General features: G+C 42.2%; 2 protein-coding genes and 1 long non-coding RNA gene across 5 annotated transcripts in view; 1 reads left to right on the top strand and 2 right to left on the bottom strand.

Annotated features, from left to right (window-relative positions):
• Positions 1–15,563, bottom strand: part of LOC132225211 (uncharacterized) — a 20,760-nt gene extending 5,197 nt beyond the window's left edge. The window contains exon 1 of the long non-coding RNA XR_009450816.1: positions 15,153–15,563. This is a non-coding gene — a long non-coding RNA (uncharacterized LOC132225211). The remainder of the gene's footprint in view (positions 1–15,152) is intronic.
• Positions 15,564–15,574: 11 nt separating this feature from the next.
• TCEAL1 (transcription elongation factor A like 1) lies at positions 15,575–16,463 on the top strand. The gene has a single exon (XM_059680500.1). It carries the CDS (start codon positions 15,575–15,577, stop codon positions 16,130–16,132), a length of 558 nt encoding a protein of 185 aa, XP_059536483.1. The 3' UTR covers positions 16,133–16,463.
• A 39,543-nt stretch (positions 16,464–56,006) lies between these two features.
• Positions 56,007–68,480, bottom strand: MORF4L2 (mortality factor 4 like 2). Of its 3 annotated transcripts, XM_059679677.1 has the most exons (5): positions 68,333–68,480; positions 66,860–66,931; positions 59,571–59,673; positions 58,552–58,640; positions 56,007–57,558 (listed from the first exon to the last, which is right to left on the bottom strand). In XM_059679677.1, the coding sequence occupies exon 5, from the start codon at positions 57,532–57,534 to the stop codon at positions 56,668–56,670; it is 867 nt and encodes a 288-aa protein (XP_059535660.1). In that variant the 5' UTR covers positions 57,535–57,558; positions 58,552–58,640; positions 59,571–59,673; positions 66,860–66,931; positions 68,333–68,480; the 3' UTR covers positions 56,007–56,667. The 3 variants fall into 3 exon arrangements, with proteins under 3 accessions (XP_059535660.1, XP_059535659.1, XP_059535658.1); XM_059679676.1 differs by lacking the exon at positions 58,552–58,640 and having other exon boundaries at positions 59,571–59,693; positions 68,333–68,479; XM_059679675.1 differs by lacking the exon at positions 58,552–58,640 and having other exon boundaries at positions 68,333–68,479.
• Positions 68,481–72,089: the final 3,609 nt, after the last annotated feature.

Here is a 72,089-nt window from a genome sequence, read left to right as displayed (position 1 = left end):
GACAAGATGGTGGCGGAATAGGTAGACGTGTCCCAAGGCTTGTCCCAGAGCAGATAGAATGAGCAGCTGAAGCTAATAATACCCACCCCGAATTGGCGAAGCAGACTCAGCTGGTGAGACAGTTTGCAGCCGGGAAGGGCAGAGTTCCCTTGGAAAGGTAAAAACCAGGGCTTGAGCAGGAAAGTTTGCCAGATCTCTGGGCCCAGAGGGTCAGAGGGAGACTGCGCGGCACCCAGCCGTTTCCCTTGGGACAGGCACAGCCCCTGACTGGGGAAAGGAAATCTGTAAGACTGTTGGCACCGGGGGATTTGAGATCTGGGTGCCATAATTACCAAAGATTGAGCCCAGAGGGGGCAGCCTGAAGCACTGACCAGACCATGCAGTGCTGGTAAGAGAGGAGCTCATAGGGACTCAGTCTTCCCCGTTTCTGCGGCCAACGTTTGTTTGTTTGTTTTCACTGAACCCTGTTCATAGGACATTTCAGATACACACTCACCTGTGCTGAGGAGCAGGAGAAGGTGCGGACGAGTGGAATCTGGGGAGAGGCTGGGGAGAGAAGGGGGTCCAGGAGAGGTGGCAGCAAGTTGAGTGCTGAGTCACGCCTGAGCCCATGGACATGAAGAACAGTGTGGTGATTGCAGGGGTGGCGGGGAATGTGTGGAGGGGAAGTGGTTGGAGGTGGAAGAGGGGATAAATGGTGATGGAAAAAACGGAAAATAAAATAAAGGAAAAAAAAGAATAAAATGACAATAAATACCTATCTATCAACAATGGAATCTAAAAATTAAAATAAATGAACAAGGAATCTAATGAACAAGATAAACTGGTGAATAAAATAGAATTAGAGGCATGGAAACATGGAAAAGACTGAAATCTCAGAGGGAATGAGGGGTATGGGGTTGGGAAGAGATTAACCAAAGTTTTTTATGCCTATATGCATTACCCATGGACACAAACAATACAGTGGTGAAGGCCTGGGGTGGAGTGGGATCTAGGTGGAGGAGGACAATGGGGGGGCGGCGAAAGGGGCACATCTGTAATACTCTCAACAATAAAGATTAAAAAATAAAAATAAAATAAACCTAGCCCAAAGGAATCTTACCTAATAATAGACAAACATGTAAACTGACCATCCCTCCACTACGCTCACCAGCCAATCAGGAGAGTATGCAAATTAACCCAACAAAGATGGCCATTAATTTGCATATGTAGGCGCGAAGCAGCAGAGCGAAGACTGAAGGCTCTGACTGGAGCAAAGGCCTGGGTTCCGGGTGCCTGAGGAAAACTGGTGCCGGCAGCCAGGGGAAGGGAAGGCCTATTGCACGAATCTCTTTGTGCAATGGGACTCTAGTATGAATATATATATTCATATGTATGTGTATGTGTGTGTATGTGTTTGTGTATAGTTATATAAAGTAATAATTATAATGGTATATTGTTGGGTTTGTAAGATATTTAGACATTATATATATATCAAGAAAATCACAAACAGAGGGGGAGGAAAAAGAGCTACATAGGAGTAATATTTCTGTAGCTCACTAGAATTATGTTAGTATAAATCTGAAGCTTATTCTGATAAATACGTATATAGTATGCACTGGTGCAAATACTAAGGATATAATTTTAAAATATAGCAAAAAATCATTAATGAAATTAAAATGCAACATTAGAAAATGTTCACTTAATGTAAGAGAGGAATAGATATGAGACATAGAAAACAGTGAAATGTCAGAGGTAAATCCAACTATATCAGTAATAATATAAAGTGTGAATGGCCCTGGCCGGTGTGGCTCAGTTGATTAGGTGTCGACCTATGCACCAGGAGGTCACAGGTTTGATTCCTGGTCAGGACACATGCCTAGGTTGTGGGCTTGGTCCCCAGTTGGGGGCATGCAGGAGGCAGCCTATCAATGATGTTTCTCTTCCATCGATGTTTTCTATCCATTTCAATTTTTAATAATGGCTAGAACAACTAGGCAGAAGATCAAGAAGAAAATGGATGACCTGAACAATACTATAAAGTGACTAGACCTAATAGACATCTGTAGAATGCTCCAGGATACACATTCTTTGGAAGTGCACAGGGAATATACTCCAGAACAGACCATATGCTAGGCAATAAAACAAACTACAATAAACTACTATAAATAATGCTAAGTATGTTTTCTGCTAACATGGAATGAAAGAGGAAAACAAAAAGAAATTTGGGAAAATCACAATTACGTGGAAATTAAACAACGCACTCCAAAATGACCAAAGGATCAAAGAAGAAATAAAAAGGGAAATTAGAAAACATACTGAAATGAATGAAAACAAAGACACAACATACCAAAGCTTATGGGACACAGCTAAAGCAATGCTTAAAGGGACATTTACTGCTAATGCCTATATTAACTGTCTGTATGAAAAAAGAAGAAAAATATCAAATCAACAACCTAACCTTCCACCATAAAACCCTAAAAAGAGAGGAAACTAAACCTAAAATAAACAGAAGGAAGAAAGTAATAAAGACTAGAGAGAAACTAATGAAACAGAGACTTAAAAAACAAAACCGGTTCTCTGTAAATATCAACAAAATTGGCATATCTTTAGATTGATTATCCAGGAAGAAAAGAAAAAAAACAAAATTATTAGAGTCAGAAATGAAAGAGGACATTACTACTGACTTAGCAATAAAAGGATTATAGAGGAATACTATGAATAATTGTATGCCACTATGTTAGATAACTTAGCTAAAATAGACAAATTCCTAGAAAGACATGAATTCTACCAAATATGTAAAGAAGAATTAATACCACTTCTTTAAAAACTTTTCCCAAAAAATAGAAGAGGAGTGAATAATTATCCTGTTACCAAAACCATAGTAGGGCCATGAAGGAGGCAGCCAATCAATGATTCTCTCTCATCATTGATGTTTCTATCTTTGTCTTCCTCTCCCTTCCTCTCTGAAATCAATAAAAATGTTGGTTTGACATCTAAGAATCAATCAATGTAAAACACATATCAATATTAATATATAATATTATATATATTACTAGAGGCCTGATGCACAAAATTTGTGCAAGGTGCTTGGCCCTTGCAGCCCCGGCTGCCTTGCCAGCCCTTGCAGCCCTGGCTTCATCCGGAAGGTCTTCTGGACAGTCATCTGGAAGGATGTCCGGACAGTGTTTCTGCTGTTCAGTCAAATTAGCATATTAGCTCTTTATTATATAGGATTATATATTATATACAATATATAATATTATATATATTATATATTAATATAACATATTAATAGAATAAAGAACAATCTCAAAAGGTGAAAAAAGCATTTTAAAAAATTCAATACCTTTCTATAATAAAAACACAGCAAACTAGGAATAGAAAAGAACTTCCTCAACTTGACAAAGGGCATCTATGAGAAATGCACAGCTAACATACTTAATGGTGAAAAACTGGATATTTTCCCCTTAAGATCAGCAACAAGACAAGGATGTTTACTCTGTCCACTTCTAGTCAATACTGTGCTAGTGGTTCTAGCCATGGAAGTTAGGCAAGAAAAAAATAAAAGGCATCAGACTGAAAAAGACAGAAGTAAAACTATCTATATTCATAAATGATATGATTTTATAGAGAAAATCCTAAGGACTCCACTAAAAACTACTAGAACTAAATTGGATCTTGCTACCTTGTTCAGCAGAATACAATTTCAATATACCAAAATCAATTATATTTTTATATGTCTGCAATGAACAATCCAAAAATGAAATTTACAATAGCATAAATAAGAATAAAATACTTAAGGATACATTTAACAAAAGTGCAAGAATTGTACATTAAAAACCAAAAAACATTGTTTAAAGAAGTATAAAAATGGAAAAACATCTCATGTTCATAGATTGGAAGACTTCATATTAAACTGACAATAACCCCAAAACTGATCTATAGATTAAGTGCAATCCCTATCAAAATTCCTGCAACTGTTTATAGCAGCATTATTCATAATAGTCAAAAGGTGAAAAACAACCCAAATCTCTCTCAACTAATAGGTTAAAGAATGTGGTATGGAATATTATTTGGCTAAAAAAAACCCAATAAAGTACTAATACATGATACAACATGGATGGATTTGAAAACATCTTAAGTGAAAGATGCTAGTCACAAAAGACAACATATTACATGGTTCCATAGATACGGAAAATAGATTTGTGGTTTCATAGGGTTAGGGTGGGTAGGGGAGAATAAGGAATGATAGCTAAAGGATATAGGCTTTCTTTTTGAGGTGAGGAAAATGTTCTAACATTGACTGTGGTTGCATATATCTGTGAATATACTAAAAACACTGAATTGTACACTTTCAATATCACAACAAAGCTGTTAAAATGAAAAAAAAAAAGGAAGGGGACATCAATATAGATCCTCCGAATACTTAAAGTATAGACATATTATGATCAACTGTATGCCAATAAACTCAATAATATAAAACTGTCAAATTCCTTGAAAGACACAAATTATCAAATTCACTAAAAAGAAAAAAAAACCTGAACAGAAGAGTGGTATTTAACCACCAGTTCTCTAAAAGAAAATAAAACCCCTGATTCGTAAACATACCTAATTTCTGTGGTGCAGACCATGGCCAATTTTAAATTACTATCAATTTGACATCACTCAATGAAGACTGGTTAAGAGATGGTAACAATCAGCTCGTATTAACTGATATAAGTCAGTTCTAGCATGCCACTACCTGTATCTAAAAAAGAAAATTAAACTGTTATTAAAAACCTTCCAAGAGCCCTAGTCATTGTGGCTCAGTTGGGTAGGTATTGTCCAGTGAACCAGGAGGTTGCCAGTTCAATTCCCAGTCAGGGCACATGCCTGGGGTTTTGGGTCCCATCCCCCGTAGGAGGAATGCAGGAGGCAGTTGACCCATGTTTCGCTCTCACATCAGCTGTTTCTCACTCTTTCTCCATCTGCCTTCCTCTTTTTCTAAAAAACAATAAAAAAAAACCTTTTAAAAAAAGGAAGACATTTATGGGGAGAAAAAAGGAGACATATGTAATACTTTCAACAATAAAGAATTTTAAAAAAGGAGGACATTTAAAACACACACAAATTTCCAAGAAAACTCTAGGCCCAGATGTCTTCACTAGTGAATTCCATCAAACATTTAAGGATGATAGAATACCAATTTTAACCAAACTCTTTCAAAAAGTAGAGGAAGAGTTCTCCTCTATATATAATGGAGCCAGAATTACCCTGATACTAAAACAAACCCACTACAAGAAAACTAAGACCAATATATTTCATAAAAGTACATTTTTAAAATTTTGGGAAATTGGCCCTGGTCATCAGTTGGTTGAGCATTGTCCCATGTACTGAGAGGTCACCAATTCGATTCCCAGTGAAGGCACATGCCCAGGTTGCAGGCTCAATCCCCAGTGGGGGTTACACAGGAGGCAGCGAATTGATGTATCTCTCTCATTAATGTTTCTCTTTCTCTCTCTCCCTCTCCCTTTCTCTCTAAAATCAATAAAAAACATATTTTAAAAAATTTGGGAAACTGAATCCAGCTGTATATGAGTATAATAAATACATCATGACAAAGTGAGGTTTATCCCATAAATGCAAAGTTGGCTGAGCATTTAAAAGTCAGTTTAATTCAACAAATTAATGTAATAAAGGAGAAAAATTATCCTAAAGCAGTCAAGTATCTATTGACTGTCTCAACAGATAAAGATAAGGCATTTGAGAAAAGACAATAATACCTATTTATGATAAAATCTCTCAGGAGACTATAAGTAGAAAGGAAATTCCTCAGCCTGAAATAAGGCATCTATGAAAAAACTACAGCTGACATCATACTTATAATAGTGAAAGACTGAATGCTTTCTTCCTGTAATGATGCAAGGATATCTGCTCTCACCACTGCTATTCAACAATGTACTGAAAATCCTAGTTAGTGCAATAGGCAAGGAAAGAAAAGGCATATAGATGGGAGAAGAAGTAAAACTTTTTTGTTATCTTCACCCAATGATATTTTTCCATTGATTTTTAGAGTGTGGAAGGGAGGGGGAGAGACACAGAGAGAGAGAAACATCAATGTGAGAGAGATACATCGACTGGTTGCCTCCCACATGCGCCTGAATGGGTGCCCTTGACCAGAATTGAACCCACAACCCTTTAGTCCGCAGGTCGATGCTCTACCCATTGAGCCAAACCACCTAGGGCAAGAAGTAAAACTTTTTATTTGCAGGAATATCATGAGTGTGTAGAATGCCCTAGAATCTATAAAAAGTTATTAGAACTGCCTGGCCAGTATCTCTCAGTGGTTGAGCATTGACCCATGAATCAGGAGACAAGGGTTCCATTCCCAGATAGGGCATGTGCCTGGGTTGCAGGCTCAATGCCCAGTAGGGGGCATGCAGGAGGGAGCCGATTGACGATTCTCTCTCATCGTTGATGTTTCTCTCTCTCTCTCTCTCTCTCTTTCTCTCTCTCTCTCTCTCTGGAATAAAAAAAAATATTTTTATAAAATGTCATTAGAACTAATAAGTGCATTTAGCATGGTCTCAGGATTAAAGGTCAATATACAAAAATCAAATATGTACATTATATATAAATAATTAGAAAATGAAAAAAATTAAATACCATTTGCAATGGCATTAAAAAGCATGAAGTAATTTGGAATAAATTTTATGCATGACATGAAGACTATGATATATTGTTGAGAATAATTATGGAAGACCTAAAAAAAAATGGCAAAGTGTACCATGTTCACATATCAGAAGACTCAATAGTGTCAAAGTAGCAATTCTTCCCAGATTAATCTGTATATTCAATATAATTTCAAGTAAGATCCCAGCTGGCTTTTTGTGTGAGAATCGACAAGCTGATTGTAAAATCTGTGAGGAAATCCATGGGAATTGTGGCAGTTAAAACAATCTTTAAAAATAACAATATCAGAGGACTGACAATACCTGACTTTGAGCTTCCTATAAAGTTGCAGTAATCAAGACAGCATGGTATTTGCAAAAGGACAGAAGAAACGCAATATGTATGTCTGCCATTCTCATTGCCTCACTTGCATACTGCATTCCCCATGCCCCATAAGCGCAACATTCCAATACACTCTTGATGTATGGGGAATCTGGCAACACTCAAACATGTAAATGGTAAGCCTATTACTTTTATGATTGCTGACAGACAGGAAAGGCCACCCTTTTGGTTCCATTCAGAACTTACTTCCAACACAGAATCTTATTTTAAGAAAGACAAATGACCAAGAAACCCAATCATATCATTTCTCAAATGTGTTACTTCCCCGTATTTGCCAACCACTTACATTGAAAATGATGACAAAGAAGGGAAAGATAGAGCAACCACAGTTCCTTTTCCTTTCAGTCCTGTAGAATATGCACATGTGCATGTATCAAGAAGTGAAATAAAAAACAGCTGAGTTAATTTTGTGCAGCATTTCCACTGTTCTGGTAAGAAGTAAATATGCATGTATGAGCTACAGAAATATGAGTTGTGCAAATCTGGTGATTCTGCATGAGTCAGATACTCTTATGTTTGCATTTAAAATTGGCATTGTAGACCTAGCCGTTTTGGCTCAGTGAATAGAGCGTCAGCCTGCGGACTGAAGGGTCGTGGGCTCGATTCTGGTCAAGGGCACATGCCCGGGTTGTGGGCTCAATCCCCAGTAGGGGGCATGCAGAAGGCAGCCGATAAATTATTCTCTCTCATCATTGATGTGTCTATCTCTCTCTCCCTCTCCCTTCCTCTCTGAAATCAATAAAAATATTTTTTTAAAAATAAAATTGGCATTGTACAATTAATTCATGTTAATAACTTAAAATTTTAATTTTTCTTTACTTAGAATAATATTAAATGATAAATAAAAAGCACCATGACAAGGGCAACATCAATGGTCATAAATCATATTGATAGCATGTAGCCTTGATATGATGCGATGAAATAGCACTTTATCTCTGTGATCTTCCTCCCCAAAACCCATAACCCTAGTCTATCCAAGAGAAAAACACCAGCCAAATCCTAATAGATGGGCAATCTACCAATACCTGACTAGTATACTCAGAATTGTAAAGGTCATCAAAATCAGAGAAAGTCTGGGCCCTAGCTGGGTTGCTCAGTTAGCTGGAGCATCGTCCCATACACCAAAAGTTTGTGGGTTCGATACCTGGTCAGGGAACATACCCAGGTTGTGGGTTCTATCCCTGATCCCGGAGCGTGCAGGAGGCAAATGATCAATGTTTCTCTCACATCGATGTTTCTCTCTTTCCCTTTCTCTCTCTCAAAATCAATTAAAAAACATATCCTCAGGTGAGGATTAAAAAAAAATCAAAGAAAGTCTGAGACACTGTCACAGCCAAGAGGAGCCCAAGGAGATGTGACAACTAAAAGCAACAGGGTATCCTGGAGAGGATCCAGGAGAAGAAAAAAAGGGCATTAAGTAAAAACAAAGGAAATATGAATAAAGTATAGACTTTAATAACAATATATCCATATTGGTTCATTAATTATAACAAATGTACCATACTATTGTAAGATGCTACTGGGTGTGGAGTATATGGGAATTATTTATTGCAGCGGTTCTCAACCTGTGGGTCGCGACCCCTTGGGGGGTCGAATGACCCTTTCACAGGGGTCGCCTAAGACCATCGGAAAACACATATGTAATTACATATTGTTTACAGTAGCAAAATTACAGTTATGGAGTAGCAACGAAAATAATTTTATGGTTGGGGGGTCACTACAACATGAGGAACTGTATTAAAGGGTCGCAGCATTAGGAAGGTTGAGAACCACTGCTTTATTGTATCTTCTCAATTTCTCTGTAAATCTAAAACTGTTCTAAAAAAATGAAGTCTATTTAAAAAAAAACATGAAAAGTCAAAAGAGAGATGATAGGAGAAAGAAAAACTTTATACTTGTATTTTAGTACTTTTGATGATATTCTTGTTTTTTAAAAAGTATTCCACAGGCCGAAACCGGTTTGGCTCAGTGGATAGAGCGTCGGCTTGCGGACTGAAAGGTCCCAGGTTCGATTCCGGTCAAGGGCATGTACCTGGGTTGCGGGCACATCCCCAGTGGGAGATGTGCAGGAGGCAGCTGATCGATGTTTCTCTCTCATCGATGTTTCTGACTCTCTGTCTCTCTCCCTTCCTCTCTGTAAAAAATCAATAAAATATATTTTTAAAAAAAAAAGAAAATGTTCTTGGTTTTAAAAAAAAAAAAAGTATTCCACAGCCTGGCCGGTGTGGCTCAGTGGTTAAACATCGACCTATGAACCAGGAGTTCACAGTTCAATTCCCAGTCAGAGTACATACTCGGGTTTCGGGCTCAATCCCCAGTTGGGATGCGTGCAGAAGGCAGCCCATCAATGATTCTCTCTCATCATTGATGTTTCTATCTCTCTCTCCCTCTCCCTTCCTATCTGAAGTCAATTAAAAATATATTTTAAAGAGTATTCCACAATAAAGAGTTTATTTTTTATTCTTTTGGCTTTTGAACAAGAGGCCTCGCATTGTCATTTTACACTAGCCATGCAAATTATGTTGCCTACCTTGCCTCTGTCCCACCCTGTCACCCAGACATCAGATTGGTGTCTAGGCCCTTTTGAGTCTCTGAAAGGCTAAGAATAAAGCTGTGAGTGTGTCAGAGTCCAGCAGAGAAGGCCAGCATATGATGAGGTCTGTGCTCTGAGCTCTTCTAGATCCTGGGAAAGGCAGCAGCAGCCACAGAATACAGAGGTCCCCACTCAGCCCTAATGGTGTTTCTACGAGAAGCCCCCCTCACCACAGTGGACAGCATGGAGTTGTAGCATCCTAGAGCTGGAGGGGATCTCATTCACTTTTCTACCACAACGCCTTGCTCTACCTTTTAGAAAGGAGAACATAGAAACACAGAGAGGGGTAGAAGACTCCCAGGCCTCCAGAGCCCTCCAGCGAGTGAGTGACAGCCCAAGTCCTGCCCAGCCCAGAGCCTGGTATTGCCTCCCTTTGACCCAGATTGGCCCTGCCTTCCCCGGGCCTGAGTATTTCCTAGCAGCCTGAGTTGCTATCCCACATTTCCTCAAAGACCCTTCCTTGTTTCTCTGGGCATGTACAGGGTGTGTGTGTAGGCCCTGGTAGGATAAGGCCAGAAGCAGAAAGAGAAGGCTCTAGTCATTGCATTTCGCACTTGACTATTTCCCCTGGGGTGGAGGTGGGGGAGGAGAGTCTGAGAGCCACAGTGTGGACAAGGCCTGGTGTAGCCCACATTAGCAAGTCTTGAGACCAAAGAACTGCCATGGGTGTCACTAGGAAAGAATGCAGAGGCACCGGCAGCAGGAGAAACTTCAGGGCTGGAGAGCAGAACTTAACTCCAGGCTGACTGGCCCTGAAAAGTGAAATCAGACCTCCAAGGAGTCTGTGCTGTAGAGGGGCTCAGAGGGAGGAGGGCTCTGATCATGCTGCAGAAGTGTAGCCTCACCAGGGTACAGGAATCCCTGAACTAGAAACCTGTGGGCTTCCTCAGATCCCTTATAAAATGGCCACGCCCCTGGAGACTGTTGTCATAGCAGCAGCTGCCAGGGCTGACTGTCTTTCCCCTGCACCCTGGCTGCCTTGCCAGCCTTCAGCTCCCGTTACATGAAAAGGCCTGTGCTGCCCACTCCAGCTGCACATAAAGGTGTCTGGAGCCCACTGCCCAGGAACAGTTGTTTTTTTTTAATGTGTGTGTGTATGTAAATATATACATACATATATATGTGTATAAATACATATATGTGTGTGTGTGTGTGTGTGTGTGTGTGTATAATTTTATATAGAGAGGAAGGGAGAAGGATAGAGAGTTAGAAACACAGGTGAGAGAGAAACATCGATCAGCTGCCTCCTGCACACCTCCTACTGGGGATGTGCCCGCAACTAAGGTACATGCCCTTGACCAGAATCGAACCTGGGACCTTTCAGTCCACAGGCTGACGTCTATCCACTGAGCCAAACCGGTCAGGGCCCCAGGAACAGTTTTACAAAGTGGTTAGAGGTTCAGTTTCTCATGTCATATTGCTGGGATTTAAATCCCACCTTAGCTACTTACTATCATCTGTGTTTCTGTGGGAATAATCTGTAACCTCCCAGAGCCTCAGTTTTCTCACCTGTAAAATGGAGCTCCTTAGACTTCAACCCTCACTAGCAATAGTGAGCCCAGCAACACATCATCACAGGACCTTACATCAGCAGTAGCAAATCAAATCTATCAGAAGGATTATTTCACAGCCCCCACCCTGATCACATACAGACAAGGGGCCGATCACAATTCATTTGTAACAAATGGTTGTCACCATCGCAGGACCACCTTCACCTATTCCTTGTTGAGAGCCCTTCCTCTCAAGGGAACCCCAAATCAGCTATAATCAGGCAGAGACTAAGAGCCAATACCAAGACACTGTCTTCCTTTCCTCCTTTCCTGGTTCTAATTCCTTCTACCTCCCTTGTCTGCCCACCCCCCCATATTTACCAAGTTCTCATCAAGGACTAATTTGGCTTTCAGGGGCAACTGTGTCTTCTATCAGCAGCACTAGAAAGTAATCCTATCCTGAGACGTCACACTGAGAGAGGAAATGAAGGGAACTGGCCCAGCAGGGCACACACTCCTGGCTGCCACACTCAACAGGGAAAAGGAATTTTCTATTTGGAGTCAGAGCTCTTTGCTGAGATCTCCCCTAGATCTTTCCTGAGATTGGTGTGCTTTAAATTAATATCGTGTAGCTAATGTACTGAATAACAGAACCTGGATTCAAAGAATGAGAGAGAGAATCTAACAAAACAACATTTAACCCAGAAAAATAGAAGCTTCTGTACTTGGGTTAAAATGGACTTATAGAAGTGCATTAACAGGGATGTATGAAACAAATCTGGGGTGGGGGAGTCTCAGTTGACTGCAACTTAAACTGGATTCAACTGTAACCCTGTCAAGGTAGTTCAGTTGGTTAGAGCATTATTTAGCTACACCAAGGTTGCTGGTTCGATCCCCAGGGCACAAACAAGAATAAACCAATGAATGCATCAATGGGTGACAAATCAATGTTTTTTTCTCTCTCTCTTTCTCAAATCAGTAAAATAAAAAAGTCCCTAAATCAGTTATGCAATTTGTTTTTTTTAAACATATTTTTATTTATTTCAGAGAGTGGAAGAGAGAGAGAGAAACATTGATGATTAGAGAGAATCACTGATCAGCTGCCTCCTGCACACCCACTACTGGGGATCAAGCCTGAAACCTGGGCATGTGCCCTGACAGGGAATTGAACTGTAACCTCCTAGTTCATGGGTCGTCACTCAACCACTGAGCCACACCAGCCGGGCGATGCAATTGGTTCTTTGAAAAAACACACACAATTGGATTCAACTGTGATATGGCATCCACAGTATCTGCTATGATCTTAGGATGCATGTATAGACATATAGTGGCTATTCTAGAATGAAGGATGTGATAAGATCATTCCATTCTACACTAGTCAGAATATTTAGTATTTTCAGAGAAATTTACAAATTCAGGAGTATATAGGATGGTGAGTGACTTTGAAAAGATATATCACATCAGAAAGAGATGAAATAAGAGAGGAGGTTTTTTGTAAGAACATAACTGTTTAAGGATTAAATGAGATAACATATTGAAAGTGCTTTGTAAAATGCCCAATGCAACTGATCAATTAATGTTAATAAAAGAATGATAATTAGTAGTGTTAATAGCACTATGTCATACTATTATTATTACTACTATCATAGTTAATGCTTATAGAGTGCTTTCTATATGCTAGGTACTCTTTCAGGCCCTTCACATATACTGACTCATTCCTCTTACCAATCCTATAAGATAGGAACTATTATGATATCTCCAAGTTTGAAGATGAGGAAGTTGAGTCACAGGTCAAGTAGATTGTTTTACAGATGGGCAGGGGAAAGAACCAGAACATTGACTCTGGCGTGTCAGGCTATCAAGGGTAAGAGGCACTTTTGTATTTTATACTTGTACCTTCCAGAGGGCAGAACCAGGATCAATTCAATGTGTGTAAACTATTGGGAAGAAGATTTCAGCACAACAACATCAAAAACCCATTCTGAATTATTAGAATTGCCTGAACTTTCAATAGGGGGTCTTTTAATGTAATGAGTTCTCCATCACAGGATGTAAGGAAAAAAGGATAGAAATAAAGAAATGAATGAAATGGGGCTCCTCTTGTAAAGAGAGCATACAAACAATGAGCCAAGCCTTGGTGAAAAAAATAAACAAGGTATAGTGCAGTGCAACTTCATGGAAAATATATAAAGGTGAACTAATATCTGTCTTTCTGCTATCTCAGCCCAGAGTAAATTAAATGTTGGACAAAAAGTTACAAAATGGAAAATTTCACATATGAATTTGTTAGGAAACGTACTAGATGGTCACACTGGATTTGAGAGAAGCAATCCCAAGATCTTCACAGATCTGATTGCCACCTACCGTGAAAGTATAAAATTCAGAGAAGAGAGGTATAGTCTGCTCTCTGGAAGAAAGGGCATCTGCATGAGAAAGTAGCATCCAGGCATGGGGGTGAAGATCATAAAACCCAATTTGATCCCAAAATACAGACTTATAATGACAATTGAGTATGTTAGCATGATTTTAATCCCACTAGTCAGTGTGTGGTCAACAGAATTACTGCACAGTTTAATATGAATGTGCTCTGTGCTGAATCTATCTTTTTGGGTCTAGCAGTCCCACAACCCAAATATTTGCTAACTTAATGAATTAATATAAACTTCCTCAACCAGCAACACCGAGAGATGGCTAGTTAAGGATCTGAGTTCCAGCAAAATCTCTTGCTTCTATTATGAAAAAATGACTGAATAGTATATATATAGTTATATTATTTACATTAATATATATAAACACACACACACACATAAATACTAGTATATATGTAATGTCACACTCTTCACCAAAAATGTCCCCATTTCAGATAAGTTTCCAGACTATTTGTACTTGGACAAATACGTATTTTGATTTATGAAATTCAAAGTATTCAGTCTTTTTAGAATTACATACTTTACAAACTTAATTCTTTCTAGAATTCTAGAACTGAATGATAACCAAATTGGACTAGAGTTTCTATTTGTGATATAGGTATGGTGGCTCACAAAAAAATAAAATTCTTAAGTAATGGAAAAATGAAAGGTTATCTTTCGTGAAAGTGACAAGAGATGCAAACCATGTTGACAGAGCCTACATGGACATGATAGAGTTATGGGTGTGGATTTAAACTGGGAGAGGTGACGTATGGTATTGATTCATTAAGGAGAAATAGTCAAATTTCAGTGCAGGATCTGGAGTGTAGGGGAAATAATGGGCCTTGGTGACTGATGACGTGAGAAAGGGGGAGAGGTGGGTATCAGGGGAAGCTGCTGAGAGGAAGAGTCAATAACCCACAAGACTGGATACTGACTGCTGTCCCTGGTAACTAGAAAAAAAGGCAAATATAAACAAAGAGAGGTGAGTGACGATGCCTAGTGCATTGGGGATCTGGAAACACTGGCAGAGCTGCTGCACCGCCGTGGGTCAAAGTGGTAACTGGGGATCTGAGCTCGGCGGTGACGCGCGGCCCTCACGTGACCAGGAGCCTATGTCTGCCCAAGTCCCTCTCATCCTGGTCCTTTTTGCCAGTCCAGACACCGTCTGCCCTTTGGTCGAGGGGAAAAGCAGAAGGAAGGAAGTCCCCGAGGTCCTCTGAAATCGGTGTGAGTGTCAGTGCTGCCCAGTAGTCCCAGGGATCAGGATGGCAGAGAGTCCAAGCCTTTCCCTGTGCCAGCCCCGCGCCAGCACTTCGGTGCAGAAAATGGTGGTTTTGGGGGTGGGGAGGTGAGTGGACCAACCCTGAGAGGGAGCCACAGACACTTAGATACAGTTTCTAAATAATCCTTAGCTTCCACATCCCGCCTGAAAAGAAATGACGAGCACCGAAGGGTGGGGGTGGAGGGCACGAAGGACAAAGCTTGAGGTGAAGGGAGACATGGAGGGAGGTGGGGGTGCCTGGCTGACGGGGAAGCAGAGCCGCTGGCGCGGGGTGGGCGGCTGGTGCCCAGAAAGGGGCGCGAGTGTCAGTCCTTCCTCCCTACCCTCTCCCTTACCCCTACCCTGTCTGGCGTCCGTCTGCAGGTCTGCAGGTCACGGCGGAGAGAACGCCGGGGAGCAAACGGCCGGGAGAGGTCCGGGTCCAGGAGGGGTGGGCAGGGGCCGCGGAGGGGTGCGAGGGAGGCCGCCGGTGGGAACCGAGTCGCGGCGGCGTTCCCGCCCCGCCCCTGCCGCTGCGGGAGAGGCCCGGGGCAAGGCCTGCTGGGAAAATGGTGGGCTTTCGGGAAGGAGGGGGGCGACCTGGGCGGGGTCCGGGGGATCACGGCCTCTCGGCCTGAGTAGGTGGGAGGACCTGGTCCCCGAGTCAGGAAAAGGCAGCTTTGAGAACTCAGGGCCGGGGTTTTGGTCCCGCCACCAAATATGCTGACTCAACTGTCTTGCTTGTCTCTTCTGAATGACTGTGCTCACGAAGGCCGTTCCCAACATGGACAGATCCTGCCAAGCAAATGAGCAGCCACAGGGTTTGCCCGAGACGGACGAGGAGCAGCCTCGGGCAGAGCCCACGCCCGAAGAGCCTCATCGGGAGGAGCTTTGTCGGGAGGAGCCTCGTCCGGAGGAGCCTTGTCCGGAGGAGGAGGAGCCTTGTCCGGAGGAGCTTTCTACCGAGGAGCTGTCTTCGGAAGAGCAATCCTCCGAGGACGAGTTCTTTCCCGAGGAGCTCCTTCCCGAGCTCCTTCCCGAGCTGCTGATGTCCGAGGGGCGCCCCCTAGAGGAGCGCCTTTCCGGGCCGGACCTGTTCGAGGCGCGCCCTCCCATGGAGCAGCCTCCTTGCGGAGTGGGAAAACATAAGCTGGAAGAAGGAAGCTTTAAGGAAAGGCTGGCTCGCTCTCGCCCACAGTTTAAAGGGGACATACACGGCAGAAATTTGAGCAACGAGGAGATGATAAAGGTAGCAGAGGAGATGGAAGAGATGAAAAGAGTACGAAACAAATTGATGATCATGCACTGGAAGGCGAGACGGAACCGTCCTTATCCTAGTTAATGTGCCCGGCCTTTAATGCTGGTTTGCCTAATTTCAGTATTGCCACTCGAATCCCTCTCGCCATCTTCTTAATTTTAACTTTTTTTTGCATGGCTTTATTTAAGGTGTTTCGCTTGTAACTGGTGTAAAATTGGGCTTCCTTCCCCTCCCATCTGCAAGACTCCCTATCAATCATGTGTCTCATCCATTTGCATGGAAAGATGGACATTATATATTGTGAAGTGAAAAAAGCATTTTTCAAAAAGTATATGTAGTATCCCATTTTTGTAAAAAATGTATATTTATATATTAATATGCAAAGTAAAACAAAGTATATACTTCAAAGGCTTAACAGTGGCTGTTTTTGTGGTAAGATAATAGGTGTTTGTTTTTCATTTGCTTTGTTGGAACTTCTCATTTTTTCAGGACGAACACATTTTACTTGTGTTGCAAAAAATTCTACACCCCAAAATAATGGGGAAAATGTCAAGCAATTTATACACTATCACCTTATAAAGACAATGTAGCACTTAATAAATACTTGTCAGAACTTTGAAAAAGTAAATCCCATGTTTCTTCTGAATCTCAGGCAGAAATATATATTTAAGGGTCAATCTTTTCCCATTTAAATAGAAGTAATACTTGACTCACAGGGCTGCTGTGGAACCAAATGAGGTAAAAATCATGTGAGCTGTGTGTTTTTCCCCACCTGCAACATTCAGGACCCCAACCCCTAGAGCAAGCATGTCAAACCCGAGGCCAGGAAGGAGGGCTTATTTGCATTCACAATTCCTGTGAGATTCCAGGTGAATGCCACATTTTATTACGGCCCTGCTATTCTCTTCCTGTGGATACTGTCATGTCTGCTAGGCACAGCTGTCTGTCTCTTGGGTCCTGCTCCTTCCATGACCCCCACCCATCACTAGGTGCAAAGTCTCACTAATCGCTCTGGAGTCCGTGCTGAGCCAAAGCTGAACTGTGTCTCCTACAAATATTCAGTGAATGCTCCTCCTCCGATGCCGGGGTCCAGCCCCAGCGGGTCCAGGGGTCCCCAAAGGTGTAGACGGAGTCGGCGAAGAAGGAAGGGCACGGAGACAGTGTTCAGTTGATCAGCAGCCTAGCCAGGATCTCCAGCCAAGTTCTGGTCTCGATCTCCAGAGAGGTTCTGCTTAGGATCTCCAGCCAGGTTCTGTCCAGGTTCTCCAGGCAGGTCCAGTCACCAGGTTCTAGTCAGGCTCTCCTGCCAATCTCCGCAGTCAGGTTTAGTCCAGGATCCCCTGCCATGCTCTCTCGCCAGGCTCCGCCCCCAGGCTCCGAGGCCAGTCCCTGTCCAGGATCCTCCGGCATGCTCTCACCAGCTAAGTTCTTCTGTCCCTAGAGAACGTTCTGTGTAGGTACTGTGCCTAGGCTCTGTCTCTCTTGGTCCTGTCTTCCAAGCCCTGTGTCTTCCTGTCTTGTTACATCTGTATTTATACCAGTTCATTTTAATCCTGTCAATCTCTATTACAAAGGTTAGGGCGTTTCTTATCTCCATTCCAGGGAGTAAAGATTATGTAGCTTAAGCATGATTGTAGTGATTAACTACCCGCCTGGCACTTAGTTAAGGAGTTTCATCCCCTCCCTGACTTCAGGGAAAAATTCCTACGTGGGGAAACAACCTTTCTCGGGGAGGTGACCTTGGTTAAAACACAGCGCCAAGAAGGTGAGCAAACATATTAAGAACCGTATGCCATATATGCCAGGTCCCTTGAAACAGCAAGGATGGACCGGCTCCCGGCACTCCAGCTTTAATATTATACTTTCCCAGGTGGATACCATCCCAGTGCTGCTTAAACCTCAATGTCTTAAAGAACTCTTAGCAAAATAGTCCTATTTTTTTTCTGAAAGCTTCCCTTTTCTCCATTGGACTCAAACATGAGTTCATTGGATCCTGGCTAGGAAGCAAACTTGTGAGCCAGACACAATGATGTGTACTTGGAATTGGAACCTCCCTCCCAAATAATCTCCAATGATTTTGGTTTTAATTGCTTAATACTTACTTTAGGCTGAGCTCTCTCTGGCAGGCTTGCCTTAACAATTCAGCTGACTTGCTCAACTTGTTTACACTAAAGAGGAAAGTAAGGCCCAAGCTTGAACTTTTCCTTTCTACCCCACCCATATCAACAAAAGTGCTTTACAAGTTGTTAAAATTATATATATATATATATATATATATATATATATATATATATATATTTAACGTAAAAAAGAATTCAGACCTGTAAAGAATTTTTGTGAATTTATTTGAGCCAAACTGTCGACATATGCTGGGAAGCAGAACCTCAATGAATTGAGATAATGCTCCGGAGAATGGAGGGTTACATCTGTATTTATACATTGCAATAAAAGGAAAGGGACTTAGGTGAGTTACATGAAATCCATTGGGGATAGATTAAGGAGGTGGGATAGAGCAAAGCGGGGAAACCTCTGGGATAGGGTAAAAAGTGAAATGATGGACATATGCTTCTTTTACACAGATGGATACAGGATAGTTTTACACAGTTAACAGTTGATAACAATAACAATGAGGGAATGTCCTGGTGCTATTTGTTGTGCCCTGAGGGGTCCAGAAAAAAAGGAAGTTACAAGTTACCCAGACATCTTGCAGATATGTTATCTTAGAGGCAAAAAGACAGATAGGCTCAGTTAAGGTAAAGGTTGACCTTGTCCAGGGAGATATCAGCCTAGGAGGTAACTACCCACCATAACTGCTTTTAGTTAGTTTAATTTCAGACTATTCTTTGTGGTTACTTTAGGTCTCTGAGTTTGCAAGACTGCCACGCAGGCCTCCCCTGAGCTTGTCAGGTTAGCATGTAGCCCCTTTCGTCATATATATATATATATATATATATATATATATATATATATATATGTATATATATATCAGATATTATTTTTCCTCTGTTAAACTACGTTTATAAAACCTGTGATTTTGTTCTATTAATCTTGTTCATTCTAGTCACACAGATGGTGGTTAATAATTCTTTAAAGAATGACTCGGGCCTGGCCAGCATGGCTCAGTGGTTGAGCGTCCACTGGGCCTATGAACTGGAAGGTCAGGGTTCAATTCCCTGTCAGGGCACATGCCCAGGTTGTGGGCTCGATCCCTGGTGTGGGACGTGCAGGAGGCAACCGATCAATGATTCTCTCTCATCATTGATGTTTCTATCCCTCTCTCTCTCCCTTCGTCTCTGAAATCAATAAAAATATGTTTTTAAAAAAGTATGAGTCATGAACCCTAATTTCTGTTTGACTAATAAGCTTTGGTGAGTGTTAACTTCTCCAGAAGGTATACTTTGCAGTTTCAAAAGGATCACAGTGGGGTGGAGGGATTGTTTCCCCTGATTTAACATTAAAATTGGTTATATATTCTATATATCAGTGTTTCCCTTATTAAAAATTCAGAGACCTGGGCTCTACCCCAGACCCACTAAATCTGCTTTTCTGTAAATTAGCACACAAATTACAGAGCCACTGCTCTATACAATATACTCCTGATTTAAAAAAAAATGTTTTTATTGATTTTATAGAGAGAAGGGGAAGGAAGAGGGAAAGATAGAAACATCAATGAGTGAGAAACATCAATTGGCTGCCCCTGCATGCCCCCTCCTAGGGATGGAGCCCGAAACTCAGGCATATGCCCTGATCAGGAATTGAAGCGGTGACCTCTTGGTTCATGGATCGATGCTCAACCACTGAGCAACACCAGCTGGACGATATACTCCTGATTTTAGTATAATAAACTATGACATAAATAGAAGAAAATACAGATGACTGTATCAAAATTAAAAGGGTGAAAATCTTGTTCAAGCACATTTTAATTTTTATTATTTATTTTTTTAATATATTTTTATTGATTTCAGAGAGGAAGAGATAGGGAGAGAGAGATAGGAACATCAATGATGAGAGAGAATCATTGATTGGCTGCCTCCTCCACACCCCCTACTGGAATCGAGTCTGCAGCCCAGGTATGTGCCCTTGACTGGAATCAAACCTGGGACCCTTCAGTCTACAGGCTGATGCTCTATCCACTGAGCCAAACCAGCTAGAGCAAGCATATTTTTAAAGAAATGAAAAAAAACTCATCAATTTTACTACATAAAATTGAAATTCCTTGCAACAAAATAAGACCAAAAAGCTAACAGAGATGACAAAATAGCAAGATATATTTTCCATGGCAGACATTATGTAATGCCTTGCATTGCTTCCTTCCAATATGAGTAAAATGCATCAGAAATAAATTCAAAGTTCTTTTTTGTAGTCAGCCCACAAAATGGTAAGCCAGCCCTATGCCCTTGACTTTTTTAAAAAATATATTTTTATTGATTTCAGACAGGAAGGGAGGAGAGAGAGATAGAAACATCAATGATGAGGGAGTATCATTGATTGGTTGCCTCCTACATGGCCCACATTAGGGATCGAGCCCGAAACCCAGGCATATACCCTGACTGGGAATCAAACCATGACTTCCTGGTTCAGAAGGCCAACTCTCAACCACAGAGCCACGCCGGCTGCGCTTGACTTTGGTTTTATTTTTTTCACTGTGTGATGCCATTAGGGAGGGTCTTCATGTCTCCAGAGCAGTCTTCAAGGTTATGGCAGCCTGGTGGATGCTGGTGGGTGTAGATTCCAGCTGGGGTGAGATGAGGGTCCAGGGCTCACTGCGGCAGTTTTACAGACAGGATGAATCCGCCCCCCTGGTGCTCTGAGGATGTAGAAGGACCCACCCCAACCACACTCATCTCCAGGTTTTCTGGCTTTGGCTTCTCTGCTCCAGCCTGCGGCAGGCACCAGACCCTCCTAAGCTGATGGCCAGGCAGTCCTGGACATACTAGTACTTACCTGGAGGACCATGACTGGCCCCATCTGAAGGCAGAGCACTTTGCCTTCACCTCCTTCTGTTTCTCTTTCGGAGAACTTTGTAGGGGAGGAGATAAAGCCCCCAGGATTTCTAACTGGGAACATTGGTTGGGATCATCTTTGAGCAAGAAGATGTCTGACTGGGCCTGACCAGGTAACTTGGGGCTGAAGCAGAAGAGACTTCTAACAAGACCTATCTCATCGCTCCCCTATCCACTTTGCTCAGACTCCAAGAAGGGCCTTGAATGTGTTCCAGCCTGTTTGGATGGTTCTGAGGTGACTTGAACTGTGTGTGTGCCTGGTGCAGTACTTGTGATGTCTGCATGAGCCCAGGCCCAGCGGCACAGGAGACCCCAGGTAAAGGGAGCTTGCAAAACCATGTGGTCCTTCAATTCAGGAGAAAAGAGGTGTCACTACCTGTGTGAACACCTCTATGCACTGCAAGTCCAGCCTATGACTTAGCACCAAGGAGGTCAAGCTGTGAATTGGTGTGAAGATGCTTTTGAAGACGTTGATGGTGGAGGATCAGCAGCATCCAGAGCCTGGTTCTCGGATCCCTCACCATCTCCCTGCCCAGGTAGAATGCTGTTATCTCCATCGCATGTCCAAGAGGTGACTTGCCCGGCCAAATCCAGAGCAGAAAGCATTAAGGGTCTAGGACTTTGGAGAGAGAGCCCTGTGATAACCAGGATGCCCTGGCTTTTAGAAGACAGTGCATGCGAGCCCTGTGGTGAGGCAGTGGAGAGGGATCAGGTTTCCGGTCTTTGCAAAATACCCAGAGATTCCTCTCTCTCCAATTCAGAAATACTAACACAAATTGAATTACTTTTACAAAGGAGGAATAAGCTTTTTTAAAAAAAAATTAAATCTTTATTGTTCAGATTATTACATTTGTTCCTCTTTCCCCCCCCCATAACTCCCCTCCTCCCAGTTCCCACCCCACCCTCCGCCCTCACTCCCCACCCACTGTCCTCATCCATAGGTACACGATTTTTGTCCAGTCTCTTCCCGCATCCCCCACACCCTTTCCCCCCCCCCAAGAATAGTCAGTCCATTCCCTTTCTATGTCCCTGATTCTATTATAATCACCAGTTCATTCTGTTCATCAGATTATTTATTCACTTGATTCTTAGATTCACTTGTTGATAGAAGCGTATTTGTTGTTCATAATTTGTATCTTTACCTTTTTCTTCTTCTTCCTCTTCTTAAAGGATACCTTTCAGCATTTCATCTAATACTGGTTTGGTGGTGATGAACTCCTTTATCTTTTCCTTATCTGTGAAGCTCTTTTTTTTTTTTTTAATTAAATCTTTATTGTTCAGATTATTACATTTGTTCCTTTTTTTCCCCCCCATAACTCCCCTCCTCCCAGTTCCCGCCCCACCCTCCGCCCTCACTCCCCACCCACTGTCCTCATCCATAGGTGCACGATTTTTGTCCAGTCTCTTCCCACATCTCCCACACCCCTTTCCCCCCCAAGAATAGTCAGTCCATTCCCTTTCTATGTCCCTGATTCTATTATAATCAACAGTTCATTCTGTTCATCAGATTATTTATTCACTTGTTTCTTAGATTCACTTGTTGATAGATGCATATTTGTTGTTCATAATTTGTATCTTTACCTTTTTCTTCCTCTTCCTCTTCTTAAAGGATACCTTTCAGCATTTCATATAATCCTGGTTTGGTGGTGATGAACTCCTTTAGCTTTTCCTTATCTGTGAAGCTCTTTATCTGACCTTCAATTCTGAATGATAGCTTTGCTGGATAAAGTAATCTTGGTTGTAGGTTCTTGGTATTCATCACTTTGAATATTTCTTGCCACTCCCTTCTGGCCTGCAAAGTTTCTGTTGAGAAATCAGCTGACAGTCGTATGGGTATTCCCTTGTAGGTAACTGAGTTTCTTTCTCTTGCTGTTTTTAAGATTCTCTCTTTATCTTTTGCTCTTGGCATTTTAATTATGATGTGTCTCGGTGTGGTCCTCTTTGGATTCCTTTTGTTTGGGGTTCTCCGCGCTTCTTGGACCTGTAAGTCCATTTCTTTCACCAGGTGGGGGAAGTTTTCTGTCATTATTTCTTCAAATAGGTTTTCAATATCTTGCTCTCTCTCATCTTCTGGCACCCCTATAATTCTGATGTTGGTACGCTTGAAGCTGTCCCAGAGGCTCCTTACACTATCCTCGCATTTTTGGATTCTTTTTTCATTTTGTTTTTCCGGTTGGATGTTTTTTGCTTCCTCGCATTTCAAATCATTGACTTGATTCTTGCGCTCCTCTGGTCTGCTGTCGGGCGTCTGTATAATATTCGTTATTTCAGTCCGTGTATGCTTAATTTCTAGTTGGTTCCCCAATATAAGATCGAGGGTCTTATTAGTTTTCGTGTAGAGCTCATTAAGTTTATCGGCAGCTTCTAAACAGTTCTTGAGAGACCTTAAAAGTGTGGTTCTGAACTCTATTTCTTCCATTGACAATTTTGTCCTGTTTCTTTGTCTCCGCATTTTGTTATGCTTCCTTGGTGCACCCTCTAGTGGTCTTTGTTCGCAGTCTTATAGATAAATCTTGATTGTTGTAGCTAATTCCAGGGAGGGTTTGACCTCCAGGCCAAGTGGCTATGAGAATCAGCTGTGTCAGCAGTGAGAGAACTTCTGTCCTCTAGGGAGGTGCTAATCTAGCCTTTGCCTGAGGCTATCCTGCAAATGCCTGTGTGCAGGGCTTGGGCGGGGCGGGTCGCACAGGATCAACAGGGTGGGCCGGAGAGAGCAGTTATGGCGGCTCTCAGTCCTGTCCCCAGGGGCTCTGCCTCTCTGAGTCCCAGCACCCGCTGCAAAGCTCGGCGAGAAAGCTGCACTCACTCTGACCGAAGCCAGACAGTCCCGCTTCTCCCGTTTGAGTCTGGGTCCCTAAAGACTCGCCCGGATCTGGTGCTCAGAGTCTGCGACTCCCTCCCGATTGAAAACAACAACCGCGCCCTCGGCCGCCAGCCTGCTCCGCGCACTCCGCACCTCAGAATTTGACTTCAGCACTGCGCCTCCTCTGAGTGTCCGTATGCGTTTCTCTTTCCTCCTAGTTGTAGGACTTCCACTCAGCCAGCGTTCCTGTGGTTCTGGGTGATGTCCCTTCCGTTTTTTGGTTTCACTTTTGAAGTAGTTGTTCAAAGCAGCAAACTCCGGCGTTAACCTATGCCGCCATCTTGGTTCTCCCAGCTCTGTGAAGCTCTTTATCTGACCTTCCATTCTGAATGATAGCTTTGCTGGATAAAGTAATCTTGGTTGTAGGTTCTTGCTATTCATCACTTTGAATATTTCTTGCCACTCCCTTCTGGCCTGCAAAGTTTCTGTTGCGAAATCAGCTGACAGTCGTATGGGTACTCCCTTGTAGGTAACTGGGTTTCTTTCTCTTGCTGCTTTTAAGATTCTCTCTTTGTCTTTTGCTCTTGGCAATTTAATTATGATGTTTCTTGTTGTGGTCCTCTTTGGATTCCTTTTGTTTGGGGTTCTCTGCACTTCCTGGACTTGTAAGTCTATTTCTTTCACCAGGTAAGGGAAGTTTTCTGTCATTATTTCTTCAGATAGGTTTTCAATATCTTGCTCTCTCTCTTCTTCTGGCACCTCTACAATTCGGATGTGGTACGCTTGAAGCTGTCCCAGAGGCTCCTTACACTATCTTCGTATTTTTGGATTCTTTTTTCATTTTGCTTTTCCGGTTGGGTGTTTTTTGCTTCTTTGTATTTCAAATCTTTGACTTGATTCTTGGGATCCTCTTGTCTGCTGTTGGGAGTCTGTATAATATTCTTTATTTCAGTCAGTGTATGCTTAATTTCTAGTTGGTCCTTTACACAACATTGAGGGTCTCACTAGATTTCTTGAGGATTTCACTACATTTATCAGCAGTTTCTAGAAAGTTCTTGAAAAACCTTAAAAGTGTGGTTTTAAACTCTATATCCAGTAGTTTGCTTTCCTCCATTTCTGTCATTTGTGTCCTGTTTCTTTGTCTCGGCATTTTTTATGCTTCGCTGTGTCGATAGAGTGGCTTTCTGTGCTAAGTGTCCTATAGGGCCCGGTGGCTCAGCCTCCCCAATTACTTTAGGTAGACACTCTTGGTGCACCCCCTTGTAGGCTTTGTGCACAGTCTTGTTGTATTTAAGCCTTGATTGTTGTAGGTAACACTGGGAGGATTTGACCTCCAGGCCAATTGGCTGTGAGAATCAGCTGTATCTACGGTGGAAGAACTTCTGTGCTGAAGACACCCTTATGGGGCAAGACTTGCTTCAGTGGGACTTTGGTTCTCCCTGAGTTTGCCCCCTGAGTGTGTCCCTTATGGATCTGAGGAGTTATAATTGGATGGTCCCACTCTGACCACTGGGTACACTGGCTCTTGGATCTAAGGAGGTGCTAATCTAGCTTCTGCCTGAGGCTACCCTGCAGAAGCCAGCTGTAAACAATGCAAGTTGCCCTGGGGCCTTGGGCAGCTGCAGTTTGTTAAATAATTTTCAGATTACAAAGGGCCAGGCCTTTCATATGCAGAAGCTTCCATGCAAGGCTTGGGCAGGGCAGAGTCCCAGGGATCAACAGAGCAGGCGGAGCGAGCAGTATGGCTGCTCTCAGTCTTGTCCTCAGAGGCCCTGGCAATTGCTGTGTGTGCCTCTGAGAGAAAGCTGCCCTCGAGTTCCGACTGATTCCAGACAGTCCCATTTCTCCCGTATCAGTCTGGGTCCCCAAAGACTTGCCCAGAACTGGAGCTCAGCGCCTGAGACTCCCTCCTGATTGAAAAAGACAATCGTGACCTCAGCCGCCAGCCCTCTCCGCATGCACCTCTGCACCTTTGTATTTTACTTCCACACTGCACCTCCTCTGAGTCTCGGTATGCTTTTCTCTTTCCTTCTAGTTGTAGAATTTCCACTCAGCCAGCCTTCCTGTGGTTCTGGATGATGTCCGTTCTGTCTTTTCATTGTATTTTTGAAGTGGTTGTGCGAGGCAGCAATCTCCGGTGTTTACCTATGCTGCCATCTTGCTTTTTTCGGAGGAATAAGCTTATACAGATTAATAAGAGGCCAATCTTGTGTTCTAACTCAGATTTGTCTGAATAAAATTCTGTCTTCTTCCCACTCTACCACACTGCTTCCAATTTTTATTGTAGTTCTTCAGGGTTTAGGGAATATGTAGTTAAGTATTATATCCTTGTTGGTTTGTGCATTTGGGTGAATTTTCACATTATATTTACCCAGGTAGAATTTTCCAGTCAGCAGATAGTTATTGTCCAGATAGTTAGATATAATCATCAAGTTTGGAAAAGATATTGGCCTGGAAATATGGATTGAGGCTGTGGATACCTGTTGAGTGTTTCCTTCCATGACTCGCGTGGAGTAGGGTTCAGTATCTGAAAGAGGAGCTGCACAACAAATGAGAGAAAAAGACACGAGATAATTTTGCAATATTGGGGGACCAGGTGGCAAGTCCCGAAGGACTTCCTCCCTGTGCTCAGGCCTCACCAAGCTTTTATTGATCTGGGATGCACCCATAGCATAGCCCTAGGCAGGTGACCCCCTGCAACAGGCAGACTAGCCCATCAGCAAGGATTTACATAATAATAAATGGGGGAGTAGTTTCGGCTACCACAGTCTGGACAAACAGAGGTGGCGCCTAGCTCCAACCTTTGGGAGGGCTTCAAAGGCACCCAGCCTTCGGGGGGTTCTCTGTCTATGCTTATCAGATAGTGAAGGCAATAAACAGTTTCCCACATCTCCCCCTTATTTTTTCCTTATAAAACCAGAAATAAACATATAAGAACAAAAAATGTTTAAGTCCCAAAATCAATGTCCAACAGTTCTGAGTCCAAGTTTCAATGTCCGACAGTTCATGCGTACATGCCAGCAATGAAATGCTGGTTCTGGATGGTGGACAAATGCAGGTCCGGTCCTCTCTGGTTTGGTCCTGGGCACCCTGCAGCGCCGCACAGCTGCTGACTGCTAGCATGGCAAGGCGTCTTCACCATCTCCATCTCTGAACTGTCTCTCCTGTCTTTGTGGCTGGAGCAATCTGTTCAGTTTCTCTCCTGGATCTCTTGTTGCAGGAATCCACATGGTCTTGGAGTTGTTCTCTGAAAGTATACAAACATATTCTCGACCAAAGGTTAATAATTGAAATTTTACTTGGGGAATCCTTTTTATATTTTCCCAAATGATTTTCCTTTGGCTTATTTTGACACCACATATGTTTTTCATGGGTGTCTTGCTGTTAGCATTACAAAATGAAAAAGAAAATTTTCTAGATGCAATTTTAGTTACAGGATATTTTTCCTTACATGGTATTCTTCCACTATCCCCCTTTTTTGATTTAATTAGGAGGCTTATGGAAAATTTTTTAATGCAGTCTAGATAACTTTAAATATTAATTTTTTGCACAAAAAAATTGAACCTGAACATGCTTCAGGTTCATAGCATGTTTACCATGAAATGAAAGTTTTTGTTAATACTTTTTGAATAATTACTTATTTCAAATTAGCCAAATTTAATTAATTTGAAAACTTGACTTTAATTAATTTGAATACTATTTTTGCTGTCAAATTTAATATTTTAACAATAATCTTAATTTACACTGTAAATATTAATTGAAAGGATCACTTTACATCCTTGTGAAGGCTCTGAGCATTCCTGTTGTTAGGCTAGATTTAGACACAGGGTCTGTTAGCCAAGCCTCCGTTTTTCTGGGTACTGATTTCAGCTGGATCAAATCTCTTCTATTTGGTTCCTGATCTGGGTTGGGCATGGGAAGCAAGAAGCAGCCATGGGGACAGGAGACCTTCCTCAGAAGGGCCGAGTGTTCAAGCCCGTGCACCGTTCAAGCCCGTGCACCATTGGGGGGGGGTGAGGATCTGTGCCCCACCTTTGTTGCACCCCAAGTTTTCTCCTACTGGCCCCCACCTGTGCCTGTCTTAGGTCGTCCCACCCTTTGGGATCTTACCCGTCGTTGACTACCAGCTATCTCTGGGCCAAGTAGGGTGATGTGAGGTTCAGTTCTGTCTCCTTGATAAACTATGTCCCTCTGGCCTCCATGCCCAGCAACTGCCTTTGGATCCCCTTGCCTGCTGGTGGGGCCCCTGCATTGATCATAGGGAACCCAGGTTTCTTCTCCGGAGAGGGCCCAGCTTACGCCATTGGGCAAGAGACAGATCCATGGTACCAGCTTTTCATGATCCCAGCTTGAACAGAGAGCTCAGATAACAGCTGTAGGCAATTGGATTCCTCTTGGCAAAAAAAGTCAAGATAGGTCAATACAGAATGCTTAAGTGCCTTCCCCAGGAGGCCCTCCACACAGTGGAAAGGAATAAATCCCTTCATGTAAAGCATTCAAATTCATTTGTAAATTTGTTTGGGATAAATGCACAATATACTGTTGTAAAGCATCAAAAATTATTAATAAAACTTTGTAGAATAATACCATGTAAGAATATTCTTTGCTCTAGGTCATGACAACTTAATTTTAAACTCAAGGTTTGGAATGAGGAACCTAGTTTTGAAAAAAAAAAAAAGGAAGAAATTTACAGAAGCAGAGACAGTATGCTATCTAAATTACAGTTCTGGGTCTCCAGAGCACTGAGTTGACACGCTAACTGGAGCCTTCTGAGTTTGGGATAGCTGTGCTGTCCTTCCCAGGTAAAGGAAAAATGTGCCTTCTAAGACATATGAAACTTACAGTTTTTACCTGAATTAATTGTTACCATACTTCACTTTACCATGCCCCAGGTGGTCTCTGGGCTGTTGGTTGTCTGGTTTGTCTTCCTCCTGTTCCTCATCTTCAGTGGACTGCTTGGAGTCGCTGCTCTCTGTGGCTGGGGTAGTTGATTGTTTACAGCTACATGTTATGGCTCCAGGCGCAAGATCTTCAGTCTGGCTAGATTCCTGATGCAGTTTAATATTTCTAGCAGGAATCCATATGGGTTTGGAAAAATTCTCTGAGAATATACAAGTGTACCCTCTGCCAAAGGTTAATAATGGGTCAGGTCCCTTCCATAAACCAGATTCGGGATCCTTCCATTTAACTAGACCATTTTCTTTTGTTTTATTCTGACACCAATGTAGCTCCATAGGTGTCTTTCCATCAGCATCACAAGTGAAAAAATTTAGAGTAATTAAGGCTTGATGCAGTCTACCCACAGGTGATTTCTCCATCATCCCCCTTTTTTGTTTTGGGATTTTTAAAAGATGATGAGACTCTGAAGCCTCTTTTGATAAAGCAACCAATTGATCAGCATGTGCATTTCCCTTAGTTAATGGACTAGGTAATATGCTGTGAGCCCTGATGTGAGTGATATAAAAAGGGTATTTTCTCTGCTGCACAATCTGCTGAACTTGCTTAAATAGTAAGAATAAACTTTGGTCACTAAGCCATTTCAACCGGGCAGTTTCAATTCTACTTACTAGGCCCAAGGCATAAGAGGAATCAGAAATTATGTTAATAGGCTGTTGGAAATCTTGCAACACAGCCTTAATAGCTTCTAATTCAATTCTTTGCACAGAAGTATGACTGGTCAGTATGACTCGGTCAGAATTTATAGTATGATAGGCAGCTTTCCCATTAGATGACCCATCAGTAAAAACAGTTAAAGTTCCAGGACTTGGTTCCTGCCTAGTGTTTTTTTTGGTATAATGATGGAGGTCTTATAGAAAAATTGTAAAAGTTTATATTTTAATAGGTGACAGCTAAGTTCCCCTGAATATCCACTTAGCCCAATTTGCCAATTTACGTCAGTTTGAAACAACATTCATTCTTTTAACTTTACTTGTCCTAAGTTATGGACAGTAAATGACATTAATTAAATTTCTGGTATTAGTCTTTAAGTAAATTTACATAAACTTTGTTTAAGGAGGCAAAACACAAATTATTTAATTTAGCTTATGAGGTCCAATATATTGATTTTTAATTTTAGTTAGACATCTGAAGGAAACCTCTTTTCATTTCCTTCCAGACAGCTTTCTTTCTCATACAAGCAACAAATGTAAGGAACATGGTTGCCTTTTGAGATTTTAACAAATGCTGTTGCAAAGCTATATATTTCAAGTAATTTTTCATTTATGGTGACTAATTATTGTCAGATTTAGTATTTTAACAACAATCTGTAAATGTTAGCAATTATATTTTTAAAGAATATACCCTTTGGCTTATTTGCATATACAGAGGAATCATGGGAAGCCTTCAGTAACCTTTTTAGAAGAATTTTACTTTACTAGGATTCAATTGCTTACAAGGATTAGTAAATTCAGTAAAGTTTTATGTCTGATACACGAGGTGCAAATGCTGCCCCACCTCCAGCCTAATTTAAAATACAGCAGCGGGGAGCTTTTGTTAGTTTAAGTAAAGACATTGCTACTAGTAAATCAATTTTTTCTTTTATTTGGCAGAAATTCCTTATGCAACCAAGTATATTATATTTTGAAATATTGTACTCTGGAAAAACTGTCAAATACATATCTAATTAAAAAATTTTTAACACTTAAAAACAGTTCTCAACATAATAGGATCTAGTCTTGACCATGGAATCAATTACTATTAATTTGTGTATGATATATGTATAATTGTGGTTCTACTGAGAATTTTAGATATCTTTTAAAAATGTCTCTATCTACAAGCCTTTTAAGGAATACGAGCTCTATTGTCGGCCCTTATAAAGCCAACTGCTCAAAACATTGGTCTATCATACTACTGAAATTATATTAAGACTGTGATTGCTAATTTATTAAGTATTAAAAATATCTTCTTAAAAATAGTATTAAATAAATCCGAGAGGCAAGCACACTTTTTGCCCCATCCGCATTTCCGCAGTAAAACTCCGCCTTAAAACTCCACCCCTGAAATCCCATCCTGCGTCAGTGAGCAGACATTCCTTTTGTGATTGGCTAAGTCAGAGGGCAGGGCCTTTGTTGTTCCAAGATGGTGGCCCCCAGGGGCACGGCATGCCATGCGGCCAACATGGCGGCTGCCAAGTCACACAGCTCAACATTGTGGCTGTCTACACTGTTCTCTGACAGAAAAGATGATTTCCTTATTCTCACAATAAACAAGGGAAGAGCAAACCAAAATCCCTAAAAGATAGATGGCCAACATTATATTGTAGACAAACAGAAATCTCATTAGCTGTTTATACCCTTTATAATTATCTTAATATTAATTACATTTAAACTGGTTTTTGTATTAAAAATTTTCAGTTGAGATCTTAAAATTAATCCTTTTTTTTAAAAAAAAATTAGACCAAGAAGTAATATATTTTGAATTCCTAATTATTTAAGAGAAAACACATTTTATTTTTTCAAAAACAAGTTATACATTAGATATTTAATTAATTTCTCCCGATTCAATTTGCACTTTAAACTTTCAGAGCTTTAAGTCTTAGGTAGCAAATTAAATACTTAGCATTTTCAAATCAATACTTTTACATTTAAGGATACATTTCAAATAAAATATAAGGCATTTTCAATTAATAGATTAACTTCTATCATCTAGACTTCATACTAGGCATACTCAGATCAACATTTCAGTATTATAAATTTCAATACTTTTAGATGATTTGAACTTAAAAGCTTTAAGTTTCCAGCCAATAAGCCTGGCATAGCTGCTAAAATGGTCACAATTTTCCTGTTGGGGAAGTCAAGAAACAAAACCATAGCTATTCACATGTAAACTTGACTATCAACTTCCTGGTGGTACTTGCCTCAGAGCGGGAAATTTCAAAAGAGCTACTTTAAATCGCCTTGGGAAACCAGCCTGCATTTCTTTCTCAGGTTCATCTCCGCCATTTTTGAGGCCAAAACAGTCTCGGGTTTTTATTCTGTACACAGCAAAAGGTCAAGTTCAGCTCAAAACTATGCGCACTCGTTTTTAAACTGGCCTTTTCCCTTTACATGTGCACAGAAATCCCAGATGCATTTATAAATTTGTAAAAGCTTTTCAATTACTAGAAGGACTTTAATTTTAGAATACTTGGGGAGGGGGCATCCACACTGCATTGCCACATGCTCCTTCTTCCCTTTCCCCACATCCTGCTTTTGGGGGAAGTTTCAGCAAATGACTCAGATGGTGTATTTTTCCCAAAGTCATGCTTAACTGAAAAAGACATTTTAAGTTTTTCCCTATTTCGCTTTCTAAAGTCTTGGCTAGCACCCAAGGTTATCTTAGCCAAAGTTTGGTTGTCATAAGATGTTCTCCAGTAATTTTTAAACAAAACATTAAGTAATCTCATTGTGGGAGAGCTTATAGCTCTGCCCTTTCCTGCCACCTTTGAATCTCTCCACACCAGAGGCAGACTTGGCAGCAGGGTTTCATTTCTTATTACAGATTTTAGATTCCAAATACAAATTAAGATTTTAATTTGGACAAGAAACCACATTAAGATGACCATGGCACTCTTTTTTCAGCCTGATTTTAAGGAGTACCTTTTAATATTCCAATTTCTTTATAATTTGGCCTTTTTGCACAGGTGATTCTATTCATGGAGAATTAAACATTTAAGGATTAGGACATGGAGGTGGAGGGAGCCATGAAGGCCATTCCTCCCATTTTTTCTTTTCTTTCTGTTCCTCTTAAGGAGCGGAGGGTGCAAGGGGAGGAGATTTATCCTCTTTGACCTCTCCTAAAGCCTCTAGGAAATGAAATGCCGTGTTCCACAAGGGGAAACAATTTTTGGCAAGTTCTGATTAACTTTTTGGCAAACTTTTAAGATCTAATGTACCTTTTTCAAGAAACCAAGGGTTGTGTTCTATAATAACATGCAAAAACTGTAAGAGATTACCTTCTAAAATTTTAACTCCTTAAGCATGCAAATCAAAAGTCTATAATAAAGTTTCTTACTTTTCTAAAAGCCAAATATACCTTTTTAAAGCCGAATCTACTTTTTTAAAGCTTAATCCTTCCCCGTTTGTTAGCCTGGTTAAGAAAACGTTCCCAGTGTACTCACAGACCCGGGCTTCTGTAATTGATCCTGGGCATTGCGTGCGGTGGAATCCCCCTCACCTTTTTTCGGTGAGTTTTCCACACCTTTTCGGTGAAAACTTCCTTTTCTCGCTCCAGCGAGACCTGCACTTCCAGATTACCCGTTGGGCGTCAGATGTTGAGTGTTTTCTTCCACGACTCGCGTGGAGTAGGGTTCGGTATCTGAAAGAGGAGCCGCACAACAAATGAGAGAAAAAGACACGAGATAATTTTGCAATATTGGGGGACCAGGTGGCAAGTCCCGAAGGACTTCCTCCCTGTGCTCAGGCCTCACCAAGCTTTTATTGATCTGGGATGCACCCATAGCATAGCCCTAGGCAGGTGACCCCCTGCAACAGGCAGACTAGCCCATCAGCAAGGATTTACATAATAATAAATGGGGGAGTAGTTTCAGCTACCACTGTCTGGACAAACAGAGGTGGCGCCTACTCCGACCTTTGGGAAGGTTTCAAAGGCACCCAGCCTTCGGGGGGTTCTCTGTCTATGCTTATCAGATAGTGAAGGCAATAAACAGTTTCCCACAATACCTGGCACATAGTAAGCACCCTATGAATGAATATTTATTGAAATAAATGAATGAATTTAATTGTATTTCCTTCTAGCCTTTAATATGAATTTATATTTTTCAAACTAAAGTGGGATTGTATTGAATGGACTGATTCAAAACCTATGTGTAAAAATCAATTTTTTTCTTTAAACCTTCCTTTTACCAAGACAATACCCTGTAAAAATATGTTTTTACTGATTTTTTAGAGAGAAAACGGAAGGGAGAGGGAGAGAGAAACATTGATATTGGCTGCCTCATGCACGCCCCCTACTGGGAACTGAGCCCGCAGCCTGGCTTTGAAGAGTATTTAGAAAATAGGGGTCAGCGCGCCATCTGGTGACCAGAGCGAGAACTGCGAACTGAACGTAGCTAACAAAGGACAGAGGAAGGGACAGAAGAAGGTGGATGGGGGGGAGAAGAGTTGTTATTATGGAGGCCAATGCCTCCACCCTGACCCACACTGGCCTCTTCCTGGGGTGAGGGGTGAGATGGTATAAGAAGCAACATATAGTATTTAGGTGGTTTTTTCTTGTCTCAAGTCAAAATAAGTGTGTGTGTGCATGTGTGTTTAATTAAATTGAATGGTCTTATTTTCACTTTTTCTCTGATTGTGGAAATTATATGTTTATACTAGAAAATATCAAATGTAGAAAAGTATAAAAGAAGATATAAATTACTTATAGTTCCTTTACATGGAGAAAATAATTGTTAATATTAACATACATGTAGCCATGTTGTATGTTTAAATATCTCCTTTATATATTCTATCAATGTACTTTTATATAGTATATATGCATATTACTTTATTATACACTCAAATACCTTTATGTATTTATATATATAGGGTGTATATAACAAAAATGTGTATAGAGTGTCCATAAATTCTATTACAATTTGAAAATTAAATGTATTTTAATAACACTGCCTTTATAATTATTCAAAGTGTATATACATTTTTTGGGATACCCTGTACATTTGTAGTTATATCTTTTTTATATATTTTTATTGATTTTTAGAGAGAGAGAGGAAGAGAGAGGCAGAAACATCAATAGGTTGCCTCCCATATACACCCTAAATGGGGATCAAGCCTGAAACCTGGGTATGTGCCCTGACTGGGGATCAAACCAGTGACCTTTAGGTGCATGAGATGATGTTCGATCAACTGAGCCACACCAGCCAGGGCTGTAGTTATAGCTTATATAGTATATATTTTATTTATTCGTGTCTGTTTTCTATGCACATGGTATTCATCCATATGGGTATTACATCAACCACACCCCTTGATGAGATAGACAATCTTACCTAGTCAAACTGGCTAAAATTGAACAAATTAATTTTAAGGGTTTTAAACATAAGCTTTAATGTCAATAGTATACTTATATAAAACTAAAACTTAACTTTCTTTTTCTCTGTTAGAAGGACAATGTCTTCTGGACTATTGGTCTGTTCTCTTTTTAACATATTTTTTAATTTTTAAAATATATTTCTTTATTGATTTCAGAGAGGAAGGGAGAGAGAGAGATAGAAACATCAATGATGAGAGAGAATTATTGATTGGCTGCCGCCTGCATGCCCCCTAGTGGGGATTGAGCCCACAACCCGGGCATGTGCCCTTGGCCAGAATTGAACCCAGGACCTCCCAGTCTGCTGGCCGACGCTCTATCCACTGAGCCAAACCGGCTAGGGCTGATCTGTTCTTGATAAGAGATTGTGAAAGGTTTTCTTTTCTTTCTTTCTTAAAAAATCACATATGAGTGTTTATTCCAATAGTGCCAGCAGTATGGGAGAGCAGAAGGTCATCCACAAAAATCTGCTCTGCCTCTCCCCATAAACCAGCTGCTTATATTGGGTAGGACAAAGATTACAAGGGGAATTAGGCAAAAGGGTATGCCAAATGGGCAGTTTACAGGTATTACAGGCTGGGCTGGAGATTTGCAAAGGTCTGCCGGCATGCAAAGGCTGGGGGTCTTCAAAGGACTTAGTAATATGCAAAGAGCTGGGGGTCTTCAAAGGGCTGGTGATTCTGGTTTCTGCAACAAGGATGTTAATCTTCCATGATAATCTGCATTTCCAAGTGAGGTCCTAGGTCCCACTTGCCCGGCCAAATCCAGAGCAGAAAGCATTGAGGGTCTAGGTCCTTGGAGAGAGAGCTCTGTGCTAACCAGGATGCCCTGGCTCTTAGAAGACAGTGCATGATGGCCCTGACTCCCAGCCAGGTTAGAATGTGCCTTCTTTAATCAGAACAAAACAATCACAGTTACCAGAGCATGGTTAATATTTCTTTTTTTGTTTGTTTTAAAGGTTAATATTTATTACAATTACAGCTAGTCCCCAACATTCTATTTCTGCCCCTACCATTGTACAGAAACTTTACTCCAAGAGAGAGGAAAACTTAGATGGGTAAGGTTAAGAACAGATGAAGTAGCCCCAGTATCTACAAGACTTAGTAACTTCCCCTTTTATGATAATTTCAGTTTCTCCTAAAGTATTAGTAAGGAGAAGGGGAAAATACCCTCTCATAGTCCTGGAGCAGCCCTATGTTTGCTTCTGTTTTCTCTTTGTAAATCACACTTCAATGTTGTTGTTTTCTTTTTTTAAAAATATATTTTATTTATTTTTTTTTACAGAAAGGAAGAGAGAGGGATAAAGAGTCAGAAACATCGATGAGAGAGAAACATCAATCAGCTGCTTCCTGCACACCTCCTACTGGGGATGTGCCCGCAACCAAGGTACATGCCCTTGACTGGAATCGAACCTTCAGTCCGCAGGCTGATGCTCTATCCACTGAGCCAAACTGGTCAGAGCAGTGTTGTTGTTTTCTACTGAAGTATGGTAGCAACCATCTCAGGTAGAAACTGTAGTTTAACTGTAACCCTGCTGTTTGGCTTCTGTACTTATTTGATTTGTTTAACAATAGAAAAGTTACTTTGATTTTCTGAATTGTATAAATCATCCCATTCGATTGAATGCCTTATTGATTGTGATCTTACTGGTTTTAGAAAGCAAATTCCTCTGTACCTGGGAACCAGGACAGCACAATTATCCCAAGACCTGAGGGTTCCAGATAATGTTTCCCTGTCAACTCAGTGGTCCCAAGACCCGAGGGCTCTAGATAATGTGTTCCTGTCAACTCAGTGATCCGGAGACCCAAAACTATAATTAAACTATAATTAACATGCTTAATTCTGCTTCTGTAAACTGCTTTTTTTTGTGAACCAGGTTCCTCATTCCAAACCCTGGGATGTAATCAATACCTTTGTGATTTTTGCCTATATAAATCTGGTGTTGCGGCCATCTTATCACTGCGAGATTTGGGAGAGCGAAATGCCCCCTCGTAGTCCAGGATTTGCAATAAATATGACTCCTTAATTCGACTTCTTTCTTTCTTTTTTTAATATATTTTATTGACTTTTTACAGAGAGGAAGGGAGAGGGATAGAGAGTTAGAAACATTGATCAGCTGCCTTCTGCATACCTCCCACTGGGGATGTGCCCGCAACCAAAGTACATGCTCTTGACCGGAATCGAACCCGGGACCCTTCAGTCCACAGGCCGACGCTCTATCTGCTGAGCCAAACTGGTCAGGGCTTAATTCGACTTCTTGAGGCGTCCTTCTGTGATTTGCGGGGTACATTACAACACTACAATCTTTCTTATGGTGACCTGGCTTTTTTTTTTTTTTTTTTTTTTTTTTTACAAGCAAAAAGACTCTTCTACAGTTTCACAGCAGACTTTATTTAATAATTCTGTTGCCTTGCTCTTAGAGACCAGTATGAATTAGAAGTGGTCAGATTAGCCAGGATTACATATCCCAACAGTTAAATTTTTGTGAATCCATCAGGATCCTGGATAAAGTCGGGAACAATTGCTGGGTCCTCTCTAGCTGAGACCAGCTTTTTTTCCAAAGGGATTTGTTAGAATTCCTATTCTCATTTTCCTTCAAGTCAGTGGTGTAGAGGAGATAGAAGGGGAAGGGAGAAGGAAGAGGAAAGGGCAAGTCCGGACAAAGAAGCTCAGAAAGGAAAGGGAGGAAATGGGGTGTAGACATTTATTAGCTTCAGAATAGTTCTCAGACAGTCTCTAAAATTTCTTATTAATTTCCTTTTTTTTGAAGAATTTTTTTTCTATGCTTCTCTTTAGAAGCTTCTAATTTTCAAATCAAGATATGTGTTCCATATAGTCATTCAGTTTAATTTTAGAGCGGCATTTTTATTTTATTTTATTTTATTTTATTTATTGATTTCATAGAGGAAGAGAGAGGTAGAGAGAGATAGAAACATCAATGATGAGAGAGAATCATTGATTGGCTGCCTCCTCTATGCCCCACACAGGGGATTGAGCCCGCAACCTGGGCATGTGCTCTGACCAGGAATCAAACCATGACCTCCTGGTTCATAGGTCAATACTCAACCACTGAGCTACTCTGGCCAGGCAGAGCTGGCATTTTTCTAATTTTTGCATGCAAAATATTAATTTAGGTACCCAAAGACAACTGCATTTTGACCATTTTTAAGTGGATATTTTCTAGTTAAATTTTCCCATTTCTATAAAGCACTTGCAAATAAAGGCTTCCTATCAGGAGTATTAAATGAGGGCTGGGGTTTGGGAGTTTCTAGCCTTGGAGGCACAATTTCTCATATTCATTTTTTAAATATCTGTAGTCTGAGCAAATTTTCTAGGGATGTTATGTAGTGGGTTGAAGTGCGCTGCTTATGGGTTGAACTCTATGAGGCTCTCACCCCTTGAGTCACAATTCAACCCTTTTACGTGCCTCAGTTTCTCTCCCGGCTGTATAAAACAACCAGAAGGGTTCAGGACCATGGCAGACCAAGCCTTATCAGGGCCCCCTGGATGAGCCAGTTAGTTAATTACAGTTGAATTGGGACTTCTCTATGGGGCTCCTGCAGGTTGTGAGGAATGCCCTCTGACACCTCCACAAAAATTGTTAGTCACCTAAGAGTTGAACGAGTTCAGCTCTCATTTAAATGATGAAGGTTTTTTGCTCAGACTCTTAGAAAGCAATTCCAATTGAAAAGCCAAAATCAAAACCTGCCACCCATTTTTTTCCTTGTCTCGCCTTAGCCTGGAGTGTACCGATCCTTAACCTTAGTTCCATCACGAGGATTTTAAAATACAGCTCAAATAAAGGCAGACCCTCTACCAAAAAGCAAGGGAAGGTCCTGGATCTAAGAGACAACTCACCCAAGTTCACCCAATGGAAGGGGAACCAGCAGGCTCAATGGGCCCTTTGCTGGATCCTAGCACCCAGTCCAGGTCTGCAGGATGGTCCTGGGTGAGCTTCTTTGGAAACCTGCTTCACTATACCAAATAACTTATATCTATAATAATAAAAGGGTAATATGCTGATTAGACAAGACATTTTTTGGACATCATTCCGGATGTCTTTCCTGACAAAGCCGGGGCTGGAGGGAAGCCAGCTCAGGTCCCAGGTGCCTGCAGGCAGCCTGAGGGAAGCCCAAGTCCCGGGTGCTGGAGGGAAGCTGGTGTCTGCAGCTGGGGGAAGGAAGGCTTACTCTTGCATGAATTTTCGTGTATCAGGCCTCTAGTATATATATAAAAGCCTAAGCGACCATCCGACCGTCCGATCGTCCAACTGATAGGAGATCAAAAATGTTCAAAGTAAAAGTAATCTTTTATGTACCATGATAAATGATGAAATCAGACATAGACTGCAAACAAGGCGATGGGTCCACAGTGCTCTGAAAGAATCCTCTCCCCCTTTTTTTGGTATCTTGAGGAGACATCAGTGTGAGACAGATATTGATTGGTTGCCTCCTTCACCCACTCTGACTGGGGCTAGGGATTGAGCCTGCAATGGAGGCATGTGCCCTCAACCAGAATTAAACCTAGGATACTTCAGTTCATGGGCTGATGCTCTATCCACTGAGCCAAACCGGCTGGGCCAAGAATCCCCTTTTTGATAGCCTGAGCTAAACTATCTGTTTCTCTCCACAAGTAATGATGGTGTGAAGTCTTTGCTGTCATTGGATTGGCTACTTAATGGCTCTCAGCACCTCTGGTCTTTTTTTATATTCCTGAAATATTCCTAGGAGCAATTCCTTTAAGAGATGTACATTCCTTTATATTATCTATTCCTATTCCTTTATAGTACCAGTTCTGGGGAAATTACTCTTTCTAGGACAATGGCACAGCAAGAGCACAGAGTAGGTAAGTATAAAGTATGTTTGGGTCACACTGATTTGGAGTCTTTGGGCTAGAACATTGGAAAAATAGTCGACAAAGCTTAGAATATGTGACTCAGGCTGGATCCTGTAGAGCCTTGAATGACAGGAGAGGGAACCTAAGATTATTCAGTGGATTGTGGGGTTACCATCCAGAATCTTTGAGCAGGAGAATGGCAAGATAAAATCAGCAAATAAGATAAAATGATCTGATCATTTACTTGTTTGAATTTTTCTCTAATAACTCCAGTCCACATTGGACATTATCATCTCCAAATTCCTATTGACCTGCTAATAATCCCTACCTCACAAACTGGTAAGGGGGCACATGGGATAGCCCACTGGCCTATACAAAGCAACCTGTCCCCATGTGGAGACATAGCAGGCACAGTAATTATGACATTCCCAGAAGTCTCTAGAGGGCAAGTACCATTTCCTTGTGGGTGGTCTTTGTGTCTCTCCAAACTATCTCCCCTCAACTTAACATACCCTGATGACATATAAAAAATCATGGCTGCCTTTCATTGCATGTGCAAGGTGTAAGGCTCTATCAATCTCAGCAGCAAAAACAATCCAGTTCAATTCAGTTTGGAACTTCTGTTAAATTGTAAGCAGTAACTAATCCATGATCATGTATCAGTGAGGTTTGGGGGATTCACTACTAGCAGAATACAGTTGTTTAGGTGCGGGACCAAATGTTAGGTTAGGTGGCTCAGGAGGCGGCGTAGGAAATAGAGTCCAGTGAATCAGAAAAAGAAAGAAAAGGAAAAGGCTTATTGCATCCCCGGGAGACCCACGTACCCCAAAGACAGGGCACGTGGATTCACGCCAACAGGGAGGGGGGTGCTTTTTTTTTATACTGCAGTGGGTGAGAGGTGGGGACATGAGCTGAGGTATTCAGCTGAGGAAGTTTCTGCTGCAGGGGGTCAGCAGGGGTATTCAGGAAGGAGTCAGTATCTGTGTGAGGGTCGTGTTGATTCAGGGAGAAGCCTGTATCTGTGTCTGGCACACTGATCTGTTAGAAATGCCAGGGGGAGTCCATTATCTCATCACACGTCTGCATGTATCCGATCCTGGGCTCTCTCCGACCTAACAAAGTGAAGAACTCTGAATGAGTACAGAAATGCAGAGGTGAATTCACCTTGAAGCTAATGAAGCTTAAGCTTCATGGCCTTTTCATTTGTATGGGCACCATCAGGCCTCTAGGAAGAGTTATGGTAGACAGAGTTCTAAGGTGATCCCCAGTGGCCTTTGCACTTGTGTAATTCCCTCCTCTTGATTGTAGGTGGAACCTGTAAATATGATATCATTCCCATGATTATGTTATGTTATATGGCAAAAGGGATTTTTCAGATGCAATCAAGTGGCCAAATCATTGAGTTAATTAAAAAGCCCATGACCTAATCAGAAGAACCCTTAAAGAGATGGCCTTTCCTTAAGTCAGAGAGATTTGAAGCATGAAAGGGATTGAATGTGAGGGAGATTTTCCACTTTTGGCTTTGAAGATAGAAGGGCTGTGTGGCAAGGAATGTGGGTGATATCTGAGCTAAAAGTGATCCCCAGTTGATGGACACGGTGAAAACAGGACCTCAATCCTACAACCACAAGGAACTGAATTCTACCCACAACCATGTGAGCTTGGGAAAAGACTCTAAGCTCCAGATGAGAGTGTAGCCTGGCTAATACCATGACTTCAGTCTTAGGAGATCCTGAGCAGAGAACCCAGTCACAACATGTCTGGACTGACTTACCCAACTGTGAGCTAAATAAATGGGTGTTATTTAAGCTAAGTTTGGTATTTTGTTACATGGCAATATAAAACTAATGTAGGAGCTACACCACATCTCATATTTTTGTAAAGTTAGCTAAAATCACAATTTGAGACAACTATCTTTTTCTACTCTGACTTCTCTTGTTGTTGGTACAATGGATGTGTGGGCATGTTTGGAATCCAGCTAAGGGGAAGTTGACTTGGAATTACCTATAGTTTGGGTTTAATTGGATAGTTTATTCATGGGTTTCTCATTCCCTTGCATGCGTAATTAGTAATTACTAGATTTTCACAGGGTAGTGAGTAGCTCCAGGATTCAAACTAGGGCTGTCTGACTCTAATGCTAATGAGTCTAAGGCTACACTCTATTGTCTTTCATATGTTTAGTGAACTACGAACATATCTCATGGCTCAGATTAAGAGCATGATAGTTTAACATCAGCCACTTACCACAATTTGATACTAACTCCAACTTCATTACCTGATTTCAAGGTATTTTTGTAGTCTTGGATCCCATTGCTGCCCCATAAATATAATATGATTAATCAAAAATGGACCTCTTTATGAATACCTGGAGGGGAGAAAATGGAATGTGATCACTGCAAGTGAAAAGTGGTCTTCAGCAAAGGGAATGTCCAAGTGAAATGACCTGAAAAGCCAGTTCCTGGGGGAGGGGTATCAATTCAATTGCTTGATTAAACCTAACAGGTTGATAGTAATAACTAATCCTATCTAATAAAAGAGAAACATGGTAATTGGCGTAGGACCACTACCCTTCCCATTGGCTAATCACGGCGATATGCAAATTAACTGCCAACTAAGATGGCAGTTAACCGCTAACAAAGATGGCGGCTAATTTGCATACTGTAGGCAGGATGGAACAGCGCCATACTGCCTGCCCCTCCGCCATCCAGGCCTGCTATCTGTGACCTGGATGGTGGGTGACCCAACCCAGAGCTGGCGGGGCGTGACCGCAGCTGTCCCCTACTGGCCAAGACCCCAACCGGCTCTCCCGCCAGCAGACTGAGGCTGGCGGGGCAGCTGCGGCTTCCGCTCGCACTCACGCCCCAAGCCGCGAGAGGCCAGAGGCATTAGGCCTGGACAGGGGCAGAGCCTGCAACCATGAGGAGCTGGGGGTCCCTGCCCAGGTCTAACACCTTGGCCAGAGGCATTAGGCCTGGGCAGGGGTGGAACCAGCCATGGCGGGGAGCAGGGGTGGAGTCAGCAATCGTGAGCAGCTGGGGGTCCCCTGCCCAGGCCTAATGCCTTTGCCAGAGGCATTAGGCCTGGGCAGGGGCAGAGCCTGCAATCGCAGGAAGCTGGGGGTCCCCTGCCCAGGACTAATGCCTCAGCCAGAGGCGTTAGGCCTGGGCAGGGGCGGAACCAGCCATTGCAGGGCAGAGCAGGAGATCCTGGGGAGCTGGGGGTCCCCTGCCCAGGCCTAATGCCTTGGCCAGAAGCATTAGGTCTAGGCCAGGGCAGAGCAGGAGATCCCGGGCAGCTGGGGGTCCCCTGCCCAGGCCCAATGCCTTGGCCAGAGGCATTAGGTCTAGGCCAGGGCAAAGCAGGAGATCCCGGGGAGCTGGGGGTCTCCTGCCCAGGACTAATGCCTCCACCAGAGGCCTTAGGTCTGGGCAGGGGTGGTGCCAGAGATCGTGGGTAGCAGGTGCGGAGCCAAGGATGGTGGGAGCTGGGGGCCCCTGCCCAGGCCTGACACCTCTGCCCGAGGCCTCAGGCCTGGGCAAAGGGCCGATCTGGGGATCGGAGGGTGATGAGGGTCAACTCCTCTGGCTGAGGCATCAGGCCTGGGTGGGGGGCAGAGCCAGTAATCGGAGTAGTCTGGGCATCCCCTGCCCAGGCCTGACGCCTGGGCCAGAGGCATCAGGCCTAGGTTGGGGGCAGAACCAGTGATGGGGGAAATGAGGGTCCCCTGCACAGGCCTGATGCCTCTGGCGGAGGCATCAGGCCTGGGCAAGGGGCTGATCCTGCAATTGGAGGGTGATGGGGGTCAACGCCTTTGGCCCAGGCGTCAGGCCTGGGTGGGGGGTGGAGCCGTCAATCGGAGGGGTGTGCGGGTCCCCTGCTCAGGCCTGATACCTGGGCCAGAGGCATCAGGCCTGGGCGGGGGGCGGAGCCAGCTATGGGAGGGAGATGGGGGTCTCCTGCCCAGGCCTTATACCTCTGGCGGAGGCATCAGGCCTGGGCAAGGGGCCAATCTGGCAATTGGAGGGTGTTGGGGGTCAACGCCTCTGGCCAAGGGGTCAGGCCTGGGCAAGGGTGGAGCCCGTGATTGGGGGAGATGGGGTTCCCCTGCCCAGGCCTGAAGCCTGGGCTAGAGGCGTCAAGCCTGGGGCAGGGGTGGGTGGGGTGCCAAGCCGCAGATTGGTGTGAACTACAGAGGAAGCACCTTTTCTGACCGCTCATTGGTTAAGCTCCCTGTATGCCACTGGTAATATTCTTAGTAACTTGGGTAATAAGAATCCAAAACAGTGATCTAGGGTTTTTCACCACACTCCTGGTGAAAAAAATGAAGGTCCACTGCTGGAGGGCTAAGAAATGTCATATCCTGCCCTAGCCACTTTGGCTCAGTGGATACTGCCTCGGCCTGCCGATGGCAGGGTCTGGGTTCAATTCTGACCAAGGGCATGCACCTAGGTTGCAGGCTCCTCCCTGGCCAGGGCTCAGGTCAGGGCTCATGCAGGAGGCAACCAATCAAAGTGTTCCTCTCACTTTGATGTTTCTCTCTGTCTTTCCCTTTTTCTTTCACATTCTCTAAAAATCAATGGAAACATATCCTCAGGTGAGGATAAAAAAATAATAAATTATTATTATATGAAAGACACATCTTGAAAATGCCTAAAAAAAGTTGTCATTTTTTCATGGTGAAGGGACTGGAGTCCATGTTGATGAAAAAACCTTGCTGGCTACGGTGACTGGCAGTGGCTGCAGCAGCGGGGTAATGGGGCTGGGGCCTTCCCCTGATCAGCCTGGTCACCTCCCACAAAGGGAGGCCAGACTGCGGCTTAGGCCCGTTCCCCAAGGGGAGCAGGGAGCGGGCCTAAGCTGTCAGTAGGACATCCCCTGAGGGCTCCCAGTATGTGAGAGGGGGCAGGCCTGGGCTCGGGGCAGAACCAGTGATGGGGGGGAAATGAGGGTCCCCTGCACAGGCCTGACGCCTCTGGTGGAGGCGTCAGGCCTGGGCAAGGGGCCGATCCTGCGATTGGAGGGTGATGGGGGTCAAAGCCTGAGGGCTCCCAGTATGTGAGAAGGGTCAGGCTGGGCTGAGGGACACTCCCCCCCCCACACACACACCCAGTGCACGAATTTCATGCACCGGGCCCCTAGTAATAATAATAATAACCATAAGTAACTGGACTGACAAATATTAAAAAGAACTAGTAAAGGTGTTTCACTCTTACTCTGAGCCTCATTTCCAGAACCCTATTTCAGTGCTTGGACAGGACTGCAAGAAGAATGGTAGACCTTTGGGTCTTCGGGGAGGAGAGGTGTATGGAAAGTCTAGGGAGCAGGAGTTAAAAAAAGGGGACATGGTGGATTGACCCTGGGCGGGGGGGCGGGTAGGGGCTGATCCTCTCTGATAATCTGAGAAAGAAAGGCAAATAGAAATTCCTGGGAGATGATAGTTTTCGTGTTTCTGGCAAAGACTGAAAAGATGGGGGGGAGGATGGGCCAGGAGAGATCACCGGCTCCTGTGGCAGCGCTGTTGGTTTAATTTGGGACCCAAGTTCACTGTTAATACGGGCCTCGCTGGACAAAGGGCTGATGTGAATTAAAGTCACTGTATAGCCTGAGTCCTTTCCCACCCGAGCACCATCTTATTACACCTTGGAAGGAGGCGGGCACGCTTCTGGACACCAGACTAAGAGGAGGGCTACCTGCCTGCCGGGAATCTGAAGAGGTCTGAAGGAGCAGAGGATATCCGAACGCGAAGGCCAACACCAAAGCGGGTCCAGCACTACACTGACTACCTCCCTTTCCTGCCCCTGCTCCGGTCCATTTTGGGGAGGAGTCGAGAGGGCCAGGCGGCACGAACTCACTATTGCAAGGAGACCAGGCTGGCCTCAGACCCAGAGAAACAGGAGGCTTCCTGAAATTGGATGTGAAGGTGGGAGCCACCAGCAATGTACCGGAGTGGAAAAGGAAGGCGGCGAGCGACGCGGCACAGCCACGCCCCCTACCATTTTGATTCACAAAATGGTGACCAATGGGGAATGCTGGGGCCTGCGTGCGCGCCAGCTTCCTGTTGCGGAGGATGTGGGCGTGTCCGAGGGAGGACGATGGAGGAAGAGAGGTAAGCACTAGGGATTCCACTGACTCGGGCTGAGTAGCTAGTGCCTGCAGCTCCCAGGGGTGGGAGCGGGCAGACGTGGATGCGAATCCTTCCCGGGAGTGCACGCCCCCCCCCCCCCCCGTCCCGCCCTGCCGTGTGTGTTGTGTGTACGGTGCCACGCTATTGACCTGCTGCGTGGCTGTGTACGTTTTCTACACTCACCCTGCTGCGTGTGCATTTCTCAACGCTGCCCTGCTGTGCGCGTATGTGTGCATTCCCCACTCTCTTGCCCTGCCGTTTGCGTGTGTGTGCATTCCCCATAATCTCGCCATGCTGTGTGTGTGTGTTTGTGCATTCCTTACAACTCGACATGCCATGTGCGTTAGTGTACTATCTAAACCAGTGGTTCTCAACCTTCTGGCCCTTTAAATACAGTTCCTCATGTTGTGACCCAACCATAAAATTATTTTCGTTGCTACTTCATAACTACAATGTTGCTACTGTTATGAATCGTAATGTAAATATCTGATATGCAGGATGGTCTTAGGCGACCCCTGCGAAAGGGTCGTTCGACCGCCAAAGGGGTCACAACCCACAGGTTGAGAACCACTGAAAACTATTTTCCCTGCCGTAAGTGTGCATTCCCTACACTCTCGTCTTGCAGCGTGTATGTGTTCCTTACACTCTCGCCTTTCCATGCGTGTGCATTCGTCACTCTCTTGTCCTTATATGTGTATTACATACACTTTCATCATGTGTGTATCTATTCGCCACACTCTTGCCCTGCCATGTGCGTGTGTGTGCATTCCCCACACTCTCACCCTCCTGTGTTCCTGTGTGCATTCCCACACTATCGACCTGCCATCTCCATTTGTGCACGTTTTCCATACTCACCCTTCTGTGTGCGTGTGTGCATTTCCCCACATTCTCACCCTGACATGTGTGCATTTCCCAACTTTCAATTCTGCTTTGTGGATGTGTATTCCTTACACTTAAGCCATGCAGTGTGCGCACATGTGCATTCCCCACATTCTCATCCTGCCGTGTGTGTACATGCCCCACATTCATCCTGTCTTGTGTGTGTATATTACCCCCACTCTCACCCTGCCATGAGTGCATTCCCCATACTCTTCTTCTGCTGTGTGTGTGTGCATTGTGGAAACTCACCGTGCCTCGTGTGTACTCCCTACAGGGTTGCTGTAGGGAGTACAGTGTAGGGTCTAAACTGTTGCTTTGCCTTGATTTTGCACTCCCTACTCTCTTCGCCCTGCCGTTGTGTGTGCATTCCCACACTCTCACCTAGCATGTATGTGTGTGTATTCCCCACAACTCACGACCTGCCGTGTGTATACATTCCAAACACATTTGCCCTGCTGTGTGTATTACCCACATTCTTGCCCTGTTGTGTGTGTGTATTCCCACACTGTCAACCTGCCATGTGCATATGTGCACTTTCCTCACACTCTCACCCAGCCATGTGCATTTTTTACAATCATGCCCTGCTGTATGCATGTGTGTGCATTCCACACATTCTTACCCTGTTGTGTGTTATGCACACTCTTGGCCAGCTGTGTGTGGGTGCATTCCCCACACTCTCATCCTGCTGTATGTGCATTCCTCATACTCTCACTCTGACATGTGTTTGCATCTCCTACACCCTTGCCCTGCTGTGTGTGTGTTCCACTCACTACCTGCCATGTGCACATTCCTTACTCTCTCACCCTGCTGCTGTGTGTGTATCTTCACTTCCCATGGTCTCATCCTGCCATGTGCATGTATGTACTTTTCCCACACTCTTGCCCTGATGTGTGTCTGTACATTCCCCACACTCTTGTCCTGCTGTGTGCATGTGTGCATTCCTTACAATCTTGATGTGCCATGTGTGTTAGTATTCCTTCCAAACCATTTGCCCCGCTATGTGTGCATTCCCACACTATCAACCTGCTGCCTGTTTGTGTTCCCTACACTCTGCCTTTGTTGTGTGTACATATTACACACACTCGCCCAGCTGTGTGTATGTGCATACCTCACACTCTCGCCCTGCTCTGTGCGAGTTGTGTGCATTCCACAGTGTTGCCCTGTTGTGTGTACATTTCCATGCTATTGACCTTCCGTGTCCAATTGTGCGCATTCCCCACAGTCTCTCCATTATGTGTGTATGTGTGCATTCCCCACACTCTTGCCCTGCTGTGTGTGCACATTCCCCAACACTCACCCTTCCATATGTGTTTCTATGTATTCCCCAAAATCTCACTCTGTGGTGTGCATGTGTATGCATTTCCGACACTCATACCCTGTTGTGTGTGTGAATTCCCCATACTCTTGCTGTAACGTATATGTGCTTTCCCTACATGTTCACCCTGCATTGTGTCTGTGTATTCCCCACACTCTCACCCTGATACGTGTGTGCAGTCCCCATACTCTTGCCATGCTGTGTATGTGTGTACATTCCAAATTCATTTGCCCTGCTGTGAGTGCGCATTCCCCACACTCTTACCCTGCCATGAATGTGAATTTCCTATACTCTCTCCTCCTTCTGTGTATGAGTGTTAAACTCTCACCAAGCTGTGTGTATGCACTCCCCACACACTAATCCTGCTGTGTGTTTATTCCTCACATTTTCCCCCTTTTATGTGTTTTTGTGCCTTCCCCACACTCTCACCCTGCTGTGTGTGTGCATTCCCTACACTTTTTACCCTGCCATATGTTTATTCCTGCCTTGTGTTTGTTCATTCCCCACACTCTCCTCCTCTTGCCATTTGTGTGTGTGCATTCCCTGCATTCTCACCCTGCCATGGTTGTGTGCATGTCCCACACTCATCCTGCCATAGTTATGCATTTTCTACTCTCACCCTGCTGTGTGCATTCCCTATAGCCACCCTTCCCCATGTGTGTGCATTTCCTGCACTCTTGCCCTGTCATGTGTGTGTGTATGTACAGGAAGTTCACAAAAGTAGTACTATGGGTTCTTTTTTTCATTCCTTTCCTGTAGGAAAAAGGTATTTTTCCACAAGAAAATTTATGACATAACACATCAGAAGGTTAACAAGGTATCTCTGAGAGTTCTGGATTTTTATCTTTCCTCTTTGCTGTGCCTTCTCATTTTTCCAAATAGAATATCTGTATCTGTGTAACAAGTCTATATGTATAAAAAGCCATTGACCAAAAACGACCAAATGAATGGTCACCAGGAAGTGCATGGAGCACCTCTTGGGCCCTCCCCCACAGCCCACAGGCTCCTATCACAGCAAGGCTGGTAGGCGGGGCAGTGGGCAGGTGGGCTGTGGATCAGGCCCAGAGAGAGAGGCAGGGGCTGATCAGCAGCTGCTGCGAAGGCTGCAGACCAGGTGGGGAGAGAGAGACAGCTGTCAGCGAGCTGTCTGGATTTCCCAGAGGAGCCACTGGCTGCCTAGGAGGTGGAGCTTTTGACACTGACTGGCATGGAAACTGACCAATCAGAACCAAGTCTGGGTGAACTTTGAGGAGCCAATGGCTGCCTAGGAGGCAGAGCTTTTGATGCTGACTGGCCTAGAAACCGACCAATTAGAACCTAATCTGGGTGAACTGCAAAGGCAGAACCTAAGGTGGGGGCTGACGAAGGGTTTTAAGGACAGCAGGGGCTTAGTGTAAGGTATAAGAAAGTGGTTTAATTTTTTAATAACTGGTTTGGCAGTATAGTGCATATGGCTGGCTATCAGTTCAGATATAGGGGTTATGTATTTTTGTCTGCCAAAAGCATCTCCTCCTTCTGAAAAAGGCCTCCCATTTAAGCAATCCTATCCTATATAATATATCTATATTAATAAAAGGGTAATATGCTAATTAGACCGGGTCAACCGGCCATCTTCCAGACGTCCAACTTCCTTCTGGACAAAGCCATGGTGGTGGGGGCTGAGGCAGAGGCACTTAGGGGTGAGATCAGGCTGGCAGGGGAGAGCAATTAGAGGCGAGATTAGACCAGTAGGGGGTTAGCGGTGATCAGGCCAGCAGGGGAGGACAGTTGGGGGCGACCAGGTTGGCAGGGGAGGGTAGTTGGGGGCAAGATCAGGTTGGCAGGAGAGGGCAGTTGAGGGTGACCAGGCCTGCAGGGGAGGCCAGTTGGGGGTGACCAGGCCAGCAGGGGGCAGTTGCGGGTATTAGGCAGGCAGGCAGGTGAGTGGTTAGGAGCCAGTGGTCCTAGATTGCGAGAGGGATGTCTGACTGCTGGTTTAGGCCCAATCCCTGCGGGGTCCCAGATTGGAGAGGGTGCAGGCCAGGTTGAGGGACACCTCCATGCCCTCCCCCCCATGTATGAATTTTGTGCACCAGGCCTCTAGTATTATTATAAGGTTAATAATGAAAAAATAAAATATTCTAAAGGATATGTAAATGAGCTGATAATTGAATAATTTTCTCACATCATCACTAATCCATGTCTGTCCCCCCCATATATTTTCATCATGCAATATACATTTTAACACGTTTCTCAGGCGACTCTATTACACTCTAAACTTTGAGAGCCACCACTGAGTTTGTCAGGTTAAGCTAATCCTGCGCTGAGGTAACAACTTCTAAACCTCAGTGGTTTAACACAGAGGAGGTGTATTTCTATCACAATAAATGACCAACATGTGTTGATAAGGTCAGGAGTGAGGGGGCCCTACTTCCCATAGTCTGTCAGGGATACTGGCTGACAGAGGTTTCACAACCAGAACATCGCTGGTCACTGGCAAGGGGAGGGTGTCCTGGAAATCTCACTCTTGTAAAGTAACTTTAGTCTGTAAGTAACATATAAATCACTGCTGTGCACAGCTGATTGGCCTAAACTTATCACATGGCCTCACCTAACAGCAAGGGTTGGGTGTGGCTATGGGCCTAGGAAGTATAGTTTCCTGTGTGCTCAGAGGGAGTGTAAACTGTAGAGTGAGAAAAAAGAAACTATGAGAAAAAGATTCATAAGAATTCAAGGGGAATGCCTTTCTAAAGTACTAAACCCAAAAATTAAAAACTAAAAAGTGACAAGTGTAATACAAGAAAATTAGGTATCTATGAAGCAAAGCAAGATTGAATGTGTCCTTTGCTTGTTTTCTCTGTGATGCCATTTGGGAGGGTCTTCATGTCTCTAGAGCAGTCTTCAAGGTTATGGCAGCCTGGTGGATGCTGGTGGGTGTAGATTCCAGCTGGGGTGAGATGAGGGTCCAGGGCTCACTGCGGCAGTTTTACAGACAGGATGAATCCGCCCCCCTGGTGCTCTGAGGATGTAGAAGGACCCACCCCAACCACACTCATCTCCAGGTTTTCTGGCTTTGGCTTCTCTGCTCCAGCCTGCGGCAGGCACCAGACCCTCCTAAGCTGATGGCCAGGCAGTCCTGGACATACTAGTACTTACCTGGAGGACCATGACTGGCCCCATCTGAAGGCAGAGCACTTTGCCTTCACCTCCTTCTGTTTCTCTTTTGAAGAACTTTGTAGGGGAGGAGATAAAGCCCCCAGGATTTCTAACTGGGAACATTGGTTGGGATCATCTTTGAGCAAGAAGATGTTTGACTGGGCCTGACCAGGTAACTTGGGGCTGAAGCAGAAGGGACTGGCCCTTCCTCAGAGTACAGTGAAGTGCCCCCTCCTCCGACTAAACTTCACCCATCACTCCCTTACCCACCTTGCCCAGACTCCCAGAAGGGCCTTGAATGTGTCTCAGCCTGTTGGGGTGGTTCTGTGGTGACTTTAGCTGGGTGTGCGCTTGGCAGAGTGCTTGTGATGTCTGCATCAGCCCAGGCCCAGAGGCACAGGAGATATGCCATGTCCTGAGGGTGAATACTAATGTTTTTGCTTTAAGTTTGCTACACCAACTTTCTTTTGATTAATACTATTTGCCTATATATTAAACTAGAGGCCCGTTGCACGAAGATTCGTGCAATAGGCCTTCTTTCTCCTGGCTGCCAGCACCAGTTTTCCTCTGGCACCCAGGACCCAGACCTTCACTCTGGCCACCGCCTTCCATCTTCGCTCTGGCCATAGTCTTCGCTGTGGCTCGAGCCTTCAGTCTTTGCTCCTCGCTCTGGCTGGAGTCTTAAGTCTCTGGCCAGAGCTGCTTCTGTAGCTCCTTCCGCCCCCCACCCTCCCCCCCATAGCTTGATCGCTGCTTCGCCTGCAGACCTCGCTACCGGGCTCCTGGGTCCCAGGGGGCCACCTTGCCTGCGGCCCGGCTTTCCGATCAGGATCATGATTATGGGCTGCAGGCAAGGCGGCTTCTGGGTCCTGGGAGGCTGCCTTGCCTGTGGCCTGGCTTTCCGACGGCTCCTGGGGTTGCACACGGGGGCCTGGATGGCAGCTCCCGGTGTCCCGCCCTGCCTGCAGTATGCAAATTAGCCGCCATCTTTGTTGGTGGTTAATTTGCATATTGCACTGATCAGCCAATGGCGATGGTAGCAAAGGTACGGTTAATTACCATGTTTGTCTATTATTAAATAGGATAGAAAATATACAGTATATATTTTTCCATTCTTTTATTTTGAACTTTTCTGGATAATTTGAGAGCATCTCTGAGAAAAAGCATGAAACTGGATTCTGTACTTTGAAAAAATCCCATCTGAGGTTTTCCTTTTAATATGATTTTAATGCATGTACATTATGACTACTGACATACTGTAGATATATTTCTACCTTCCTCCTTTGTGTTTTCTATTTAACATGTTTTTTTTCTCTTTGTGTCCTTTTCCTCCTTGCCTTTCCTGCTTGTTTGGCCAATGGAGTTTTTGTTGGTATTTAGGAATTTATATATCCTATTTTTAATCTTTTAGTGCTTATCCTAAGAATTTATTAAATAGTATATCTTTTATATTTTAAACAAAATTGTGACTATCTCCAGCTTCTCTTTCTTATTCAAACTTTCACATTTTGAAATTTTAAAAATGTACACAACTTCTGATAATTGGCATTTCTATAAGCAAGCAAACTGTTAGCCATTATTATAGTTCACTGTTCATTTGATTGTAGAGAAAGCTCAGCTAAGTGTTACTTCATAATGAATTAGGAAAAAAAGAAGAAAAAAGAGAAGAGAAAAAGCTCTTTAATTTTTAATGGTACCTCCTTAAGAGTGTGTGGACTTCAGGTTGAGAACCACAGATCTTAGGCATGCATTTTTCACCCTTTCCTTTTGGGAAGGGAGAATTATAATTTTTGAACATTTATTCTGTGCCAGAAGTTTGTCTTAGGCAAGACAAGCCTTATAATTAATGGCCACCTTCTTTACTTTTTGGGTGTTTCATGGTGTCTTGACCGTTATTTCACATGCTTCTGTACCAATCCACATACATTCTTTTGAATGGAAAATGGGCTCATTTATGTCGATAATGATATTGATGAAAATAATAATTATTACAGCTGTTTATTGTGGACCCACCTTGTCAGCTGTGTGCTGAACCTCATGGGGGAAAATATACAGTACTTCATTTATACAGTACTTTAAAACCACCCTTTATTTTTAGAAGGGAAGCCATTTAGGCATCTAGATGGTTAGATGAAATTATATCATCTGTGTCGTTTCAGAATCGGGAATCTTGCTAAATCAACAGATATTTAAAAAATACATATATTTTTATTGATTTCAGAGAGGAACGGAGGGAGATAGAAACATCAATGATGAGAGAGAATCATTGACCGGCTGCCTTCTGCATGCCCACTTCTGGGAATCGAGCTTGCAACTCAGGCATGTGCCCTTGATCATAATCGAACTTGGGATCCTTGTCTGCAGGCAGACGCTCTATCCACTGAGCCAAACTGGGTAGGGCTAAATCAACAGATATTTAGGTAATAGTTTGGGAACACTTATTATAATTGCTTTCTTTTATCAATAGGATGGCCTGATTTAGATCCTAATAAAGTACTTTAGGCTTCTCTTGAATAGTGTAAGGCATTTTTAAAAAAAGTAACTAAGAGAAGAAATCAGCTAAAATAAAAAGAAACCACGTAGGAACTTAACTGGAAAATACTGAATTATCAGTCATTGAGATGTTAATGTGTATTGTGTTCTTATATTTTCTCTTTCTTCCATGTCCTGCAGAGATCCAGGAGAGGGAGGTTTGTGGCAGAACTGGAAGTAGAAGCTGCTGGAAGCCAGTGGCTTTTACATTTTGAAAAGGATTATATTCCTTGACGAAATCAAGCCAGATGTCCCTGGATGGAGGGCATTTGAGAGCATGAAGAGGAGAGGTCAGGATTTTCAGGTCCTTCCAGTAGCAGAGATAAGAGTATTTCTTCCATGTCAGGACCCAAGGGAGACTCTGTGGTAGGCTCAGGTAAGCTGGGCACCTAGTCTTGCCAAAGATTCCCCTACCCAGAGAATTGGATAGAGGCAGGAGGGACAAGGGAGCTAAAGATACTGTAAATGAGCATCTCATCCTTAACCAGTGTGGACAGACATCTGATAACAGTGGGAATCTACTTGAGATCTGGTGCTAACACCATAGGATGTTTGTACAGCTATTGGAGATGAGGATCCCCAGTACACCAACATGCTATGGTTAGATCTCAAGGTCATTTTATGCTCAGTTATAGGTAGTTTTAAAATGTGGTATTTCTAATATGCGAGCTAAGATCCATCTGTTTGCTAGACCTCCTATTCAAAGTTTTAGTAACAAAGGAAACAAACTCTTATAGAGTGTTTCATGAGTATCACAAGCTATTTTACAACTGTCCTCTGAATTGATGAGTTCTTAAGAACTCATGTAGTTGCAGGCCCTAGGTCCCACAGAGGACAATTCTTCTAAGAATATATGGTATGAACTATGGTTATTTCAGGAATATGTGTGCTAGAAACCTCTCAATTGTCTCCCTGATCTACTTTTACTCCCTGCTCTGTGTCTATATAAATTACATCAAAGGTCTTCCTTGCCCTTTGGCTTCTAGTTTGGCCAAAGGGAAATACCCAGTAGGAGATAGATAGGAGGGAAGAGTGAGGTCAAGTACATCCCTGCCTCCTGGATTCTCCCTTTGATTCTCTTTAAGCTGACTACATCCGTATGATCACAGCTGCTATTAGGTGGCCCATTCCATACAGCTGTCTACCATTCCAGTAAGCCCTCACTGCTCCCACTTTCTTTCTTTACCCTGCTCCTTCCTCTCACCTCCACTCGTACTCCTCCCCTTCTTTTCCTAGAGGTAGTAACACCATATTACAGGCTGAACTGTGTCACTTCCGAATTTGTATGCACAAGTCCTAACTTCCCATTACCTCAGAATGTGACTGTATTTGAAGATAGTCTTTACAGAAGGAATCAAGTTCAAGTGAGGTCTTCAGGGTGGGCCCTAATCCAATGACTGGGTTCCTTATAATAAAAGACTAGGACAGATAGGCACAGAGGAAAGACCATGTGAAGTCACAAGGAGGTGGCCTTCTATAAGCCAAGGAGAGAGGCCTCAGAAGAAACCACACCACTGACATCTTGATCTGACTTCTAGCCTCCAAAACTGTGAGAAAATAAATTCCTGTTGTTTAAGCCACCCAGTCTGTGGGGCTTTAATGTGGCAGTCCTAGCAGACCATGACCCTCCTACTCTTCTGCTGACAGCTTGGGAAAAATTCATTATTAAGCCTCTTATATCATCCATTTTGAGTCCCACTTATTTCCTGCTGGGACCCTGAACTGATCCAGTAGGAGTATATGTGATTCTTACTTCCATATTTGTTCTTACTATAAATTTCCACCTAAGGTAGGCTCATAAGCATAGGCATCCATTATCACCCCTCTCCTCCACAGATCCTCTACTCTAGGATTCACAATGCTGTGTCCAAGGGATCATAAAAACAGGAAATATGACATTAATGCTGAAACTAGGGAAAGCTGCTTGTTATCCTTGCCCCCAAATCTACAAATATTTCTGATAGAGGTAATACAGAGGGGGCTGCCCATGCTTCCTCTTATGGGAAAGAGCAAAGCATAAGTTTAAGGGACTGCTGTAATACCCACAAAATATCCTATTATACCCAGCCCAACTCATAGGGGCAAGAAGCAGAGACCAAAGATGGCTCTTCCAAGCAGCACTATAAAGTGATCCCACCTTAAGAAGCCACACTGAGAGGGGCAACTGGCTTGACAGGGCACACTCCAGGCTGCCACACCTAACAGAAAAAGGAATTCACCAGGAGTCAGAACATTGACACCACCCAAGTCTTTCCTGGGTCTGCTGACGAGTCAGTTTTAGTTAATATTAAAGGCACAATGCAAATTACTTGCTTTGAAATTTAGAAACAAATTTTATTTAAGATCTGAAATACAGTTCCTAAAATATCAACTTCTCCAGAAAACCGTGGCTACACAATAATGCATTGCCTCTATCATGTTAGAACGTGCATTAGACTCAAATACAAAAACCATGAGACAAACCACCATCCTTCAACAATTTGAGCAAAGATAGAATGCCTAAGGAACAACATAGATGGACTTGCAGAGGATGGGCTGTTTTACTTCAAGCACCATTAAAAAAAGAGCACAAATGCATGGGTTTTCAGGTATATACATTAAGTTGAACCTTTGGCACTAGGAATCAGGGCATTTTTATCACGTAGCATTAACACATAATTAGAAAATTGTGTAGTGTCAAAGGGATAGAACCACCAGCATTCAAGCAATGTTGTCAACTATGCAAGAAAATGTTCTACTGAATGTTTCTTTTTTTGTCTAATTACTGCGTACACTGGTAGCAATGGTGAAATGAGAAAAGGAGCTTGTACTCCTCCTTTTATTTTCTGTTTAAAACAAAACAGAAAAACTGAAATATAAGCCCTGTTATACAGTAACAATTTTAAAGGACATCAATTATACAAGAAAAAGACTAAGAACAAAAAGAGTGTTTACAGATACCAGACATAATAGTGAGTGGTCAGTAGACCCTCACAGGGCTTTGCGGTGGTACTCAGCCGAAGCTACTTTGTAATCACTGGCAGTAAACAGAGATGCAGCATTCTTTGCCAGATATTTTAGGAAATCATGCAAATAGCCCAACAATAATGCAAGGCTCTTCTCATCAAGGGGTGTATACGCCAGCATTGCTCCGATTCTTACAAATAATCTCAGTAGGTGTGGTGCTCCATAAACCTGGGACATGGGTGCATCAGGGTGAGCCAAGAGGATTTCAGCATACTGGGGCCTCTCAAATTTGTAGAGCAGCTGAGTGCCCAACATCACGTTGAAGTATTCTTTTATTCCCGCAACAACTTCATTCACTGCGTATTCCTTATTGTCGACATTTCCCTGCGATTTCTTGCAGCTTGCATACTCTTCTAGAATGGCATCTACATTTTTCTTAGCAGGAAGTTGAAACAGCTGCTTCTGCCTGGTAACTAAGTCCCAGTCCTCAACAAGCCATGGTTTTAATTCTTCAGGAATCTTCACTTTAACTTCCATTCTATTCTTAAATGCATCCTCGCTTTCAACAGTGGGGTCAGCCCGGGCTCTTTTCTTCCGAGGTGGCTGAGGGGCTTCGCTGGTACTGCCACCATCCCCATTTCCAGGAGTCTTCTGCTTGTTTTTTCTGGTCTTCCTCATGGATCCAGAAGGGGGATTCTCTGCAGAGCGACCCCCCCATCTACCCGGGAGGGCTGGTTCCAGATTCTTCTGCTGTGGACCAGCTGTCTTCTTTCCTGATGAGGCTCCCCTCATCTTACTTCTCTGCATATTGCTTCTAGTTGGTTTTTTGAAGTTGTCTTCTTCTGCAGGTTGTTGTCCACGAGTTTGAGAACCCTGCTTTCTGGAACTCATTCAACCCTGTTTTTATTTCAACCACTGTAATATATAAAGTATTTTACTTGGTTGTTTTCTATAGTGACCTTTAACACACTATGCTTCATAAAGGCCCATCAAAGCACAGTACATGCTACTCTCTTGGAATTTGAATTTCAGAACCATTTCTAAGTGACTTACTACCCCCCTCCCTTTATCCTCACTACCACCCACTACCTCATCAGACCTGCCCATAAATTCTTTTTTTTTGATACCACCCAAGACAAAGGAATATAATTTTGGAGAAGAAAATAAATTAAGTGGGGAAGAAATTACAAAAGGCAGTATAATTGAAATTCAAGACTTTTCAACAGGAAGAATGACAACAAGAAAGAAATAAGAAAGATTTACTTAACTGGAGGCAAAATGAGTAACAGTATAGGTTTCTGTAGAAGTCCAGGTAGACCTGAACTAGGATGATGAGTCAAGAGAAAGTGAATACAGAATTTGGTAAATGAAGGAGAAGGAGGAGTCAAAAGTGGCTCTGCAATTTTAAACCTGGGTAATTAATGAATTAATAAAAGCACTGACTTTTAATGGTTACTTTGGAATCAGCAATAAAATAGGAAAAAGGTAATTCATCCTTTTTATTAATCTACTTTATTAATCTACTCAGTCAGCATACATTACTGCATATCTGCTTCAGAACAGGTACTATGCTATGTGCTAGGGATTCAAATATTTAAAGTGACAATTATAAAACAAGGATAGTGGTGGGATTGCATAGTGGTGCAGCTACTATGGAAACAGTATGAAGATACCTCAAAAAGTTAAAAACAGAACTACTAGGTAGCCCAGCAATTTCACTGATGGGTATTAATCTGAAGAAATGGAAAACACTAATTTGAAAAGATATATGTATTTCTATGTTCATTGTGGCATTATTTATAATAGCTAAGATATGGAAGCAACCTAGGTGTCCAATGACAAACGGATAAAGATGTATATATATACCACATCTTTATTATTCAGCGATAAAAAGGAATGAAATCTTACCATTTGCAACAGCTTGGATGGATCTAGAGGTTATTATGCTAAATAACTCAGAGAAAGACAAATATCATGATTTCACTCATATGTGGAATCTAAAAAATAAAATCCATGAACAAAATAGAAAGAATTTCATAGGTGCAGAGAACAAACTGATGGCTACCAGATGGGAGGGGGTGGGAAGATGAGTGAAAAAGGTGAAGTGGATTAAGAAGTACAAATTACCAGTTAATAGGGAATATAGTCAGTAACTATATGTATGGTGTCAGATGGGTAGTAGACTTATGGTGATCACATCGTAAGGTAATACCTGTTTAATCACTATAATTAAAAAATAAATTAAAAATAAAAACAACAAGGTTAGTACAATAATAGCTATAAATAGGCTATTTCGGGAGCAAACAATAAATGGTGCATGATACACTTTCATGATAGCTTGTTGGAAGAGATGATAAATTGGTGAGGGGGAAGTCAGTGATGATTCCAGGTACTGCGAATGGTCATTAGTATTATCACCAAATGAGACTACATCCAGAGGAGAAAATGGATTAGAGAAGAAAGAAGTTCAGTGTTGGATCTATTAAGTGTGAGGTATTCAGTAAACATTTGACTTTAAAGGTGAGAGGTCAGAGGTGAGAGGTCAGAGCCAGAAATGGAGATCTGAGCCAAATCACTACACAGATAGTAGCAGAAATTATGAGAATCAATGAAATCATTCATGGAGAGAAGAGGAAGAAAAACTGAACCAAGTATGGGATTCTCGGAAAAAAACACACACAAAAAACTAGGAAAGAATATTTAAGAGGTGAGCAGAGAGAGAGAGACCACAGGTGAAACAAAGTGGTCAAAGTAGCCATAGAGGAATTAGGAGAATGTTGTTTTAGAAGCCAAATAGGTTGAGTTTCAATAAGGAAAAGGGACAATCTATAGTATAAAATGCAGCAGCAAGGGCTAGTAAGATATGATGAAAAATAGTGTTCTAAGATTCTTATAGTGTGAAAAATGCAACAATTTCTTTGACTTACATAATCCTCTTTCTTCTTGGTCTTCTAAGAACTTCTAATGCTTTTCCAGATTGAATCTTATAGATCTTCTGGGATGGTATAGAAGGATGAGGTGGGAGACAACCTAGAAAGGAAAGCATGTATCTGCAATGAAGACGAGTTTTTGTGAAACACAGAAAATAAAAATAATCTAATTATAAACACACAGTTTACAATTGTGGTATCAGGGAAAAAACGAGTTCTGCTCTTAGACATCTATTTTAATTAGGCTCCACCTTATATGAGTAGTCAGGCCTTAGGCAAGATATGTAAACTTTTTCTCATCTATGGAATGTGGCAAATTACCTATAGCCTTCACAGGTTCATGTTTAGAATTTCATCAACATGATGTGATTAAACAGCTATCATATTACCTTGCAGGAATACCTGCACATGTTAACAAGGACATAAAGATGTTCATTGCAGGGATGTTTTTAAATACTGGAGAGCTGAAATACCTAATTATTCTTCAATAGGGATATGGCAATTTATTTTTATTTTTAATCCTGACCCGAGGATATTTTTCCATTGATTTTTAGAGAGAGTGGAAGAGAGAGGGCAAGACAGAGAAAAATCGATGTGAGAGAAACACATTGATTGATTGCCTACTGCATGAGTCCTGACCAAGGCCCAAGCGACACTCTATCCACACTGAGCCAAACCGGCTAGGGTGGGACGGCAATTTAAATTATGTATGCACACTATGGAAGAACATTCAAATGAATTAAGCAGAGACCCATGTACTGACATGGAAAGATGTTCGATTATATATTACTAGATGCCCAATGCATGAAATTCATGCAAGGGGCTTGGCCCCCACCTGCCCTTGCAGCCCCAGCTTCATCTGGAAGGATGTCCGGTCTAGTTAGCATATTACACTTTTATTATTACAGATTAGGTAAATAGGCAGGTTGCATAATAGGTACAATAGGATCCCAAAGAGACAGTACAGGGAGAGAAATAAGCATCAGTCTCAATTCTAATATACAGTGTGATCCAATTTCTGCTGTAAGTCAATGTGTGTAAGTGCACAGAAACATATCTTGATAGAGAAATACCAGACTGTTACGGTCAGGGTAACCTCTATGAAAGAATGGGGGATGGTGGACCAGGTTTCTCTGGTAACTACAACTTCCACCCACAGAAAAAGCCCTCTAGCCAACCTCTAGTTCTTTCTATTTTTTATTGTTTAAAGTTTTACATTTTTTACAAGTTTTCCTTTTTCCCCAATTAACCCCCCCCCAGCCTTTCCCACCCTGGGCAAGCCCCCACTGCCCCAGTGTCTGTGTCCATTGCCAACCTCCAGTTCTTAAGACAACATGGGCAGGTGTCAGGGAAGCCCCAAGGGGGAAATAAAGATATAAGCAATGCTAGAAAGCTACAGCTCTGAATCAGGGAAGCCAGTTATTGGGAATAAAGGCCTGGTGCTAATGCTTTCATTAAACAAATGATATCCGAAAGGGCACAAAGTTCTGAGCAGAAATTTAAGAGCAACTGTGGGCCTCAGCATCAAAATCTGTGAGTACAGAAAATGACCCTCTGGGAATCTGTGAAGGATCAGTGACCAGTGTGGCATGACATTATATTGTAAACTATCATGCTTACAAAATAATTTTTTCTAAAAAGAATTGTGATGGGGACATAGTTAAGTAATATAGGTGAAATTCAAAAAAACCACCTGGGGGCTAATATAGTACAGAGCTTCCATAAACAAGGGAATAGTTAATCTATAAATTAGAGAAAAGAAGATGGGCCAGTGCCAACCAGACTGTAGAACACACAGAAGTAAAGCCAGATTGGACAGTAAACGGTTTTGGAAGGCACATTGGTCATCTGCAATTACTTAGTGAGGAGGAACTTAAGAATGATAGCTGAACGTATTGGTATCTATTATGTGTGTACTGGTATGCATAAAACTACAAAAAGAATTCTACCTGGCTCTCATTAAGTGGGTGAGTTCTGTCATTCTCTACAAATGCTTCTATCTTTTATATACAGTCCCAAGTTGAATGAAATATCTGACACTGCACAGAAAATAGCTGTACCACTAGTCAAGGTTTGTGCCCAGTGAATAAAGCCAGGGAAGCTGCCTTTCTAAAGAATTGTCTCAGCACCTTTATTTTCACCTGAGTATCCTACAGATCAAGCAATTATTACCTGTGAGCCAGAAGCCAGGCAAATGTAAGGAATACCCATCCTTTTGATTGACTGGTTCTTACTTGTCACAGAAGTTTATGGATAGCCTTACTCAGGTCACTGCACTCTACCTCTATGGATCGGTGACAGATGTGCTGGGCACATCCTTCATTTAAAAAGTTGGCACTTTATGCCCTAACCGGTTTAGCTCAGTGGATAGAGCATTGGCCTGTGGACTGAGGGGTCCCGGGTTCGATTCCACTCAAGGGCATGTACCTTGGTTGCGGGCACATCCCCAGTGGGAGATGTGCAGGAGGCAGCTGATGGATGTTTCTCTCTCATCCATGTTTCTATTCCTCTCCCTTCCTCTCTGTAAAAAAATCAATAAAATATATTTTTTTTATAAAAAAAACATTTCTTTAAAAAGTTGGTACTTTATAGTGCTTTATTTTGAAGCAACACCTATGTCCCCGGTGGGTATACTATAGTGAGTCAAAGTGAGGTGATTCAACTAATGGGGGGAATGGAGGCACAATTTAGGGATAAGTTGTCAAATATTTTTTTACTTATCTTCTGTAGGTCAAGCTCAGGCATTATGAAAACATATCTGTATGTTTGCCTTAATTGTCTACCTTAAATTTTTGTGTAAATACTCATTTAAACAGAGATGAGCTCATACTGGACATCAAATCTCAGATCTTCCCTTTAAAAAAATTTGCTATTTCCGCCCCCTCAATTTATCCTGTAATTAAAGCATTTCATATTATTCCTGTAAGTTTCCCAGATGCAAATTTACTGGGTCAAGAGGTAATATGTTGCCAAATTACTTTCCCCAAAAGTTTTCCCAATTTCCCATCTCATACTCTGGTCAAATAGCACTGGCTATTTGGCTATTTTCATTTAATTTGTAAATTTGGTAAAGAAAATGGGCTTAGTTTTTCACTTTGCATTTATTAATGTTTTAAACATTTAAAAAATGTGTCTATTGGCCATTTATATTTTAGCTCTTGCTCTTTGCCATTTTTTCTTTAAAAAATATTTATTGAAAGTATTACGTATGTCTCCCTTCCCCCACTGACCCAATTATTAGTAATTCCAACACTTATAGTTCAGACATTTTACGTCTGATGTTGATTAAGTTTTATATGATGAAATATGTAGTTTTCCCTTTCATTAAGTTTAAAAATTAAGACGCCATACTTTTATGGATTTTATATTTTAATTCCTTAATCTACCCAGAATTTATTATGTAAATTATGGACTGAAAATCTCTATACTTTTCCACAATTTACTTTGTGGCACCAATTATTGAGTAATCTTTACTTTATATACCTATGAATACCAAATACATAAAGATGCAGGCATTCTCCTTACCACATCCCCTCCCCAATCCCAGAATGATTTCATATCTTTTTATGTACACATTTACACAAATAACATACCTTTAAAACTAAGTGTGTATGTTATACACATAAGTGGACATATATCACGCATTAACTTGGTCTTGACAAAGTGAAATACATATTGCTCTGCAACTTTTCTCATGGACCTCCTTCTGTCTGCATATACCTAGCTCATGCTTTTTAATATCCCCATAATTCTATAATTTCTACAGAGCATAATTTTATCAGTTCCATATTAACATACAGAGCATACTTTAACCAGTCCCATATCAATACTTCATTATTATAGAAATGCTGTAACAGACATCAGTGTACAGATATATTAGAGCATTAGGAAGTGGAAACTGTTCAAAGGATTTGCTAATTTCTTTGATGAGACAGAGGCAAATTACTTTGTAAAGAACTGCTTTAATTTGCACTCACAGCAAAAATGTAAAAGTTCATTCATCCACACCTTCAGCAACACTGGATAAACATTTTAAAGAAAAATTTGTTTGTTTTTTGGGGGGGAACGGACGATCTAAAAAGGTATTTTATTTGAATTTGTGTGATATTGAGCATTTTTTCATATATATCCTCTTCTTATGTAAATATTTTGGCCCCTTTTCTACTAGGTTGTTTCTTTTATTGATTCATAATGATTAAATACTAAGTTTCTTTTGTTATGTTGGAAATATTTTGTCCAAACTGTCAATGTGTCAACCTTTTCATTTGTGAACTTTGGCATTTATGTCATGCCTAGGAAAAATGCTCCCAAAGAGTGGTTTAAAAATAATTTCCTATATTATTATTAGTTTCTTCCTAATATATAATAAATTTTCCCTAATATTAGAGTCCATCCTTTCCCCACTGAATTGATATGCTATTATAACATTCTAAATTCCTATAGGTATATGGGTCTCTTTTAAGGTACTCTCTTCCCAGTAATTTTTGATTGTTCAATTAAAAAATATTTTTATTGATTTCAGAGAGGAAGGGAGAGGGAGAAAGGGATAGAAACATCAGTGATGAGAGAGAATCATTGATTAGCTGCCTCCTGCATGCCCCATACTAGAGATCAAGCCTGAGACCAGGGCATGTGCCCCGACCAGGAATCGAACTGTGACCTCCTGGTTCATAGGTTGACACTCAACCAATGAGCCACACCAGCTGGGCTGATTATTCAATTTTTAAAGTTATCAGTTTCTAGGTTATCTGTTCTGTCACAGCAATATGTCTGTTCTCACACCAGTATCACATTGGTTTGATTATCATAGTTTAAAGACATAAATGTTGCCCTAGAGCAGGGGTGTAGGGAACCCTGTTTTTGCTAAGGGCCATTTGGATATTTAGTAGTATAACACCATTCACTCAATATAAATTTATGTTGCTATGAAAAAAAAGCTCCTAGATTTATTGAATTTCAAGTCCTTCCTGTGGTTGCTTTGGCAGGGCCAGATCAAATGATTTTGCATGATTTTGTAGGCCTTACACAGCTGGACGTTCCCCATCCCTGCCCTAGGGTAATATTTGTAAATGAATTCCAAGGATGTTCCATGCAGTATTATTTGAAGTAGAAAAACACTGGACTTTAGCTAGAGGACTATCAATAGCGATTTGGCAAAATAAAAGATGGTTTATCCATTATATGGACTATCATGCTCGTTAAAGGAATGCCACTATGAAAGGAATAAAATAGAATTCTATGAATGGACATGAAGATACCCTAAACAATTTGATTAAAAATAGCAAGTTGCATCCTAGCCTGTTTGGCTCAATGGATAGAGTGTCAGGCTGTGGACTGAAGGGTCCTGGTTTGATTCCCATCAAGGGCACATACCTCGTTTGCAAGCTGGATCCCCAGCCCTGGTTGGGGTGCGTGGGGGAGGCAACCAATCAATGAGTCTCTCTCACATGATGTTTCTCTCTCTGTCTCTCCCTCTCCCTTCCACTTTCTCTAAAAATCAATGGAAAAACATCCTCCGGTGAGGATTAACAACAACAATAAAATAGCAAGTTGCACAACAGTACCTATAGTGTGATAGCACATTTAAGTAAAACAATATTTTACATATATCCATACACATTTTAAAACAGGTATATAACTTAGAGATCTAGAAGGAAATATAACAACTTAGAGATTTAGAAAGAAACAGAACTGATAATAATTGTTAATTCTGGGAAGAGTAAGAGAATTGGGGTGGTGAGAAAAGGAAATCTCAATCTACTCTGCAATATTTAAAATTTTTGTATTAAAAGGAGAATGTAATCACATATAAATTCTGTGACTAAAAATTTCTATTTAAATATACATATTTAATCCAGTGTTTTTCTGACCTATTCTTATCCATGGATTTCACATATAGCTAGCCTTTTAATTATCACGGTGTACCACGTATTTTGTAGGCATAGCATTCAGACTGGTTTCCCTCCCTCCTTATAGTCTTGCCCATCCTCAAAGGCCAGGTCAAGTTTCTTTTTCTCCTAGAGTCTTTCTCCATTTCCGGCTACTCTGGCTCTTGCTCTCTCTGAGCTCCTACTGGCCTAACAGTCTACCTCCCCTCCCTTTATCCCTTAATCATTCTCAAATGGCGTCCTGTAAAGGGGTTTTGTGCCTATGCATCTATTGCATGTTTTCTACCAGGTAGTGCCCTCCTCTGCAACCTAGCTTTCAGAAAATAAAAAAATAAAAGGAATATATAGTGATTCCATAGGAAAATGAAACTGTTGAGACCGAAAAACCTTCCTTTATCCCTTCATGCAAGTGATGGGCCATTCAGAAATGAAGACTCCAAATACTAACATTTCTATGTATGGGTCTAAAGCCAAAAACGAGTATGAACATCTCCAATAGTTTGTTGGAATAAACCTTTAAATGCACCTATATGTGTCACTTACATTGATATCAAATCTCTCGTGGATCTTGGGACTACTTTATGTGTCACAGATTTTTTTGAATCTAAGACAAAGGAGGAGTAATATAAAAGCTGCTAGTAGACTGAATATGGTTATAATTTGCTGGTTAAAATTATAGTTTCTGGAAATGCCCTTATCAATAGACTCAATATCTTTCTGGATTGTTAGGATGAATCAGAAGTTATAATTTCAGAATTCAGTTCTAGTAACTACCGCTTTTGGAAAATCAGGAGAGAAACCAACAGTATTAATTTTTTTTACAATTCCAAAAAGAGGTATCCACTGCTTTTAGAAGTGTACCAGAAGTACTAATAGAACCATAATTATTAATAAATCAAACACTTAACTAGTGTCAAGCATTGTCCTGATACTTTATATGTAATCCCCTTAACAATCCTATGAAGTAGGAACTATTATTACCTTTTTTTACTTTTGAGGAAATTTAGGGATAAAGAGAATCAGTATCTTGCCTAAGATCATACAGTTAAGTGGCAGAGCCAGGTTTTAAATTCAGGAACTCAGTATTTGTTTTTAACCACTAAATTATGCTGCATACTGGATGTCACAAAGAAAAACAATACATAAATGTATGAAACTATTAGGGATCAACTGTAGTATCTTTTATTATTAAGGAATATAAGATTACACAGCCCTCTTGTTTTTTAGGTACTTTATGTACTGGAAGCACCAATGGACTCAGCTCCATCTGTCCCTTCTTAGAATGGAGTGCTTTCCCAGATAGATACTTAAAATATTTAAAATATTCCTGGACAATAAAGAAGGTTATGTGGAATTATCATGTTTGAGAACAGAGGCCAGGAGAAGGGAGGCACTTACCCAAGATTCTGTAATCAGGATCAGGCCTTCTGATCCTTACTATGCAGCAAACTTAGCTTTTCTGATAATGGCCTAGAAGGTCAAACAAGGGGACAGGAAAGGACATAAAGAAAGATATGAGATGATGGTTTTCTCCTCCATCAAGTATTGCATTTTATCACACACAAAGGACAGCAAAGCTGATAAATAATGTACAAGTGTTTCTTTTTCCTTCCTTGTGGTTACATTTTCAAATGTACTTTAGTGTACATTTATCCTGATTTTTGAGAAAGTAATGTTTTTGCTTTTTTTTTTTACTTTTTATTAAGGAAAATTTCAAATGGTTAAAAATGTACAGGGAATATTATAAACCCTTTCAAATCTATCATCCAGCTTCAACAATTACCAACTGAAGGCCATCTTGTTTCATCCCTAACCCCACCCACTGCTCCCCCTAACTCCGATTTTTTTTAAAGCTCACAAAATAGCTGACCTTCTGTATTTTATTATGGAAAATTTCATACATATACCAAGGAAGACAATAGTATAAGGAACCCTATATGCCTATCACTCAGCTTAAACGATTATTAACTTAGGGCCAATTTTGCTTTATCTATACCCCTCCCCACTTCTGGGATTATTTTGAAACAAATCTTAGTCATCAATGTATTTTGATGCCCATCCCTGACATTTTAAAAATTTAATCCGTATTTTCATTTATATCTCTGTAAGATAAAAGACAATTTGAAAACATAACCACCATACCATTATAACCTCTAAAAAATCGGCATCAATTCCTTAAAAGCACATCAAATATCAAATTCATCTTCAGATTTTCCCGATGTATTTCAAACAGCTTTTTATTTTAATGTCGGTGTGTTTGAATCAGGATCCAAACAAGGCCTACTCATCGCATGTGGTTCATCTCCAGCTCGCTCTCCTTCTCCATCTCTTTCTCCCCCCTCCCCCATTTTTTTTTTAAACTTTTCAATATGGAAAATTCCAACCCCCGCTATTCTGAGCTAATTTCCAAATAGTACATTATTTCATCAGTAAAGACTGATATATCTCTCTTATAGCTCTAATTTCTTCTAGGAAAGAAATCAATGGGCAAGAAAAGCACTATAATGAACGAATTTACATAATTTATGTTTTTTTCCTCATTCTGTTACGCGGATTTATCTCTCCACAATAATACCTACTATCTTTTGGAGCTAGGCTTCCTATTAAATGCCTTATACTCTCTAACATACAGTACACGCTTCTGAGGTACACGCTTCTGAGGTACACGTCTCTGAGGTAAAGACTTATTATCACCATTTCACAAACATGGAAACCGAGACACAGAAAGAACAGGAGCCAGCCCGAGCTGGGCGTTGGCGTCGGAACCTGAATTCAGCCTTGCCCTATCGTGAAACCATTAGTTAATCTTCTCTATATACACGGCGAGAAGAGAAAATCGTCAACCCTTTCTCCCCACCCCCACCCTGAAACCTGAAATGGGAATCCACTTCTTCCCAGCAGCGGACGTGTGATCACCGCCGTCCCTCCAACAGCCATAGTAAAGCCAGGTTTCTCTGGCAACTGATATCCATAGGCAGACACGTCACCCAGGAGGCGGGCTTATACCCTTCAGCCAATCACAACCGTCTTGTCTAAGTTTTAGAATGTTCCATAACCAAATGATTGGACGAGGCCCATACGTCACAACGTCACAACGATACTTCGCTGCAGTAAAGGGTGGGGGGGTGCTAGCAACCTGCTTCTTCACGGTTAAGGATTGAAGCAAACCAGTCGCCATCCTCCTTAGTGTGGGCCCTGGCCAATGACACTCGTCCTCTTAGGTTCTTAGCCCGCCCTCCAAAAGCGCGACAGTCGGTGGGTCAGAAGTCTATAGGGCAGGGTGTTCACGTGGCCTATTTTCACGACCCAGAGTTCCCCAGAACAGGTTTTTTTTTTTTTTTTTCCTGCAGGGAGGCATTATGGGGGCTTTTTTCCCCATTGGGAAAGGAAGTGTCTACGTGGCCTACGGAAACAGGATGGGCGGAAATGAGCTATGCTTCCCGCGAGTGGGGAAGCGCGAGGTCAAATCTGCGGCCACACCTCCGAACCACTTGCGCAACTCTTGGGAGTGAAAAAAGGCAGAGTACGGGTTTTGATCTGTGTGTGAGTGGGGACGGTGGGTGCTGCGGGCGCGTGGTGGTGAGGCCAGTGTGAATGTGCGCGGGCGAGCTCGCCAGGCTTTGGGGATGGGGTGTGCGCGCCAACCCTCCTGGCGTTGAGGCGGTGGGTGTGCGCAGGCGCGCGCGCCGCTAACGTTGGGGCGGGTTTGTGTCCGGGAGCGAGGGCGTGCGTTTGTGCGTGCGCGTGCGTGTGTGTAGGCGCTCATACGTGCTCAATAGGGAGCGTTATGTACTTTTATTTTTGAAAATTGTTTTAATGAAAAACATAATAATTAAGCCAAGGCGATTATACCAGAAGTAATGGGCCTTTGGTAGAACTATTTCCATCTCCCCTATAATTTAATTTTAGAGCCTAAAAATGCACTTTCTTCCCACATTCTTCTTTTGTGCCACAATCCTGTTCTAAACCATAGCTTTCCGATGGGTAAGAGCCAAATCCTCGCATTCACATCTTAGCAAGTCCAAGGAGCAGCTTCTTTCCTGTTCTCTAGTATCTTTCTCCTCCCTCCCTGCTCCCTACCCCTCCCCTTCTTGCAAAGTTGCGTGCAATTATGGCACAAAATTTTCTGCTGAGAATATCTACTAGTATATAGACAGCCTTCCCCTCCACTATGGACTCCGAATTCCTATGGGGGCTGAAGCTTTCACTTTTTTGTCTTGATTTTCAAGCACAGTGCATTTCAGGCAACTACGCACTCAGTTAATTTTCAAGATAGTTCTGTGAGGTTTATACCTCTTGAGTTTGCCACCAGATGCCGCCAAACCCCAGCAAAGGATTGGTTGTTTGGTACCTGGAATGATGGTGTGTGTGTGTGTGTGTGTGTGTGTGTGTGTGTGTGTGTGTGTAGTCATTTATTGCTAGGGAAAAATCAAACTAACTTCCATAAATAGTCCTACCAGGCAGGGGACTATGGCCCCTATATCCAAATGTTTTTCCTGGTTTCTTTTTAAAAAAATTTCTTTATTGATTAAGGTATTACATATGTGTCCTAATCCCCCCATTACCCTCCCCCCCACCTATGCCCTCACCCCCCTGTTGTCTGTGTCCATTGGTTAGGCTTATATGCATGCATATAAGTCCTTTGGTTGCTCTCTCCCCCTTAGCCTCACCCTCTCCTACCTTCTCTCTGAGGTTTGACGATCTGACCCATGCTTCTCTGTCTCTGGATCTGTTTTTGTTCATCAGTTTATGTTGGTCATTATATTCCATAAATGAGTGAAATCATGTGATATTTATCTTTCTCTGACTGGTTTCTTCTTAAGAAAAGGAACACCATTCCCCCTCCATCCTGTCTTCTTTTTTCTTTGCCTTTTTTGAGGGGGAGGGTTCACCCCAGGGACTGATGCTGATGAAAATTCTAACCCTTTCTGTGCACCTTTTCAAATACCCAACCCCCATCCACACTCCTCTCCCCACCAAATTGTTTGGTCAGTAAAGACATATAAGAACTTGGACCCTGGTATTGAAAACTGATCTTTTCCTCTTGAAAATTTGTATTAGATATGAGTTTATACCCTATATTCTGTAGTGGTGCTGCTAAACCTTATTATGTCTTTGGAGTCAGAGATCTAATTTTAAACCCCATTGCACCACTTACTAGCTTTGAGGCCATGGGCAAATGGTTTCTGTTCTGTGATCCTTAGGTTGTTGCATGCTTTATGTATTTTAGGTGCTGTGTCATATCCTTCATATGGATATTCTTTTTATTACTCACAAAATTCTTATTAGATGGGTACTAATACTTCACAATCAAACAGCAAAATTTATATCTCTTAGTTATCAGTCATATATGTGTGTATGTGCATGTATACACACACACACACACACACACACACACACACACACACACTCACTGGGGAGGGGAGCTGGATTTAGAACCGTGGTTCAGAAGTGTTTTCCAGACACCTCAGTAGTATCATTATCACCTTTCAGGAAGTTATAAGATTCAGATTCTTAGGCTCCACCTCAAACGAAATTCTAGGGGTAGAGTGTGGCTGTGTTCTAATGAATTTCTGGTGATTCTAATGCACACTGAAGTTAGAACCACTGCTTTGGAGGGCAGAGATGCAATGCTTATTTTGTATGCTCCACTAGAGGGTGCTATAGAATGTAAAGTAAAATAATAAATGATGTATATGTTTTATTGAGACACCTTGCATATTATCAGTCCTGTTACACAAGTTAAGAACTAATGTGTAGAGGTGTCAAATTATTTTCTCAGTGCAGTATGAGAACCAGGATATGAATTTTACCTGCTTCTAGAGCCCAAACCCTTGACAGTACGCTGTTGTTCAGCCATAATAGCTTGTCATTCTGGGTGTCAAAATACATTACAATACCCTTGTTCTCTGCTTTGGCTAATGTTGACTAGAGTGTCAATAACAGGGTAGGAAAGAAAACTAAATAAATGGAAATAGTTTGATGATTTCATACCCTTCCTCATATCCATTCTACAATAAGATATCACATAAAAGATCATAAGTGTTTCCCTTCTTGCTTTAATATTTCCCAAATTCTCTCTCTCTGCCCTGCATTTATTTTATTTTATTTTTAATTTCTTTATTGGTTAAGGTATTACAAATGTGTCCTCATCCCCCCATTAACCCCCAACCTTCCCCCTCCACAAACACACTCATGTTCTCATCCCCCTGTTGTCCATGTCCATTGGTGTGGCTTATATGCATGCATACAAGTCCTTTGGTTGATCTCTTCCCCTTACCCCCACCCTCCCCTACTTTCCCTCTGGAGATTGATAGTCTGATCGCTCTTTCTCTGTCTTTGGATCTGTCCCTGTTCATCAGTCTATGTAGTTCTCTATATTCCACAAATGAGTGAGATCATGTGGTATTTATCTTTCTCTGACTGGATTATTTCACTTAGCATAATGCTCTCCAGTTCCATCCATGCTGTTGCAAATGGCAAGAGTTCCTTCTTTTTTTACTGCAGCGTAGTATTCCACTGTGTAGACGTACCACAGTTTTTTAATCCACTCATCTGCTGATGGGCACTTAGGCTGTTTCCAGATCTTAGCTATGGTGAATTGTGCTGCTATGAACATAGGGGTGCA

Source organism: Myotis daubentonii, chromosome X (assembly GCF_963259705.1).
Source record: "Myotis daubentonii chromosome X, mMyoDau2.1, whole genome shotgun sequence".
Classification (NCBI taxonomy): domain Eukaryota; kingdom Metazoa; phylum Chordata; class Mammalia; order Chiroptera; family Vespertilionidae; genus Myotis; species Myotis daubentonii.
Note: the sequence above shows the minus strand (reverse complement) of the source record. Positions and strands in the feature narration are given on the sequence as shown.

Bases quoted from the DNA above. Each gene is read 5' to 3' on its own strand.
- TCEAL1 (XM_059680500.1), top strand. From the start codon at position 15,575: ATGGACAGATCCTGCCAAGCAAATGAGCAGCCACAGGGTTTGCCCGAG.
- MORF4L2 (XM_059679677.1), bottom strand. From the start codon at position 57,534: ATGAGTTCCAGAAAGCAGGGTTCTCAAACTCGTGGACAACAACCTGCA.